Source organism: Calidris pugnax, unplaced genomic scaffold (assembly GCF_001431845.1).
Source record: "Calidris pugnax isolate Ruff unplaced genomic scaffold, ASM143184v1 scaffold125, whole genome shotgun sequence".
Lineage (NCBI taxonomy): Eukaryota > Metazoa > Chordata > Aves > Charadriiformes > Scolopacidae > Calidris > Calidris pugnax.
In genome coordinates this window covers 2,533,694-2,605,782 of record NW_015090906.1, presented here as the reverse complement: position 1 = coordinate 2,605,782, position 72,089 = coordinate 2,533,694, and positions in this window count along the sequence as shown.

The following is a 72,089-nucleotide window of genomic DNA, read 5'->3' as shown; positions in this document are numbered from 1 at the left end:
ACCCTTTAAGCTTTCTGAAGTTTAAATATCTAGCGCCTTTTGAAATGCCTAAGGCATTCCTACTAGACTGACACATGTAACATAGGATTTATGGGAGATGACACCATTGTGAAGCAGCAGCTAGAGCCCAACCAAGGTATTTCTCAGAATCTAAAATGACACAAGAATGTGTTTTGGCAACTGGATGCCACCCTAGATAACTACTTCAGGGTGAGCTGATAATCTGAGCAACACAGATACATCTGCTTTCTAACAGGGGGACATCCTAGAACATTTGAGACATCTCCATAGCTTGGACAAACATGACACGAGCCCTGTAGGAGACACAAACCCTGCTGCAAACTCAGCTGTGATCCAAGTCGGAGCCACAAGGGAACTTCAAGTGGCAATAGACACATTCATTCAGGGAAATTAACTGAGTTCTAGAACCCATTGACTGTTTTAATTACGTTTCCTTTAACTAAACCAGGAGCTTAGTCATTTAGCAGATGTGTAGACACCTGCAGGTAAACTGTTCTGGGACTTCCATGTTTTGTCGTGTCAATATGGGTATAGAAATTTCTGAGAGTATCACATCTGAAGTATCTCAGGATTGGATTGGCAATATAAAATGGTTTTATGGATGCACAAGTCTATAGTGGACTTTAAATCAATAAAAATCCAAGCTACTTAAACTCCATTCTCTGTCAAGAAATGAATTAATCAGAGCAAGTTTTCTTACCTTAGGCACTTTTCTCCCATTCAGTGTTTTCAGAAAAGATGACAACTTCTCCATGATAAAAGGAGATGCGTGCAGGAGGAAGGCTTCTCTGTTTCTAGACTTACTGGGTTCACATCTCATATGCCCTGCATCTCAGTGCTGCAGTCAACATGCAGCAACAGATAATCTGTGAATTTTTAAATCAGTTACCTTGCATATCATAGAATTATGGAATCACAGAATATCTCAAGTTTGAAGGGACCCATAAGGATTCTTGAGTGCAAACCTCTACTTCTAGCAGAACAAGACTAAACCATATGACTAAGAGTATTTCCCAGACACTCCTTGAACTCTAACAGGCCTGGTGCCATGGCTACTTCCCTGGGAACCTGTTCCAGTGACCGACCACTACCTCAGAAAACAACCTTTTGCTAACAGTTTGATGTCCTTCTTATATTAAGGCACCCAAAACTGCACATAGTGCTTGAGGTGGGACATCTATCACCAAGGAACGGTAAGTTTGATCTCTCATGTAATTGAGACTGTTGCCTCACTTCCCTCATTTTCCTACTTGATTGTCACTCCTTGTTTCACAGTCTAAGTCAGCTGGCTCCCCACTTCATTGTTGCTGTTACTCTTGAAAAATTGGAAACTCTTTGCACTGCTTACACTCCTCTTATACCAGATCTATGCACCCTTGTCTCCTTATTAGTAGTTTAATGGTCTTCCCCAGAGCGTAAATGGGTCTGCTGGATGAAACTTAATCTGTGTGATGTGGAGACCTTTGGGCAGAGGCAGTTTAAGGCTGTAAGGACTTGCCCATTTGTTTGGGTTTCCCCACACCTCAGATGACCTTCACCTTTCTTCTAGGATAGCTAGGACTCTCCCTTTTGTTTCTACTTCCAAATTCTCTGCTCTTCTCATCTCAAAATCAACTCTAAGAGAGTTTTCTTAGAAAGCTACACAATGCCAAGTGTAGTCTTGTCTCATCTTGATGGAAGATGGATCAAAGGATCTGTGACTGTAACCCTCCTCAAATTAATTAGATGTCTTGGTATGACCACTTACATTGAACAGAGGGGGCTGCTATTTTAATACTGATATTATTTTGCTTTGTATAAAGTAGTTAAATATGAATTAGTATGAGAAACATGACATATATCTGACTTCCTCTTGGAAAGTCCAATCAGCAGCATCATGGAAGTCTCTTTGTTTGGGTTTGTTGTTTTTTTTTTGCAGTCCTCTGAAAAGGCCATTCATGCAAGTGGAGGAAAGCAACAAGAAATTGAGACCAGATGACTTCAGCATGCTCGAGTACATGGGTGGACAATTTCCCTAAGTGGAGGGACAGGCTGATTCGGTTTAGTGAAAAAGGAAAGAGGATAAAAATATCTAATACTCCAAGCCTGCAAGTGAAAGACAGGACTCAACTACTCTCCCTTTTTTTGATTCAGGCCTTCATTTGAAGGAAAACACTGTTTCTAGATGAGGCAAGCCTTTTGTTTGACTTTAAATGAGAAAGCAAAAAAAAAAAATTGCAGTTCAGATCAACTCAAACATTGTGTTTTTTCTAAAAAGGGGTAAACAGAAAAAGCAATAACTAACAGAGCCCTAATGAAAAGAAGATAGACTCAGCTGAAATTGAATTTCAACAGAATATCTGTGCCTAACTCCTTTCTCATTTGAACAATCTAGGTCATAGCTATTGTCTCCTGGCATTGCTATGCATTGGCTTCTAAAGGTATCTTTCCAGTGTGTTTTTGACACCTCTCCCCCACACCATTCCATACTCAGCTCCATTCCTCACAGCAGCTTTTCAGCCATGTGCCTCTGGTTCCAGTTATAAAGCTTTATTTTTCAACCTATTTCACAATTTCTGCTTTCTTACATTTTTCTTTGCTTAGGAAAATAAGTTGTATTGATTTTAATTAAACTTGACTAGGCTCCAGAGCTTGGAATTTTATTCTTATTTTTGTTAAGAAAATACTTTGCTTTCTCTCTAAGTCGAATTTCTTGATTCTTACTAATTTTATTACTTTACTATCAACATTATTGTAACCCCCTCCAGTTAAATCATTGTCTTTTTAGAGTAACTTTGTAGTATTAAAGGCAAATCTGTAACACTTTCATCATGTTGACATTACAGCAACCCAAGGTACCCCTGACTGCAGCAATGCTGGGGGCATGAATTCTAACATTCTGCTGTAGGCGAAATTGTAAAAAAGGCTTTAGTGGCTGTGATTGACCATATCTGGTATAAATCAACTATGATGCATTTATACTAGTGGCTTTTAATGAGACATGCGCAGGGCTGGAGACAGCACAACATGATCAGGAGAAATCTCTGCTGCAACTGAGAAATAACATTGGCATTTGCATTTGCTGGTCTCTAATTGTGACACCTTTCATGAGGGTTTCAATTTTCTGTTTTCCTTATGCTATACTTTTATTTCACTTCACCTCTCTGCCCCCAAGCAAAATGGTATTTTGACTTCTAGCTAAAGCCATGAAAGCCTTCTCTTTTTCTGTGTTTTTGCCACAACCTTTTTAGCAGCCTCCTCCTCCTCTATATTTTCTGGGTTTAATGATCCCCTTTCTTTGATTATCTGTAAGTAAAGCTTACAGGCGGTTTTGGGGTTTGGTTTGGGTTTTTTTTAAATTTTTAATGTAAACTTGCCAGAGATTTAGAAGCACAGATCCTATTGACTTCTGCGGTGATGATGTGTTCCTACATATAATAAAGGTGCTTTTGAAAGTCTCCCTCTGGGTGCCTCAAATAGCACTTACACTGTAGAAACTTAAATGGAAGTGAAGATGTAAAACAAATGCTGAATACCCACACATTCCTCCAGCTTTAGTTGTTATTACAGGTGCTTTGTCACTTCTGAAATTTGCACATTTTTACTCAATTTGGAAAGGCCAGCACATTTGCAAAAGTGAAGTCTCCACCCTGAAGAGTTTTGTGTTTCAATAAATGTGTTACTGAGGGAAAAAGAAGCTGGAGACCTCAAGATACCAGTCTAATTTCGGCTTCTCATCACTAGAGCCTGTCCTTTAATGCCTGATGATAAATACAGTCTATCATTCATCAATTCCTGAAGCAGAAGCAGGGAATCTATATCTTCAGGACAGCTTGAGATTTCTTTTTATATGACTCATGGTCACTTTACAGAGTGTGCAAGTGTGTGGCGTAAGCAAGGTGCCTGAGAAATCTGCTTTGCTCTGAGCAGGGGGAAGGCACCCACGCCTGGCTTAAAAGGCCCTGTTGGAGTTTTTTCATTGACTTCCATCAAATTACATTAAACACTGAATTCTGGTGGAGATTTTGAAATCCCAAATAAACTGCTACGGGTTCAGTTCACAAAAATGCCAAGAGGTCTACATCTAATTAAGAGTTGACTCTTTAGAAACTCAATAGCCATTTAAATTAATTGCCATTTGGTGATCCAGTCTCCCACACAGCTAGAAAGCTAACCTAACATTTAAACATTTACACGAGCTGTTTTCATGGATCTTGCTTGCTTTTCATTTTCTCTTTTTTTTTACTTCTTTATAGTCTATCTTAAAGCATATAGATTTTTAGACATATGGATTTAATGTTTTGAAATCCAAGTAAGAAATCTGAAAACACTTTGCAGGGTTAAAATGAACCTAGGACAAATCCCAAAAGACTTCTTTCCTGGTGGTAAGTCTGGGCCTATTTTATAGTAGAAGGAAGAAAAACTTACCTTGAAAAGACATGATCTAATTGAACATGAGCTAAACATATCTTTGGGCCAGCTCTTTATTTTTCACCTTTTATCTTAACAGAAGATTATGCACATTATTGAAATTGTATTAAAGGGTTTTCATTGAAACAAATGTTGGACTTACTGCTATTAACAGCCTAACTTCCTTGAATACTTGTTCACAAGTAAAGGAAGGTCAGAAGCTCAGTATTGCTAAGCCAGGGCTTCAGATATTAACAAAAGATTAAAAAATGTGGCTTAAACATAACTTGTATGGGGCATTTTAGTTTGTCTTTTGACTTACTGAGACCCCAGGAACTCATATTTTCCAAGTTCTCCCTCTATCCCCAAAGACACTTAGTTTCTTTGAAATGATAACTGAGAAGCAGAAGCTTATTAAAAAAAAAAAAAAAAAAAAAAAAAAAAACAAAACCCTAAGAAAAAAACCCCACCACCAAAAAAAACAGGGACATCTCAAATGTAGCTTGGAGATCAACCTGAAATGGGTGCACATGCTGTCACACAGGTATAAGAGATATCCTTTACAAACCTTATAGATAAATATGCAACTACAGTCTGGGGTTTAATATTTTTCCTAGAACTTTTTTTTTTTTTTTTTTTTTTTTTTTTTTTTTTTTTTTTTTTTTTTTTTAAAAAAAAAAAAAAAAAAAAAAAAAAGAAGACAAATATCATGAAGTTCAGGATGAAATCTTGAGATATGACAATGTTGTGATCTTGACCTTTGTGGTTACAGCTGTAGAGGTAGAGGAATGGTCTTATCTCCTTTATCTCAGAAGAAGGACTGAAGTTCTCTGAGAGAAGACAGTGTCACAAAATAACAAAGAAGCCTTCAAAGATGATTCTCTCACCTCCATGGGAACTTCTGCACTCCCTGAAAGGGGAGCTTTGTGCTGTTTCTTTAACACAAAAAGAAGTGATTTCTTCAGAACTAAATAAAAAATTAAAAGGTCCACAAATGACTGCCTCAATTCTAGGCAATATATGAATGTAAATTTAAGTTTGTGCATCTTAACATATCTTGCATACTTGTTTTACTCAAATATTCCTGTGGTCTGAAGCCCAACAGTGAGAAAGCTAAAATTTCTCTACCAAGTGTTATTATGTACTCAAGAATTCACACTGTATTGAAATTAATTTCTGTTAACTTGTGACTAAAAAACATTATATTTCCTACGTACTTCTGAAAAATCATAAAACTTTTGAGAAAAGAACTATTTTTCTTTCCTATCCAGATTTTTCCAAATTTCAAGGTAGAAAAATGAGGAAAAATTAAAGGGAAAAGAACAAAGGACTGGAGGTGGGTGCTTAAAATTTCATAATTTCTGTACGGAGCTCATGTCATTCTATCTTTGTCCTCCCTTTTTCAGTCTTTTTTTTCTTTCTAGTCATATCTGGTAAGTAGCATGGCCCAAATTATAGATCATTTATATTGTATTAATATTCACCATTCCTTATTTTGACAAAACACTGATAAAAGTTGTTTGCTGAAGAAATACATTAATATTAATAAGTGAATAATGAGTTCACTTAAGACTTTCATTATCTGTACATTCATAAGTTTGAAAGATGAATATGATATCTGAGCAAAAAATATTGCTAATTATGTTCTCAGCTCAATCACCAGAACAGCAGAGCTTTTTCTAGAGATGCGCCAGAAGCAGAAATCAAAATATCAGCCTTGAACTTAAGAGTGCAGATGAAATCCAACCCCAGAACCATTGCTTAGTTCTAGCTTTACTCCTTATCATGCCATAACTTTCTAAATATTTGTTGAAAGAGCTCTTGGGAGTTCTTATGTTTGTTGCAAAAGACTGGTCATACTTATTCCAGTAAGGGAAAACATTGCCCTTGCTGTAAACAAAAAGCAGCTGGACTGTGCTGATGAGCTCCAGTGAGAGCACAGTTTATGCACATTTTGTTGTAGGTAGGCATTTGTGTATTGTCTGCTTCTCCAGCCGAGTTTTGTTTCATCTTGGAGCCAGTACTCTCTGCAACAAGATGCATGCAAATAGTCTTCCCATGAGCTCTTACAAAAAAAGTGATTGCAACACAAACCAAAACAGTCGTAAACTTACTAAGCTGCCCTAAAATTGATCTGAGGACTAGTTGAGGACCAAAGAACAGCTGGACTGGGCAAGTGATTGCCACCAAGGGCTGAGATAATTCCCTTACTGGAGTCTGGGATTGTTTGTTTCCAGGAGACACAGGAGAGCAAAGTCCACCCTAGGAAAATTTTCTTGTCATCTTGTTCATGCTTGGGAAATTGAATTGCACAATATTTTTTGCAGGAAGAAAGTAACAAAACCAAAACAAAACCTTTCACATAACAGTTTTACTGTACATTTGAGGACTAAAATAATAAGACCAACTCAGTCTTCAGTGCCAAGTAAAGTCAGGAAGATAATTTTCTTCAACATTTTGACTGAGTCTGTTAGGCCCTCTTCATTATAAAACTTCTTGTATTGTTCCCAGGGGGAAACATGATTCCAGAGTAACTTGTCTGTCAGATTTGTTCTGGTTGAACAGCATGAAGATCAAATCTTTAAATTAATGTAAGAACTAGAGCAGTTGAAATGGCTGAAAGATGATTTGCCTATTACAAGTTTATGCTTATGTAACGCAAATCTTGATGTATTTTTGCCTTATTTGGACATATGTAATTGCTGGGTCAGCTGGAAACTTGCATTAGTCCAACTCAGGTCTGACTTCCTCTCTTAAAATCTCTATCCATCATCTGTAAAAGGAGATTTGTGCAATTACTGCCCTAACATGCATGCCTTGGTTAAATGCCAAAGATTGGTGAGATGAATTTATATATCATCTATGTTTATGCTAACTAATATTCTGAAATGATGAATATATATCTATTTCCAAATAAATTCTTTTAACTTCCTTGATGTGATACAGACAGATTTTTTCCCAGTGGTCCACATGACTATTCCAGAGGGCAAGTTCAATCACCAAATAGTCCACTGACCATAAGGAAGATTAAGTTCTGATTTGTAGCCTAGGTGAAATGTTCTAATTTAAGCTAAGTGAATGCCTTCCAGTATCATCACTTGTCAGGCAAAACAGCCAAACATATTTTGTTTTAAAGATATTTTTTTTACCTTTTTCTGAACTGAAGCTGTAGCTAATATGAAGATATTTCAAGATGAAGGCATTTATATTTCAAGGAACAAAACAAAGAGATACTCTAATGGCATATGTGAGCTACATTTACCCTGAGGCATTTACCATAAAGTTCAGTTTATTTTTTATTACATCATTCTGACAGCTTTGAATAGGAAAAGTGAACATATTGGGATTGTCACTGGGAACTACTATTTGCGTCTTTTGATGCATGTGGGAGAGGGAGTATTAGGAAAGGTATCAGCATCTGTGTGCACCCAGGCATGTAGAGCCAGAGAGCTCCCTTAGTTTCATTTCATTTGGCAGTCAAGAGGGACAAAACAAGTTGGGTAAACCAACTGTTGGTTTGGTTGGTGTTTTTTTATAGGGAAAGGAGGGAGGAAGCAAGGTTGGGCAGAAGGAAAAGAGAAGGAATGGATGGAAGGTGAGAGAGGGAGAGAGGAACGGAAAGAAGTAGACAAGCTGGCAGGCAAACATGCAGGAAGAAGAGACAAATAGAGGAAAAACCCCATAATAAAAAGAGACAGACAGACAGACAGACAGAAAGAAAGAAAGAAAGAAAGATAAAATAAAATAAAATAAAAAGTGAAAGAGACAAAAGGAAAGGAGGGAAGGAGGGAAGGAAGGCAGGAGGGAAGGAAGGCAGGAAGGAAGGAAGGGAGGGAGGGAAGAAGAAAGAAAGAAGGAAAGAAGGAAGAGCAAGCTAAGGAGATCAAAGGCTGACTTTTTTATACATATTTGCCTGGAGAGGTACACACAGGTATGTTTGATGTGCAGACACAATTTAAAATGACCTTCTACAAATGCCCTGGTGCACAAAACAAGAAAAATCCATCACTTTAAATGTCTGGGAAAGTTCATTATGCTTTCTCTAGTCTCTGAGGAACATCTTTAAGAAAAAGCATAGTAAATAATGTATCAATTTTCTATCGCCACCTATGAGTGAAAATATAGAACTGCAAATTATTCTTATGTGCATAACAGAAGAAAGATATATGACGGATCTAGTTCAATAATTCCAGGACATTTATATTTCTATCTGAGGTGAAACCAGTTACTATCTTTTGTTTCTGAAGGAGATGCATCAATTTTCAGCGCACGTAGGATTCAGTCATTTGTTTGGCTTTATTTGTAAAAAAAAAAAAATCAGGCTTATTTCAGTAGTTCTACTGTCCTGTCCCAACTGACGCCAAAATGTGGGTGTTGATTGTCAAATATACATACAAGCTTCTGTTTTGGACAGGGCACGTTGTACGGAAATAAGGTTAATCTCAGACCTACATTGCAGTTCCAGACTAAGGTCTAAGATACAGGTAGAAACTTAATGGCAGCTGGTGCAAGAGGGGAGGTGGAAACAGGAGGGAAACATGGCTGAAAATTTGCTAAAATCAACAACAGGCTGAAACGGGGTTAGACCAGAAGATCTGAGTGAGTTTAAAAGAGTGAGATATAGAGTGGTTGAACAATGGAGATGGAAGAAGACTGGAGATAAGACAGTATGGACAGGATGACCAGACTGGTCAGGAAATGGCTATGGCTGCTAAAAATACACGGTTCATAAGGTCACAGGGTAGAAGGGAGTGAATCCTGTGAGATGGCAACAGCAGGAAGTGAGGAAAAATAAGGCAAAATGAAGACAACACAGCATGCGCTGACACAGTACTTTAGGATTCAGGAAACCTGGATATCGTATTTAGCTGAACCACAAACTTCCTATGTGATTGGAGAAACAAGATAAGGGAAAAAAAAGTAAAGTAACTATGGACCCTATTCATGGAAAGAGTCCTGGTGGGATTCATTAATGAATGAAATATTACAGTAGAGAGATCTTTGAGCTAGTCTCCCCAAACTCCTAAAGAGTCATTCAGGAAAAGCACGTGTCGGATGTGAATCATCTGTGTAGATTTTGGGTAGACGAATTGCATTTGAAAAGTGCCTATTTTTCTTCATTGTCTATGAAAGGAGTCAAGGGTGACTAGCTCACGTGGAGACTCTTGAAGCAGCCGTTCAGCTGTCTCCTTTTATGAATGGAGAGAAATAGGCACTTCCAGTGTGTGATTCATTCCAGGTATCCCAAGCATTTGTCTAAACTGCTTTCTGGAATTGTCTTTTATTTCTTTATTTAAAGAAAAACTCAGTCTGTTATTCCCAAGTGACTAACAGAATTCCATAGCTCACAAGTCCATGTCTAAAGTTAGGTGAGATGAATCCTGCTCATGAAATGTGAATTCCCAGTGGATTTCTTCCTCCGGGACAGTCAATTGCCAGAGGTCTACAATTCAGGTTTACATTACACCTCCTTAGTCAGGTTTTTCTCCTGGCTGCTTTCAGTAGGTTGTCATCTGACATACTAGTGCTGTGAGGGCAGCTCTTGGATGTACACCTCTCCTGATACACCACTTAGAGATAAAGCTATGGAGGTGACTAAATGCTCAGCGGTTTTGCAGCTTAGGAGACATCACTGTGGCTCCATCCCACAGTGTCCCTGTGCCTCAGTTCTTGGTGGTAGGACTGCCTTAGAATCATAGAATCACAGAATCGCCTAGGCTGGATTGGGCCTTTCAGATTGTCTAGTCCAACCCTCAACACTGACAAAACCCAGCACTAAACCATACTGCTAAGCAAAACCTTATTTCACAGTAAGGATTAACAAACACATGAAGGTTGATAACAAGGAGGGAAGAAGATACAAAGGTTACAGTAGAATTCATAAATAAACTGCCACAGTGTAAAATGCTGAGGAGCTCATTGAAGGACATTATGAATTTGAAGCTGGGTAGACAGAAGCAACAATTACAAAATTAATATAATAAAGTGCCTATTAGGCATATGGTGAATTCTGAAGCAGGTCTTTCTACGTTTGCATGGGCTCTGCGGTGAGTTCGGTGGTTCCTCAGCAGGGCACAGGAAAACTCTTGGGAAAGCTGGGCACTCTTTGCTTATACAACATTTTCCAAAGCAGAGTCTTCATTTAAAGAAATCTTTATTTATCCTCATTACCACTGAGAGTATAGAAAAAGTTTCCAAAAAGCAAAAAGAGCCTTTTGTGAAGTCCAAGAGCAATGGACACATGATATTTTTGTTTTGATTTGCACTATTTGAATGGAGGTATAAAATATGAATGTTATATTGTGTACTACGTACTAAAAGAATCATAGAATCAGAATCATGGAGTGGTTGAAGCTGGAAGAGACCTCTGGAGGACAAGTGGTCCAATCCCTCTGCTCAAGCAAAACCTCCTACAGTTACTTTCCCAGGACCGTGTCCAGATGGCTTTTGAATATCTTCAAGGTAGGAGACTCCATGACCTTTCTGGGCAGCCTGTTCCAGCACTCAGTCACCTTTACAGTAAAAAAGTATTTCCTTATGTCCAGGGGGAATCTCCTGTGTTTCAGTTTATGTCCATTGCCTCTGGTCTTGTCGCTGGGCACCAAAAGACAAGTGCAGACTCTGAAACAAGTATACTTCTTGAGCTGGTTGTTTTATTTTCATAGGAAATATGCCAGTTATCTGAAACTTCCTCTTTCTTACAGTAAACATTTCATGTGAAATTAATATTTATCACAGCCTCAAATATATTCCTAACATATTAAGGAAAAGTGTATTTTCAGAAAGCCTGGGTGGAGTGTATGAAGTATTTGTAATTTCACATTGATTTTAATAGTATTGCTGGTAAGTATTTTTAATTAAAAAATTTCACAGAATATTCAAATGAGATATAGGAAAACTTTTTTCAGCATTACTTTTTTTTAAATCACTCTTTTGATGATCCCTAATTCTTCTATTCTTCTCATCAGCTGTGAAAGACATGCATCAGATTATAAAACCTTGAAGAAATGAGTAATAGAAGAAAGCCTGCTGCATTCTCCAGGTACATATTCTTAAATGCTGTGGCAATATATTTGGGACCTGAACTTAAACAAATCATTTAAACAACATCAGAGTTTTAGTTTTCATCACTTGCTGATCAGTACAGATGTTAAGGAATTTGGTATATGAGCTTGAGAGAATTTTCAGATATCCAGCACTCATGCCCTGTGAGAAGAAAACTCTTAAACTGGCCCTATTGGACAATCAAGAATTTATATTTCCAGCAGTTATTTTTACTCCTGAAAAAAATATCTGTTACTTAAGACAAATTTATTATGCCACGAGAAATACTGTTAAAAAGTTCCATTAAAATTTGTGCAAGTCTCAGAGTTTTTCTACTACACTGAAGATATAATGGAATATATTTTAATTTGAGTGAAAGGATGTTAAAGATATAATAAGAGACTTTGACAGGTTTCCCAGAGAGCAAATGAAATTTAACTATGCAGATCTTACAGGCAAAAAACAATTGTTCTCAAAGATCTTCTGTTTAATATACTTCAGTTCAGCAAACATGGCTTTACCACTAATCCAGGTAAAATAAAAGCAATATTTTAAATGATTGCTCTACAGTCTAAGGTGGTTGTCCTGAGATTTTTGAGGATAAAATAGAATATGAAAAAATTCACTCAAGATAGATGTGATGTCAATAAAGCCTTCAGGGAAGAAATGGAAATTCACATGACCTTGCATCAAAAGGAACATTATTAGACATTTGAATAGGTAAAATTGCTCTGACTACTAATACTACTTTTTTCTTTTAGTATCTCTCTACAATGTTAGAGTAGATGTCCACTCTAACAAGTTTTTTCTGTGAATTTGATCTAAATCTCAATCCCTAATTTAACAAGCCAACCAAAAAAGAACCTGAAACTCAAATTCAAAAGGTAATTTGGAGATTTTAGTGTTTCTTTGCTTAGTTTGGTACCAAAAAAAAAAAAAAAAAAGGTATGAAGAGGAAAACAAGCTTAGAAACTGGGCACAAATCACCCCAAAAATTGTTTTAACCAATTTAAAGCTGGGTACTCAGTGGGTATAATTGGTTCAATTGACTATCTAAACTGAGGCCTAGCTTTGAGTCTTTAGAACTGACTAGAATTAAATGTAAAATTGTGATCAAGCTGAGAATTCATAGTGCCAAGGATAAATTGTCAAAATCATTGAACTTCCATTTTAAAAATGACATGGGATCAGATTTTCAGAGGTCGTTACATGGCAAGAACAGCAGATTCCTATTAGCTAAAATCTTCAAAAGGCCCACAGCTTGTATGTCCCAGGAAAATGCTTGTGTCCCTAATTTTCTCCTAAATACAAATGATACATAAAAGTTTAATGGTTTTCATTAATGCAACTTAGACTCTTAGAAACTTCAGTTCCTTTGAAATATTACTTCAAGCTCTCAGCTGACATGAATTTAATGATATGATGTTACTGTTGCTCATGAGGCTCAAATTGTGCTTTATTATTCCAACACACCTAGCTCCATGAGCTAGCAAGGATCAATTTTTATTTAGTAAAAGATTACCTTCTGCTTCTTGTCATGCAGAAAAAATTCTGAAAATGTAAAAAAAAACACTTAAAGCTAGAAGGAAAACAAATAGAATATCTGAGAATATCTTCTGGGCTTTTTACACTGGACCTTGTCTTCCAAAAAGGGGACAGGCTCACCGTTTGTCAAAGGCTGAGGTTATCGATACTGAGCTCCCCTGATGTACAAAAAGAAATCCACAAGTTGTTCTTACAGCGAATACCAAGGAGATCATCACTACTGTGTAAATAAGTAACACAGAGAGAATCAAATAGAGTGCCTGTATGCTATAAATACCTTGAAATCAGCAGAAATGTCATTCCAAAAAAGGGAGACCTAGTTTTGCAGAACTGAAATAAAGAATTTTACATGAAAAGCCTAAAGGGAGAGATGGGTTACAAAACCATCTTTTTCTGCTACTTTCTTTTGGCTTTTCAGCTGGATGGTGTTTTCTCTCCCTCTTTTTCTCTCTCAGCCCTAACTCAGTCATTCAACTTGCTTATTAAGTAAACAGTCTTCAGAGCAGCTTGTCTGAGGAATACTGTCCCATTAAGTAAAAATATGGAGTGAGAAACTCTTGAGAAGGAATGATCAGAGATCTAAGAATACAAATGAACAAATGCATTTTCTGATTTAAATATGTTATTGTTATTAGCATCATTATTCATCTTCCAGTAGCTTCAGAACAAACGTCTCGCTGCAGTAAACTTTCATAGGCATAAACATTCATTCTGCCCTAAATAACTTCCAGTGTAATTGAATGTTAGTAATATAAAACACTTATCAGGAAATGAGACTGACTCATATAGAGAGTCAACTCATTACGTGACAGGTGGGTTCCAACCTATTTTTTAAGTTGCAAAAATGTTCTCTGTGTTGATATTGGTGTTTCTTGAAGAGTGCTTGTTTTTTAACATGCTCCCCTGCAGTGATGGTTGCCAAAAAAACATGTCTTTCTCCATTCAGCCTTCAGTTAAATGATCCTGTTTCAGAACAAAGCTGTTTCAAAGCTTTTTGCACGAGAGGAGGGAACATCTGCAGACCTCTGACTCTCCCTGTGAAGGCCCATGTTGCTGCACGACATGTGAGATGGAAACAGCACAGGGACTATGGTCCCCTGCAGCAGCCACATGAATCTTCCCCATCACCACCTCTCAGCCCTCATCCCACATCATCCCATGCAGTGCTACAGGCTTGAGTTGCTGGAGACCTGACCAGCAGAAGAGGACCCAGGGGTGATGGTCAACAGCCAGCTGAATATAACCCAGCCGTGCGCCCAGGTGGACAAGAAAACCAACAGCATCCTGGCCTGTATCAGGAATAGTGTGACCAGAAGGACTAGGGAAGTGATCGTCCCCCTGTACTCAGCACTGGTGAGGTCCCACCTCGAGTACTGTGTCCAGTTTTGGGCCCCCTACCACAAAAAAGACATTGAGGTGCTAGAGCATGTCAAGAGAAGGACAATGAAGCTAGTGAGGGGTCTGGAGCACAAGCCTTATGAGGAGAGGCTGAGGGAGCTGGGGGTGTTCAGCCTGGAGAAAAGGAGCCTGAGGGAAAACCGTATCGCTCTCTACAACTCCCTGAAAGGAGGGTGTAGCAAGGTTGGGGTTGGTCTCTTCTCCCAAGTAACAGGTGATATAGCAAGAGGAAATGGCCTCAAGTTGTGCCAGGGGAGGTTTAGATTAGATATTAGGAAAAAATTCTTCACCAATAGGGTTGTCAAGCATTGGAACAGGTTGTCCAGGGAAGTGGTGGAATCATCCCTGGAGGTATTTAAAAGATGGGTAGATGAGGTGCTGAGGCACATGGTTCATTGGTGGTTTTGGCAGTATTAGGTTAATGGTTAACTCGAAGATCTTAAAGGTCCCTTCCAACTTAGATGATTCTATAATTCTTTATCATGGCTCAATACAGGAATCTACTGTCTTTGCCACTCAAAGCTAACACTTTTTTTTTTCTTTTTTCTTCTTTTTTTTTTTTTTTTTTGTCCAAGGCCTACAAAACACTTTGGAAACAGAAAGCATTTCAAAACATGCCTGGAGCATCACTTTAGAAACAAGCAGACGCACAATATCCCTGTGAGGCAGAACAATGCTATTATACTAATTTCACAGATGGATAAACTCGCACACGGTAAGGTAAAGGGCTGGATCCTGTTTGGTGCTGTGCTTTAGTATATTAGGGGATTAAGCTGCACAGGGAATCTTTTTTCCCTAGCAGAAAAGCTGAAAGATAATCTGTACAAGAAAATACAATAGGAATGCAACTGTAAATGCTTTTACTCATGCAACACATCCATAGAAGAGGATGGTTTGCCAGCTAGAGTGCATGCTCATCTTTTCTGCTGAACTGCATGGGTAATGAAGGCCCCCATGAGCATTTTCCCAACAAGCACGCTTATTCTCTTTAAAACAGCAGTAAAATGAGACCCCTCTGCCTCATAACCCCTCTTCTTCCATGTTCTCCAAGCTGGCATGAGTCCAAAGCAGATGTTGCCTCTGCTGTATGCCTTCAACCCTTACCTCACCAGCAGGGCAGGGTTTGCCCAGAATAACCTTGCTCAAGCACACGGAGAGCACCCAGATGTCCTCATGGCCATGCTCAGATCTCTACCCAGACCCTCCCCTGAATATTAATACCTATCTTACTGCATGTTGCCTGGATGAGACTGCCCTTTGGCAGGATGAAGGATCTTTTTTTGCACCTGCTAGGCAAGAGTATTGCTGGGCTCGAGCTCACTTTTGCACCTCTCACAATGTGAAATTTTTAATTGTCTAGTTGAGAAAGGGTGGCAGCTGACAATTGTTTTGTTCAGACTCACAGAGCTGATAATGCTCTTCATGAAACTGGGGGTGTTAATGATTCGTGAGCTGATATTTCCTCACACTCAATTGTGCACAGTATACTTCATAATTTGTGCTTGTCATTTTCATTTTTTGGGGGTGGGGGGAGAGGGGAGAACCAACAAAACCTCTTTTTTTCATGGTAGACTTCTCTGTAAGTGTGTAATTACATCTTGATGTTCCCTGTGATTTGTGCCTTGTTCAGTCCATTGAAAACCTCTTTTAATATATTTTCATAAAATAGTTTCTTCCTTAGGAAAAAAAAGCATTATTTTTCCATGTGACACACAGTGTGGATACTGTTTTCTTATGTGTGAGTATTTTAGATACACATAGGATGCTTCAAAGTGTTTTTACAGCATAGGCAAGCTGTGGCCCTTCCTATCCTGAGAATTACTGCAAGAGGAAGGGACTTAGGACTTCTGCCAGTGACTGTCACTTTACTGTATGGAGGTATTCCCCTATCCATCTCAGGCCCTCATTGCAGAGATGGCAAAGTGGAAAGAGCTTTTCACATCCAACAAAGCTTTAATAATCAGACCTTCAATATAAGTGTAAGGACTGTTTGCAAAATCATACAGAAATTAAGTATTCCAAATCATGCATCACCCAGCTGCTCTGGCTTCGGCTAGGTGAATTAAGTGGCTGAAAGACAAAGTACTTTCAGTACCTTACCAGACTTTGAAGACTTATTTCAGTATGCATTATTGCTCATAAAGAATTTCTTTTTCTTATTGTCATAGGCCTAAATATTAAAAATAAACCGTTTGGTTTAGGTTTTTCCATTTTTAAGATCACTGAAGTATTGTTCTCTGAAAAGTGGGATACTTCCAAGTGTCTTTGTTCAGAGAGTCCAAATTGCTAATAATTTTAAAACAGTCTTTTCTAGAATTACCTTGTAGACAACCGCAACCAGAATCATCTTATTATCTAAACAACCTGTGAGATAATCACTATTAGAAGAGTATCTAGCCCAAAATGGCCAGATTAACCCCCTTATTCTGTGAATGCAGAATTGAGACAAGGGAAGGCTCAGAATCCATCTTGAGTTTGCAGCTTTTAGTATCAGGGAACTAGACACAAAAGATGATTTAAAATGCCAAAGTAAAGAATATCAAAAGTTATGTAGTAAAAAAAAATGGCCAGATTAACCCCCTTATTCTGTGAATGCAGAATTGAGACAAGGGAAGGCTCAGAATCCATCTTGAGTTTGCAGCTTTTAGTATCAGGGAACCAGACACAAAAGATGATTTAAAATGCCAAAGTAAAGAATATCAAAAGTTATGTAGTAAAAAAAAAAAAAACAAAACACATTTAAGTATGTTTCATATTTAGTCATATTTACATGTGAATAAAATTTTAGTTTGCACAATAACCCAGGGCATCCTGATACAATAAATACATAAAATTTACTGTCTATAAAGACCCAGCCAAGCCTAGAGACAAGGCTGCTTACAATCACTTAATAGCATATGTACCTCCCTTCCCATTCCTTTCTAGAGTTTAGGCACTTGGCATGATAGAAAGGCAGAGATTTTTCTCAGTGGCTTTAGACATGTGCAGTCCAAGACTGTTACCTGCCAAAATTTGGAGTTTCAATTCGCTTAAACTTAAAAAATCTCATACACACATTTTCCATTTCCTAAGGCACTTTTCCAATGACTAGTCTGTAAACTTGGGATAAAGCTGACCAAAGAAGCAACAGTCATGAATTCCGCGCATAAAGAGAAGACCGATTTTTTTAACATGGTCGTTAAGTAATCTCTTCTGGTAGAGAGGGAATTTAATTGTAACCCCTAGTAATGAAATCATTTTTATGTTATAACCAATTACTGTCTCATGTGAAAGATGTTAGTGTAAGACCAAAGTTAAAATACTTTTGTGCATATGTGGGTGGTTTGGGTCAGCTATGTAGAGGACAATCACAGAGCATATGTAGGTGTATGCACTTGCCCTTGTTTTAGATCTCGCTCAAAATTACTTGCAAGAAGTCACCCAAACCCCATGAGAACTTGTCCTTAGGATTACACAATTGTTCATATTCAAATATTTGCTTAGCCTCGGTGACATTTCTCCATCTTCATGCCCTGAAAAAGATACATTGTAAAAAAAAAAAAAAAATCAGTATGCTAAGAAATATTTCTTAGGCATGAATAATCTCTCCATGGTACATATTCTGAAAGTCGTGTGACCATCATTATCGTTAGCAAATCTGTACTAAATGCATAACTGATGCTCCCTTCTCTGTCAATTTTATGCTCTTAGAAATCAGTCATGCAAATACCATTCAGATGATTTGATTTAGCAAATCTGATCTGCCCTCTTCTAGAGGTAAGCTGAAGAGTGGCTTAAAAATCATAAGGACTGTAATCCCCATTTCTGACTGAATGCATTTCATTGCACAGATGCAGTTAAATAGTTTCGGACATCAAATTCTTCTAAACTTGCCTCAGTTATTAAAAGCATTGGAATATTCCAGAGCAATTTTTCTAAGTACTACAGCTACACTACCATTTGCCGTGACTGTTACACAATAAAGAAATACACAGAATATTATCTCAGTTTAATAAACTCAGATTTATCTCACCTATCCATTTAAAAGTTAGGCATCTACCCTAGTTATCTGGAGTTACTCAGCAGCCAAGGGAGAGAGAGAGAGAGATCTCCAGACTGTGATTCATCCCTCCTATCTTAAATACCTATCTCACTTAGGAAGCTGATGCAATTTCTCCTAGCTGTTAAAAAAGGATGTCTTATTTCTGATCTGAATCTGTCTAGTTTCAGCTTCCAGCTATTGGATCCTGACATGCTAGATTAGTGAGCTGTTTACTGTAAAATATATCTGCTCTCTGTGCATGAAAAGTGCAAGTAATCTACTCTTCAAAGTACTAAATAGATGGAGATTCCTAGTTTTCCACTGTATGACATTCTGGTTGCTCTTCAAATAAGTCTTGACAGATAATATTTCTTATCACCCCAACCAACAGAGCTGGAAAAAATAGACAGGTTTCTGGGCACATAAGCTCTTCTTTAGGTCTCACTGAGTTCAAAGTATCTCAATAAAAAGCAAATTTATTTTCATTTTTGAGAAACCATTTTACTTGATAAATTAAGTTGCAAGGGAAGAAGCATTTCTTACACATAATTGGCACTCTAAGGTTTTAATTCAACAAAAAACATCACAATAGTGAGCCAATTTGTCTTCTATTGCCAGGAGTCTCTTTCCAGTATGTACACAGCAAATTTCCTTCATAAATGTGATGATTTAAGATCAAACTCCTGAAGTTCACAGGAATCAATAGGATTGTTTCCGCTAAATGACTTTCATTTAGGCCTTTTGGTTCAATTCTCTACTCATAGAGGATAAAAACTTCCATGGACATTGAACAGTAGTCATTAGGAAGCTGTGGTGTGCTCGTAGGAGTAAAGTTCACATAAATGGTGAGAGAAAGCACATTGTTAATTTGCATTTTACTTTAAAACTCAAAGTGTATTCTAGGAACTCATGACCCTATTATCAAAGGCTAGAAGAAGATAATGAGATTCTAAATAAGGCTCTGAATAAATGAAGGTTTTCTCTCAATTATGAATGGATACATGCTTACTATTATAGAGGTGTTCTCATGTCACTTTTCTGAGGTCTTTGTCAAAACTTTCACTTTGTCAGATGAAGGTCAAGGGGACATTTTTATTTTCACAATTACAAGATCACTGTGAAAAAGGTCCCTAATAAAAAATAAATCCAATCCCCCAATCAAAGGATTCAGACAACTAGAGGGGATAACTTTGGAATATTTTACATTTTCATCCTCTTGGAAATATAGGTCCATTACTTCGTCCTTACTTTCCAGTCAAGTTCTCAATAAATGGATTAAGGTAAGACAGATATTGTGGGATCCGAGAAATTAATAAGCAAAAGAAACAAATTAAAGCTGGAGCTGCAAAAAAATTACCAGATTTGCATTTAATCACAGAAAATTAATCTATTTTTCAGAAAAAAATTTCACCTTGTTTTCTCTTTTTTCTTTTATTCCCTAGACTTTACAACTTGATGTTAATGCAAAAAATAGCTATTTTAGTAAATCACACAGGAAAACAACATTTCAATGGTAGCAAACTTCCTGATATGAAACATAGAAGATATTCCAAAGTCTTTCCCCAAATCTGAGAAATAATGATGAACAAAAGCAATAAGTTATTGTTAATTTAATTACAGTAATTAATACTTTAAGATGCATTGTTTACAGAGAAAATGTTACAAGTGATTCAGTCTATTAGTATAACTATTCTGGACAATACCCAATATCTGACACTTCAGAAAATGCCAATTACCTTACCAATAATATTTCTGTCCAAATATGCAATAAACAAAAAAATTTGATATTAAGTTGGAATATCATTCTATCTCTATAAAAAATAACATGTTTCCCTAACACATGGGACCTCTTTCCTCTTTTGTCATGGCATAAATAATATTATTGGCATTGCTTCATTATTTCTTGAATCTACATTGGATTTTCCCTAGGGCATGGCAGCTGAGACATGCTTGATTCCCTTTACGTGTCCTGTTACTTGTCAACAAGCTAATGCAATTAGGAGTTTTCCTTCCTAGTGGTCTGTGTGTGTGCCCTGAATGATTGGTTTTATTTAAAGATGGACCAGATTCAACATTCTTCCTGGTGAAGAGTTCCACAAACCGCAGGTGCGACTCAAATCAGAGCCCAGTCACAATTAGTTTGGCATATTTAGTATTTCTTTGAACCAGCTCTCCAGTGGAATTTTTGTGTTATTTCACAAATAGTTGCAAATGAAAATTGGCTGTTGGATTAAAATAGAAATTCATAAGCTTCTTATGAAGTATCCCTGCGATGAATAAGGGTTGTGCTGAAAAATCCAGCTATTCATATTATACACAGTAGACATCTTTCCACCTGAATGCTTTCCTCTTTTTTTGATCATATAAGACAAACAAGAAAGCTTCTCCTGAGTTAGAAACAAGGCTAACCCCTTCAAATCCACCAATTTGAAGAGAGAAAGAACAAGTCATTCATTTTCTATCCATTTTTATTTAAAACTGTAACATTTATATCTCTGATAAAATACGCAGTTTTGTTTCATTGGCAGTTACAAAGCCCTTTTGTGCTGTTATCTTATTCTTTATATTCATGTATCTTTCTTTTTGAAAGCTAACAAATGACAGATTTTTAAACTGTCTCAAATCTTTTAGAACTCCTACACTTTCAAGAACTTTAGTCACTCAAAGCTGTAAAAATTGGGAACTGTGACAGATATTTTAAGTGTACTTTTGCAACTTGAAATTTTGATTTTCAATAAAAATCACATTCTGACATCAAAATGGGCTTGGCTGAATATAGCTTATTGTAGTCAAAAATCTATTTCAGCAGTTTCTCTAGGTTTAGGTGAGACTGCTTAAGCATATTTTCTCTTTCAAAACATGAAAACAACATCAAAACCAAAACCAGACTTCAGTTCTTCACACTAATTCTTGGAATTCAAAACCAGATTTTAAAATCTACCATTTTAATATAGTCTTTATTAGATGTTTTGTTCATTTCTTTGGGCTATAGCTGAAGAACAAAACCGGTGAGCCCTGTTTTGTGATGTTTGAATCCTCTCTGCAATACATTCAATAAGAATTTTCCTTTTGACTTGGATAGAATCAAAATTTAGCTGTAAAGGAACAAGTAACATGGTGTTTCATTTTGCAACAGCTTGAGATCACCATTACTCACTCAAAGACAACCCCCCAATTTGTGCGATATCTGAGGAAAATGTTCATAAATCCCCTGTCATATTTTTACAATGGATATTCATGCAATTATTCGTGTTCTGTCAGATACACACTCACACTCACAGCAATTTTGCCACTTGTAGTAATTTCTGGCTGTTGTACCTGATGTCACCAACCGAGACAAGACCTTGATTTTCCTAGGAATGTTTAAAAGAGTGGGGAGAGGCAATTGTGAAGTGATTTTCTTGTGGTCACAGGGCGTATGACTTGAATATGTGAGGAGTAGAGCTCGGAAGGGAATGATGATGTCCATTTTGGAGGACAGGACCAATCTGTGCTCCATTCATATCATCTGTGTTGCTTAAAGGGAATAGAAAAAAGTGCCTCATAAAAGTCAGTTGTGTTAAGTGTACAGTTTTGAGGACACTAGCAATGAAGGCAATCACTCCAGATAATGAACATGGATGGAGGGAAAGAAGATAAAGAAGAAAAAGAGAAGTGTCCAGTGCAAAAAGCAGACCACATCACGTGCAGCAAGAAATAAAGTTCCAGCAAAACTAGACATACACAACAGCTCCAAATAAATCTGATAATCTCACAACCAATAAAATAACAGAACTGATCTTGGCTCACCATAGGACAAAACCACATATGTGAGGCAAATTGTCATTATTTTCCAGTGGGACACTGATGTAATATTTTGTAATATTCATTTCTAACAAATTAGATTTTTTAAAACAATTCTACATGTGTAAGAAAAGCTTTTCATATTTTTCTGAACTGAATTATTCACTGACTGTAGAACTTCTGTTTTTTCATTTGGAAAATATCTTCTTTAAATATTTAGAAAAAATATCTATAAACAGCATGCAGTTTTAATTACAATTTATACGCTTGCATTTTAATTGCCTTTTAAACTAATTTAGCTTGTTCTTAAAGTTAATTAAACTCATTGGGGGGAAAATGTTCCTTAATTCAGTTGTGAAAATGGAGCAGATGTGGAGATGTATTTGTGATTGTGTCTATCAGTCTAAACTTATAAGAATCCTTTTTATCTTAAACTCTTTAATAGACCTTTAAAACAAACTGTTTCCCATATTAGCAAGGTGCCCTGTGCATTTCCTGTGTGCTTTCAACTTTAAAACTAGACATACACAACACATTCTGCTTTAATTAATTTGCCCCCTCTAAAATAATTGAAGCTGGATATAGAGGAGGATGCATCTTTGTATTATTAGAACTTTGGGTTTTGGGGACTTTCCACTCTGAGTTTACAAGTATTTAAGTAATTAACATTCAAAAGCAGGTCTTGATTTGAAAAATTCTCACTTTTGCAATGAGCTTCTGGGAGCCCTGTGAGCATTTCAGCAGTGAGTAGAGGGAAAGCATATTCTTAGGAGAGAAAAACCATTAGAAGTATAGATCAGCTGAATTAGAGGTCACCATGGCACCTGTATTCAATCCTTGACATGGCTTTGAAGTGACTAACCTGATGTTCACAGCAGTTCTGCTTTTGCGGAACTCATGGGCTGGCTGCAATGCCCACAAAGTCCAGAGCTCTGAGCAGTTAGTCCACACTGAACTTCATTAAACCATTTGTTTAAAGATGGTTCTGGTACCTCTACTCCAGGTGTAATTTGTATCAACCCTGAAAAATGGAATTATTTGTTTAGAAAATGATATGGAAACAATTAAATTCCCAACTATCAGTTTCTCAGGGAAATTTCCTTCCAGCCACATAGCCTACAGATGACCACCTTAGGTTACCACCTTGCTGTGGTGGCAGGCTGTGCATAGTGGCAGCCGCCAACCAAGAAGATCACAGCCCACTTTCTCTAAAGTCACCTGTTCATATTCCTTTCCTGAAAGAATTTGTCTACTAATCAATCTAAACTAAAAACTAACTCTCCAGCTGTCATGAAAATGACCCAGTGAAGATTTCTGGTTACAGTCATAGTATCTGATATGTATTAAATAAGTAGGGTATTGCAGACAATAGAACTTTTGATAGATACAGAACATTAAAGTCATAAAATGAATCAAAGCCTTCAAAAAGATCATTAAAATGATCAGAAGTGACTACCCCACAATGCTCATTAGAACAGATATTGAATGGGGTTTAACTAACATAGGCAAACAAAGAGGGATTTATGGGGAGGGTTGAGGGAGAACAATAGCCAGTGTTTCAGTTGCTTCAGAATGGAGTGCTAGGTACCTAGAAATTCAAAAAGAAAAAAAAGAATAGAGAGGGGGGAAAAAAAAACCCTTTCATACTCACTGTATCCAGCATCTGTGGGTCAGTGATTCTGAGGTCACTGACATAGCCTTACAAGTTTTAAAAAGAAAACCTCAGTTAGCCTATGGTTCTGTTATTGCAGCAGAAACAAGCTCGCTGCTGGTTTGTTAACTTGTTTTGATTCTGCTCTACTCTTGTTTCATTGACGTACACAAGGCTGACATCCAGAGACACTCTTCTTGGGCAGTCATGTGTATCAGGCCCGGTACGCTCCCTGTCAGCTTGATAGGACTACTAAATGACTGTGCACTGATCCAGAAGCAAGTATTCCTCATACTGTGCAACTTGTTGGAGCTTTTATGCATACTATATAGCGTGTGACAGCTACTTTTGTGCATGTGTAGCTACTCATTATATACACATTTAAATTCCTTTGCAGTAGGGCCTGCGTGTATTTCACTTACAGATAAACTTTATATTTTTTCTTTCTCCTTTTGTCACAAGTCTTTATTTTTCATGCTCTTTGGATTTGAAAAGATTTTTTTTCAAGCTCTTTCTTTACTGACCATCCGTGTTTGCAAGAACTATTTCATTAACTGTTGTAGTATACAAGCCTCATGGAATTAATCCACTCTTTCACACCCAGAAGCAAACTGAAGTCACCTCAGCAGCTTCCATAAAACATGGCTAAGCTTGTACTTTTTAGAAGATTACTGAGCACAGGGAAGTGTGCCTGCCCTGTTGGAGGAGCTGTACATTTCCACAGGCAACATTCTTTTGTTTTCTCACTAGTCTTTTGTCTCCAGTGCTGCGGCCCTTATTCCACGATAATTCACGGTGAGAACCACAATGGCATGTAGCTCTCCCTGAGGCAGCTAAACACAATTGGGAGACTAATACGGGATCCACCCAGCCTATAAGGCCTTCTGGAACCATGGATTATATATTTCCTTGCCTGATAAAATGCTGTCAGGTGTGATGGATAACAGCAACCAGATTATGCACGAGGAAGAAATTACAATTTCAAATTCTTATTTGTTCTAAAGATTTCTATAGTTGTTTACCTTCATTATGAATATTCTGCACTGGCTTAGCATATTTGGTTTCATGGTGGCTCCTAGCATGTAAACTTAAAGCTGTATGTAGGACTTTGAAAGCCTATAAAATAATGTCAGAACATGAATTTGCTTAGTGTTGTGTCTACTTAGCACCTGTGGTCTCTACAAATTACTGATAAAACCTTCTCATATATCTTCATCACTACCGTGGGTGTTTCTTAATTCAGTCAACCATATCCTTCTAGAAGTTAAGCATCATGTTTAATAATCTGTTAGCCTTCTATAGCCAATGGGCACTTAAATAAACTATTAATCTTGTCTAGTTTAAGCAGCTTTGGGGGGACAAGAAAATATTTTTTTTCTACCTCTAGAGGGATTTTCTACAGGTGCATTTATGTTTCAGAGGAAAACCTAACTCAAAATTCTAGTTTAAATACCTTCTGTTTACATTTTAAACAAGTTTTCAAGCCTTCTATATCCATTCCAGGTTTGAAGATCCACCAGTCCATCTAAGATCAGCAGAATAAAGCAATTGTTTCCTCAGGTCCCTAAATAATGTTAATTGTCTGGAATATATTAGTCCAAGGTACCTTCATTTTGTCATCTTTACAGACTTCTTTTGAATCTTCTGAGATTCCATGCTGCTGGCATCCACGTTTACCCTTGGAAAAAACTACTGTCTTAACCTTGCTAATACCCAAGTCCCAGAGCACAAGCTGTCATGACTATGCAAGCAGTGAAATAACCACAAGGTCTCTGTAGAATTTTAGATTATTCCTTGTTTGCACATAGGTTAACTGTGATATGAAAGAAGAGAATAAAAAATTATGCTGTACTGATTCCTAAAAAAGAGCTGGTAAGAGTCAGCAAGTAATGCCACTCATTATTAAAAACCAAGTAATATAATTTCCTTCTGTCATCCTTTAGTGACTTCAGTGACGTTTTCATTTTCCCTTCTTTTTTACTGCTGGTCACCCAAGTTATGAGCCAAGTCAGCAGTTCATGAAATATAATAGCTAGACCATTGCAAAGGGCGAACTTAAAGGGAAGGATTAATCTTGTCTAACTTTATCCACTTACATTTACCTGAGCTATACATTTATGCTCATTTCTAACAAGTGAAGAGGAACTGCTGGCTTTAGGGAACAGTTTATTGTCATCCTAATACATGTTTTGCAATAAGTCATATAAACATGCTTCAAAAGTGTGGGTTTGTGTGTGAATAGTAAATGAAGTCTGGACATCTAGTTCCGCTGTAGGTATGAGACATCTAAATTAAGGAAGATTAATTCACCTTAAATAACTTAGAAGCAAAACAGAAGCAGGACGAATTAAGTATTGCAAATCATTCAGAGAATAAACACAAGGGTTTGCTACATATTGTCTCTGTTTGAGTGAAAATACCTTAATGTCATTTGAACAGAAGATACCTGAACTAGCATTTTCAACAAGCTCATATTGCATAGTGTGTCCCGAGTCACAGGCGAAATGTCAATATGTTTTCTCTCTCCATTAACTTTAGAAGGCAATTAGAGGACTAGTTTACACTAGACAGATCACTTTTTGAAAGCTAGAAGTAAAAGAGATTAATTCTACCCTATATGTTTGCTCTGTGGATTTATTTTCTTAAAAAAAAAAAAAAAAAGCTCTAAATGTCCATGTTTCCATAGAGACAACCTCTATCCTTTTGTGCTTACTAATCTACGGGCTGGTGGGTTTTTTTTGGGGGGGGTAAATTTTTTTTAATTTTTTTTGGGTTTTTTTTTTTTTGATTTTTTTTTTTAAAAAAAAAAAAAAAAAGTCAGGCTTGTGCTGTCACCCAGTGTGTAGTCTGGCTAGATCTATACAACTGACTGACATTTTCAAGAGTGCATGGACAACAGAGTGTGCAAAATGCCCAGATTTCCCTGCAGATGCCAGTGGCTGCATCATTAGAGTAGCCCCATTTCTGCACATTGTCTTTGTCCTGACAGCTCAGCACAGAGCTGGGGATCAGAGCCACTTCTAATATATTCAGAGAGATGAATCTGGAGACGCTAGCACAGGGAGTATCATTTCTTGTCTCCAGCTTTCCTTACATTGAGCTATGGATACTGTATTTTCACTTCTGCAGCCAAAGTTTTTTATTGGTTCCATGGTAGGAATAAAGGCTTTTTCTTTTGGAGGGGTTTCAAACAGCAAAAGTAAATATCTAACCACAAAACGTATCTTCTGCCTTTAGTCTGTTCTGCACAATCTATCCTCATTGCCAGCACTCTCCTGATGTCTGATAGGACACTGTCCATGAATCTATATTGATCATGCTTATTGGCTGCCTGAGGCACCACAGAAAGTATTTGGAGCTTTCACTCAGCATATGATCCAGCAAGTATCCATCATAAATCATAGATCAGAAAGAGCATGCATGGTTGTTCACAATGATGCATTGGTCTGTCATTAAACAGTCTTGAACATCTTCCATATACAGTTTCTGGAAGTGCTATTAATTTTGTCTCTTCTATATATCTAATAGGTAATCTTGTTTAGTAACAATTTTCCAGTAGATCTGTAGCAGAAGAGTCATATCCCATATTCCAAATATATAGTTTTTTATCAGTTCCAGAGAGTAAAGCCACTCACTTGTATTTTGGCCATAGTGGATGTCAATATTTGTCAAAAGATGTTGCAAAGCCCATGTAGAGGATTTCCATATAGAATAATGCTTGGATGTTTGGTGTTATGCTGGAGAGTAGCTGTCGTCTACCAGTTATGATCCCAAATTAATACAGTTAGCAGAAAAAATTGTCCTGATTCAGTAGGGGAGACTGTGTAAGGGCAAGAGGATAAAAAGTTTGATTTAGTAACAAAGAATGAAAGAAACCCACTTCTACCTAGCACAAACATAGTTTTATTTTTGAACAGCCTGTTCATTTTAAGAAGCAGGTTTCAATGTTCCCAAGCTGAATCAGACCACTTGTGATTTCTACTGAATCCAGACAAAAGCAATTTTTTACAGTTTATCATCACAATATTGATTCCGTCATATTTTTTATGATACAAGATTGATGTGGATGTTGGAAACTGCTAAAGGGAGTTCAAGATTATGTTATGTTCCAAATAGTGTTTTATAATATATAGTGAAAACTTAACATTTTATATTGTAGTGAATTTTAAAACTTACCTTGTCTCGTAAAGAAAGAAGTGATCACTATATACCTTTTTAGTCAGAAGCACCTCCTTTGATTAACTTAAAGAATGAGAGAATAAGTATCATGGCACAGACACCAGGGGGAAAAAATACCAACAAATTAAATTATATAAATTAGAAGAAAAAAAAATTAAAATGATGAGCAGATGAAGATAATATAGGACTTCGTATACTCACTAGTTCTAAATGCAGATGAATATCAAGGAATTCTACAGAAAAATTAACTCTGAATGACACGGTTTTCTACTTTTTAGCTATATAAAATTGCTTAAAAGTCTTAAATATTGTTTTAAACTCTTATTCATTTCTTTCAGCTTTATCTGAAATAATTGTAGCTATAAATGTCACCATAACACTTCAGCAGAATCTTTCAGGGACTGTTGCACACACACTTCTAATACCGTCTTTTTAATTATCATATTACGTAGGCATTGAATAAATTCATGTATCATTAAGATGTGGCAACTTTCTTTAATATTTCTACTATATTAAAATAAGACTATGCTGTATCATCTTTAACTGCCTACAATTTATCAGAGTTGTTTTAAAATTGTTGTGAACAGCAAGCATGCAAAAGAAAACAAATAAATAAAAAAGAGGTCAAAGTTACTATTGTAACCATCATTGGTACCAATCTCTCCACAAGTTTAGATTTTTTTTGTTAAATAACAGCTAGCACAAAACTTTGGTATATGAAAATGTTTCTTTCCATGGAAGATTCTTTAAGTGGTGCTGTTGAAAAACAAAATTTCTAACAATGTTTAGAAATTTTCTCACTAAGTTGTTCCCTATTCCCATAGTTTTGAAGATGTCTTTGGTCAGTGAAATTGGTTTCTCAGGCTACAAGTCCTGACATTCCCAAACCCTTGGTCTTTGCTTTGTGGGTAATAGTGGAGATGATCCCTTTTTCTTACAGGCATTCTTATCCTTAAAGTACATATTGCAAATACTTTGCTCTATATTCATCCTGTGCATTTTTCAGCACTTAGCTAAGGCCCCAAGGGTACAATCCAATTGCTTATGGTTGATGAAGAAAGATAACCACTTCAGGAGGGATGCTCATGGTTCGGTGAGCTGCCCACAGGAACAACCTTACCCGACTCCATTCCTAAATTGGGCATTTCAGTTATATTTAACATCAGATGAGAAAAAGGCAAGCCTTAGTGTGCTAAATGCAATAAAGAAGCCATGTTCTCAGGAGTTTAGGGTTCAAAGCTCAAGATAATCATCTTCTGTTCCCAGTTCTTCTGCTGGCCAACCTTATCTTTTCTGGATTCGGAAAATAAGGACCTCTATCCTAAAGCTCTTTGAAATGTATTTAAATAAAAAGAAATAAAACCATAAGTAAGAAATAAGCATTATTAACATATATGTTATTTTTATCTTAAAATGTGGTGGAATCTTAACTAGGTATTTTCTTGTTTTTAAACAGAAATGCATGGTACATTAAAGGCATGAAATCTTCTTTCAGAAAGTTTACAAGGATTACATCAATGCAATAAATGATGAACACAAAACATAGTGCAAAAAGTCCCAGTCATTGTCTGGCTCCAAGATTAAATCTCTCTTGCTAGAAAAATAATGAATCAGAGTGGTTTCTTGTCCCCACACCCTCTCAGAAGACTGAGTACATGTGGTGCCTTTAAACTGTACAATGCTGATGGAGTGACAGATCTTGAAAACCCATCTGCCCTAGTATTTCAGCTGCTGACACTTTTGTTTTGTGGGAGTCTATTCATAATTTTTTATTTGCTGATGCTTTTCATCATAAATGTTTAAAAGTATAAGTGTGTAATCATTTTCCGTTAAAAAAGCCTAACTGAAGTCAATAGGAGTTTTTTTCTTCCTTTGACATCAATAGGCTTTGGATCAGATCCATACAATGCAATTGAGTACAGCAGTTAAACATGTGCTAATGTTCCAGGGACTACAGAGAAGCTTTAGACATACTCTTTACAAATGCCCTCAATATTGAGCTGTCGTGGGAAGACAGAGAAGAGAGGATTTGTTTGGTGCTTTTGGGGAGGCAGGAAGGCAAGAGGTAGAGTTGATTTCATGTCACAAAAATTTAAATGAAAAACTGGTAGCTTCTTATAACACCCACTAGAACTGAGATGGTCACAGACATAAGTGGGCCAGTAGGAAAGTTTCTGTACTGCAGAAACCTCTCCTTTTTGCATGAGACCCATTTCTGTTAAGAAAATACACACCGGAGTGTCTTGGAACTGATGTTTTGTTTTGTGTCCATATAACACACCCAGGGATGTTGCAGTGCTTAATGCAAACTGTCAGCCTTAGTAAATCTTTGGGACTTGGCCTCAGATTAAGTGTACACTGGAATACTAGGGGTTGGATGTTCTGACATACAATTCTACCCTTCATGTCCGAGCAGTCACTTAAGACTTTGAAAGTAAATAAAATTCCTGCAAGTGCATTAAGAGTCACATATTGTCATTAGATGGCAAAGATGCCATTCTTAAAATCTCTTCTTATGATCTTACCCATCAATTTTATTATATTTATTTTTTTGCAGCCAGCACTTACCTGGTCATATATGTAACTCTTTAGAGCAAAATTAGGAAATCCCCATGAATAATAATTACATAGTGGATGCCAGGATGAAATCTGTAGATCCTCAAGAATCACAGTTGCAATGTCAGAGTGGGTACTTGATGCAGTCAGTTCCTGGACAGAGCTGGATATCCAGGCTGACTACCCAACACATGAAAAGTAGGTGCTCAGAAGGGTTTTGTAGTAGGAAACCCTGACATTAAATAGTGTCTTTCTAATACACCACTTAACTTCAGGCTACTGAAGGGAATTTCCAACCTCCCCTAGAACACCTACATAATGCTGATCTGCCTCCTCATCTTCATCTATTACACCTCTGGTCACATCACCTACTCACTTCATTTTGGGCTTTGGGCTTTCACTGCTTGGGTTTATAATGTTGGATGATCTCATTTATACAAAGGGGTATGTGCAAAGGGAAATTGCTTCTGCTTAGGGTTCCTAGACATTCCTGCAAGAGGCAGTTATATAGAAAAGTAAAATGTTGAAATACACACCAAAGAATGGTTGTTTTGAGGGATGTAATAAACTGGTGCTTATGAAAGGTAAAACTTGGGAAATTTACTTCTGTCTCCTTCCCTTAGTATTTTAATTAAAGAAATCTCAACCTCTCCCTGGAAATCCCAAGCAGGAGAAAAATCAACCTTTTCTACAGACAACTTTAAAGTAGACTGGGAAAAAAAGCACTAACCTTTTATGAACTCTTAAAAAAGGGAAGATTAAAAAATGTGTGATCAATAGAAAAATGGATCTTTTGCGAGTCTCCTGTCTCTTCTGCCTTTAAGACAAAGGCACATTAACGAGCACACAAGCACAGACAAAAATTCAAAGGGCTATATTTACCTTCCACTTACGTCGTGGAAAACTAATGCAAAGCATCTGACTCCAAGTTAGTCCCGTCTATGAAAAAACTGAAAATGGAACTTAAACAAATACTTCTGTATTTATACAGCTCCTTTTTTTTATTGGTTTCTTTTTTGGAATGCCTTTTTTCCCCCCAAATCATCAGGTCTTAAATCCAATGCAAGGAGACAATCCAGACACAGTAAGAAAAGACTATTCTCAGGAAAGGTTGAGTCACTAGAAGTTGGAAACCTAATTCCAAGTAAAGGGAGAAAGAAAAGGCTTTTGACAGTTTATTAGTTCCAAGAAAAGGTATCAAGGGTCGCCAACTCTTCTTGTTCTGCTAAAATATTTATAAGAGAGAGTTCTGGAGACTTGTGCTCATTTGATAAGGTTTGGGGGATTATTCCTAAAGCTACCTGTAGCCCAAAGATCTTTTTGCCCCTACCTGCCTATAGATCTGACGAATCACTGGGAATGTCTGATTTGCCTTCAAGTTTGCTCAGTCTCTAATGGTCCGAATACAAAATGGAACCTTTGGGATTTTTCACCAGATTTATCACAGGGTTTGGAAATGTGCTTTTTCCCAGGCCTTTCAAAACTGAATTCATATCATCTATGCAGCTTGAATAAAAACAGGGAATATTACTTTCAGACCTTGATGGAGGCAGTTGATAGGAAGGAAAATGCAAGGGTAAACCATTTATACACTGAGGGCTATGCAACATCCTCACATAGTTTTATTATTCTTCTTCAAAAATAATAAATATTCATTAACCATTAGTGAAATACCTCCACAATCTAGTGGGGTTTTTTTCCTGCAAAGCTACAGTAAAAAGACTCAGAATGTAATTTAGCTTATTAATATTCTTTGTTTGTATCACATTACTAATCAAGGCCCAGTAATCACCCCCACCCTCATTGTTCTCTGACAAATGACCTTCTTTGGCTGTCACTGCAAAATTTATCCTCAGCTGAGAGCAGCAGATGACCTAGTACAAGTTTCAGAATAAGTCGATGTGGGAGCTGTTTCAAACTCATCCTTTCTTTGGTAGCAGAGCACATCACCAATAATAAGAATGGAAGATGACAACTTCAGACTGTAGAAACTATTTGAGGTCCCCTGTCATCTCCCTCTTTCCTTTTTCTCTGCACTGTACATTTTCACAGATTTTCCCCAAATACAAGTGTGTCTATCCTGAAAGCAGAGAAGGTCAGATTCACTGGTATTCACTTTGCCTGAAGAATTTTTCACCTCAAGTTACTGAAAATCAGGCCAAGCAGTGACTTAACCTGCATTCCCCAGAGCTTAGACCACTGCCGAAAACTCTTAGTCATTGTGCTTTTCTTTCCTTCACTTATGCTCGCTCTTTTCTGATTTCTTCTCCCTCATACCCTCCTCGGCAACAACAAATTCTATGGAGATTAATTAAGTGATTTCTGTGCTTTTCCTAATTGTTATTGCTGAGAAACAGAGCAGAAGTCTGGGGAAGTACACAGGTTAGTGGCTGAGGCAGGAAACCAGGTTTCAAGGGACTAGATTCAGTTCCTGGCTAAACTGGAAATCTGCTACAGGTCACTGTTCACTGATTGTTCTCTGTCCTTTCCTTCTCTCTGTAAAATGAAAACAAGGGTATCTCTTTCTCCCAAAAGTTTCTTTATTGATTTATGATGAGATCCATTAAGTTTTCAGTTACAGACATTGTTTATTAACTCATTTGGAATTAGATAGGCAAGCTAAAATCCCCAGTGAAGGAAACAAAGTAGTTGGGGAAGATAATAATCCTTATCATGTGAGTGTGCTTATTTAACCTGAGGAGGCTTTGGGAATCTACTACACTAAAATTTGGGTGAGATTCTCTATATCACCCAGCGCTGGATAATTCTGATCTTGCTGACGTGTAATGAGGAGGCTTTGGGAATCTACTACACTAAAATTTGGGTGAGATTCTCTATATCACCCAGCGCTGGATAATTCTGATCTTGCTGACGTAAAATGGTAAATTGGTAAAAACTGGTAAAATGGGATTAAGGCTAATGTCAAGAACATAGGAAAATTTCACACAAGTGGAACGTGGAATAGCTGATTCCAGGAAACAAACAAACAAACAAAAGGGGTTCACATGGAGGCTTGATGGCATTTAAAATGCCCTAGGGTGATCCAATTTAGTCTCTGCCACCACCTAAGTATCCTGTGTAGCTCAGCTCACCTAAAGCTAGACACACACTGGCAGGTCAGCTGAATATTTATCTTTTCCAGGCTGTTATATTGGCTTGGTCTGCTCCAACAGTGATGCAAACATACACATCTTGTCAACGTTTAGGGAGTGACACGTAGACACATTTACATTTCTTAGCCTGAAGATGAATCTCATCCTAAATGTTTGAATAGCCATATTTTAAGTGTGTAGGTCTTAAGAGCAGTTCCTGTGAAAGAGAGGAGCTTGCCAGCAGAGTTTGGTTCTGCTCCAATGTTTCCTGTCCCTCGCAGTGACCCAAACCGAACTCTGAGTTTATAATGGCATCTGAAGCCAGGTGAGTTTCCAATAGCTCTAGGCTTTCAAATGTCATGCTGCTCCACTAATTGCTTAAGCAGCTGTACTTTTATGTCTTCTATCCTTTTTGAAAAGGTAATGTATTTGAACTTGTTGTTTTATAAAAAGAGACTAAGAAAATAACAAAAATTTTTCTCTTTAAAGAGGGGGAGACAGGTGCAGGGGCAATAGACAATAGCAAATAAATAAACAAAATTCCCTTCTACCATATTGTAATGATAAAGAACAGCTTCAGAATCAAAAAAAAACCACTGACCTTGGCATAGGGAACAAGGTTATTATATCCCACTGAATTATTCATTGTTACTCTTGTTGAGTTAAATTGTTGTGTAAATTAAGTGAGAATAGTAGAAGAAATAATAAAAATAAGGTAGAATTGATATGGAAAATTTTATGGAGGAAAGCGATTAAACTTTGCTTTGATAGGTTGCATTTATTGTCCATGGAATGAGTCCTTGAACTTGAGAGCATAAGATGGACTTCGAGTAACAAGGATGTGGAACATAGGAGTGGACTTAGAGAGAAGTTCTGACAGCAGGGTTCCCACACCACCTCACAGCTGACATTCCTCAAGATTTGCCATGAAGAAGCCCATTGCTATGAACACTAATTGAACACAGTTTCCAGCTAGAAGAAAATCCACTTTCAATACACTTTTTTCTCTGATGTCCAGAGCCCTTTAAACATAGCAAGAACCCACCAATATGCCCAACTTCTTGAAAATAGGGAGATAAATTCAGCGTACTGCCTAAAGGAACCTCCTTATTTTGGGATCTTTCATGTTGTCCTCTATAGGGCTTGATGCATTGCTGAATTCTTCAAGTTTTTAAGCTGCATAACACCAATGATTTCCATAGCCTTACTGCAGTGTGTTTCCAGTGTAACACAGCAAAACACTTTGCCCACAATTGCAAATTCTTTTTTGAATTTTGATCAAATTTCTAACCCATTAAACTGGATATGTCTTTTATTATTGGCTATTTGCAGTATTTTAGACAGCCAATAATAATCCAAATATATTCCTTACCAAAAATTAAAAAAATTAAAAAAAAAAATATAAAATATGCATCAGTTAGATTCTGTGCCTTGGCCCTTAAAATTGGTCTTTTCAGTGTTGACTGTTTTCCAGGTCATTTGTACATCATGTCAGAATTTACACACACTCTTGCACACCTAATATAATACCTAGCATTGCTTGCAGGCTTTGGTGACAGGGGTCATTTTTGGCTGGGATAGGAATTTTGTGGTTTGGGGGACTTTTTTTATATTTTATTGACTTGTCTCATTGCAAGATATAAGAGACAATGAACAATGTGAGTTCAACAGTCAGCATCTGTACATATTGCAATTGGACAATAAAGTACCCATGCCTGCAAATTGACTAGATCAAGGGCTCAATTTCCATTTTAACAGAGAACATGGAGTATTTATTTGTGGAAATACCCTCTGGCTTATCAAAAAGAAGGTTAACAGGTGGCTTGATCTGAGAGTACCTAAAGAGCGGCTAGAAGAGAGCTCTTTAATCAAGTGGCCAGACAGAAGCCAAGATCCAACAGCTAGAAATTGAAGATAAAATTAAATAGGAAATAAATGCAGATTTTCACTCTGGAGTGTAATTAGCTGTTATTTGCTGTTGGTTATTAGATTACAGGAAGAAGTGGTTGATCACAGGAACACAAGATGGCTGAAGTTGGAAGGGGCCTCTAGAGATTATCTTGTCCAACTGTGCTACTCAAAGAAGAATAATCTACAGCATGTTGTTCAGAGCTGCGTCCACTTAGGTCTTGAACATCTCCAAGGACAGGGACTCCACAGCCTCTCTGGGCAATCTGTTTAGTATTTGATCACCTATACAGTAAAAATCTTTTCATACATTTAAATGGAATTTCCTGTACTTTAATTTGTGCCTTCTGTCTGTTGTCCTGTCAGTGGATACCACTGAGAAAGGTCCTGCTGTGTCTTCTTTACTCCCACATCAGGTATTTCTATAGATTGGTAAGACCCCCATAAACTTTCTCTTTCCAGGTTGAACAAGTGAAACCCTCTCAGCCTCTCCTCACCTCCATCAATTCAAATTTCCCCATCAAGAATGGAGGTCTTTCCACTAGTCTTTCCTTAGCACTAAGATGTGCTCTACTCCAACCACAAATTAGCAGGCTTAAGTGCATGGGTTTTAAAGTAATATTTGTCATGTAGGAAGTCAGGTAACTAGAATAACACATATGCCATTAAAATCTTTAGAATAACACCTTTGCCTTTCATAAAGTAGAGCCTTCACTGAAGGCACTGATGAATTTTCTTTCTGCCTCAAAGAACTGTGATTTTCAGTCATAAAGATGTGCTCTACTCCAACCACAAATTAGCAGGCTTAAGTGCATGGGTTTTAAAGTAATATTTGTCATACAGGAAGTCAGGTAACTAGAATAACACATATGCCATTAAAATCTTTAGAATAACACCTTTGCCTTTCATAAAGTAGAGCCTTCACTGAAGGCACTGATGAATTTTCTTTCTGCCTCAAAGAACTGTGATTGGAATAGAATTATATAACTTGAATAATTTCCTGGGGAAAAAAAAAACCCACAAACATTTTGTTTGACCAAATCTTTAATGACTGGCTGTGCTGTGCTGTACTCACAGTGTTCTCCTGGTCTACAGCCACTTGAGGATCTTGTTATACGCACTTGTTTCCCTCCTGGAGACACTGGCATTTTGGATTTTGCGGGTCAGCAAAAAGGCAATGACATGGCAGGAAATCCCAGACAATTATTGCCTTTACCTCCCATTAGTAATGTGGCTGCAGCAGGGCTGCACAGCTTGAGATGCTTTACCAAATGATTTTCAAAGTGTGGATATTTTTTTGACATGACTTATTTCTTTGCTTGAATAGGCAATCACTTTAGGATCTATCAGTTTTCTTGGCACAGGGTTAATGCTATTACATTTCCAATCTTCCTGGGGAAATTTTGTTTGTTTTTTTTAAACTTTTCATCGGAAATCAAGCTACAGATTTAGTTTGTCAGTATGTTTTGTTGTATCTGTCCCCACTCACACACTGTATTCCTCTGAAAATGGCCTGGGATAAGTACAGGAACGGGATCACAGAATTGCACAGTTGTAAGGGTTTGAAGGGACCTTCAGAGATCATGTAGTTCAACCCCCTGGAAAAGCAGGGTCACCCAGAGCAGGCTGGTCAGGAACACATCCAGGTGGGTTTTAAATATCTCCAGAGAAGAAGACTCCACAACTTCTCTTGGTAACCTGTTCCGGTGCTCCGTCATCTGCAAAGCAAAGAAGTTTTTCCTCATGTTCAGAAGGAACTTCCTGTGTTCCAGCTTGTGTCCATTTCCTCTTGTCCTGTCACCAGGCACCACTGAGAAGAGCCTGACCCCAACCTCTAGACACCCACCCTACAGATATTTATAAGCATTGATAAGATCACAGAGGTAATTACTTAAGTCTACTTCAGGTAGATAAAAATTGGGTCGTGAATAGGAAAAATTCTCAGAATGGTGTCTAACTCCAGTAGAATTCCAGCTGCTGGGACTCTATGAACTGGCAGTTCTCCAGAGGTGGGGAAAGTAAACACCATCACAAGTAATGCCATGCATGGAAGAAGCATGCCTCTTCCTCACCCAACTGGTTCACCCACTATGGCATTGTCAGTTTCTTGGGAACTGGCAAGCATGGGACTTGGGTAGTCTAGGACCATCCTAAATGGGGACGTAACCCAGAGACAAGAGTTCAAGAAGCTACAGTAGGAATCTGCTTGTTCTGATAGCCCTTATTGTCTGACATGGATTCATGCACACTCTCAGTCTCCAGAAATGTGCTGTTCCCTGGCTGTCTCCAGGCTCGCAGTGGTATGCAGCTTGCATTATTTCTCCCTTTATATTTGAGTTGTCTCAGTGCAAAGGGGTCTTGAGAACCTTTGCTTTTTGCCGTGTTAGAAATTAACACGTTGGGAAATGAATTACACCACCCGCCAGCTAAATAAAAACATAGACTGATCTAAGAAAGTCATTTATTGATCTTTCTTTTGTTAAAGTAGATTTCAGGGTGCAAAATACTAACTCAGCTAAATCAATATCGTTTTCACTACCAAGTTTGTCTTTAAGATTATGGGGCTATTCTGAAAAGTGGAGTTTAATTTCAAGGCATGTCCCTCACAGACATTGCCTTAGTTAAGCCTACGGGACGTGTCTTGGGCAAACATGGAGGGGGGATTCTAACTAACAGTGTTGTGTGGATGTTCCACAACCAATTCATTAAGATCTCAATTACATATGAAGGCAGAGTGAGGTATATTGCTGAAAGCTGAAATCGCTTCCAAGTACAAGGTAATTTTAAATCCCTTATTAAAAAGTATAGTTACAAATTCTAGTTTAATAATTTTTCCTTATCTGAGTCCTTAACTGGCATATAACAGCATAGCTTTACTGAATTTAGTTGAGTCTCATTCAAAATCTAGCCCTCTTTTTCAATAACAAGGAAATATTTCTAAACATATCTATGTATAAGCTGTCAGCTAGATATTAATTTGTACAAGCTTTGCATTTTGAAATACTATTTTATAGGAATCTAAAAATCTTTTAGAAAATCATGAATAAAAGCATTCTTTTAGCTGTACTAAGGGACTTCTAGGTATCAGCTGTGACTCATATCTTACAGTGATGGGCATGACTGTAAAACGTGCAGTAATAATGCCGTATACAGTTAGAAAACTTAGAGAGGGGAATCAGGAAGTAAGTTCCAGTGGTTTTTTTTTCCCAGCAAATTATCCTGCTTTACCAGGAAGAATTAAGAAGAACAATCTAATCACCCTTTCTATTTTATTCTTTCCTACTCCATGATTTAAAAATTCTCTGCTTTTTCTGGTGGTTTTTTTTTCCCTCTTCTTCCCTGCAAGGAAAGTTTAATGAGGCATATTTGCTTGTTTCCATGGTATTTCAAAGAAAGATTACTAGCTGAAGGCAAAGAAATATATAGAATAAAGCAGGGAACAAACGTCTGTTCTTTTGTAACAGATATAAACCTTACTTTCAGAATTAATTATATAGAAATATTTTTCTATACTTGTAATGGGTGAAACCACGTCAGTCATTTTTTACTTTGATGTAAGGTCTGATGCTTTACAGAAAAAGAACTATTTGCTACGCAGTACTTCTCTATTCTTTGGTCAGAAGGACATACACACATATGGCTCTAAAGAGCTATTAAAAACATCCTTTGCTATTGAAATATTTCATAACTAAGGGACAAACGGGATTCAGTTTGTGCTATTCATACAGCACAGCACTGTGTTATGCACCGTTGATGAAAACTGAATTTAAGTCTGTGAATAACACCTGGCCAAGAAAGGCAAGAGCGTCCTTATGGACCTCCCAGGAGGGCCCAAGCCCACCAATTCCCTGTGTCTGGTACAACAATGTTTGCACAAATGCAGAGAGGAAAATGCAGTTATCATCAAACCCGAGCTTTACTCAAATCAGAGACAGAAGTTCACAATGCTCAGAGGGTCATCCACGTTGCTCTTGTTCATGGTCAGAAAAGGATTAACCTTCATTATTATTATACTGTTAATTATTTGATTTATTTTTAAAGTGCCTAAAAGTTCAGAGGATTGATAGGATCTAACCCCTCTGCCCTTGAAGTCAGTGCTAAAAAACCTGTTAATTTCAGCAGTCCAGATCCAAAGGCACAGAAAATACTGAAATTAAATACAGACAACACCATCAGAACTTGAAGCAAGTATTACATTTACTGCAACTCCTAATGAAAAATACAGACAGGTGATGCATGAATAAAACATAGAGGTTCATCAAGAACCTGTGACCTGTATAACCATGAGCAAACCACTAAAGATTGGATCTGTCATTTCAAATGACGTACTTGAGGTAGGAGCCCCGGCTTCCTCTCTGGTCAACAGAAAAGGATCAGCAACTTCAGAGGACAATTTAGTGCACCTAAGACATGAACTTGCCTCATGACCAAGAGTTTAATTTAAATGCCTAAAGCTAGATGGGATGAACCAGGAAGAGCAAATACACAAAATAAATAGTAGTAGCAGTTGGGACAAAACTGCTGAGGGCTTTGCAAATCCTTTTGAAATCTAACGTGCCTTATTTCTTACCTTCAAATTGAGTTGGAGTTACTATAACATCTCCAGAGATTTGTTAATAAAACGTGCTTTGTTAACATAAAAGAAAAAAAGCTGTCTATTCAACGAAGGGTATCTTTTTTCACTGCAGTCCTAGGAATAGTATTTTCCAAAGCTCTGGTTTACTGTTAGAGGTATTGTTAAACCCCTTCAAACGTGTCTTTGAGCTACTTGAAATCACCTTTGCTGGTGCTTTCTTTGTCTGGCTTTCAGTGGGGGATCTGGCTGTCTTTGTGTGGATCCCAGCTCCAGCCAGTAATTGTCCAATTGCAATAAAAATTGTTAATTCTGCTCAGTTGCTGCTGATCAAGTAGACCTAATCCTTGATGATTTTAATAGAATCATTGTGAGTCAACCAAGACAACTTGCCTGCAACTTCAGCTTGAGGGCATGTCAATGCTAATAGCAAGCCATAGGTCATAATATTGTAAACCTAAGTATCTGATTTTATTAAGTACTGTTATTTCAATATGATCAAATGAAAAATAAGGGCTATCTGCTCAGCAGTTTAATGAAAACATACACATATTTCTTCTTATCTATGTGTAAGAAACAGTTGCTTCATCTGCCATTTCTTTACCCCCTTCCACAAACTTACAAAACGAATGCTGTTTATCCCACCTGCTTTACTTAGTAGACAAGAAGGAATTATTATCTTCATTTTATAGATGGGAAATTATTGCCCAGAAAATTAGATTACTTTTTTTCACGTAGAGGGGTTTAACTGATTTCTCCTAAATTCCTCCCTGCTGCTTCACAGCTCGGTTATAAATATTCTCTCTTGCACCCTGCAAATATTTGCACTTTGCAGATCAGTGTGACTGTGTGTTTGACAATGGGCAACATGAATGCAAGGGTGTCACCAGGGCAATACTCACCCCTGCGTGGACACTGTTCACACAGGCAACCACATCTTAGACAACATGTCTTGGTTTTCTGCAGATTAAGCAAATTCACACCACCAGTTTTGGCCTCCTAGATTGTAATAGGAGATTCAGTTCTTCAGTCTCCAACTATGAGGTTTAAATCAACTTCCATAATTAATCTAGAATTTTGGTACTTGTGCATAAGCAAACATCGTGAAATAAAAAGCAGAACAGATCATATGCCGTTCTTACATCTGCCACATTTTCTGAGTAACATTTCCTTATTTTTTCAGGACAAAAATTAAAAAATCTCTCTTCAACTAAAGTGTTAAAATATTATCCTATATATACTTCCAGCAAGCAACTTCTCGGCATGGGTTAGGCTCTACTTCGAAAACTATTGTCATCCAGGAGACAACCTGTAGTTTTAAATGACTAGGCTGTCAGTTCCTTAGCTCTCTGCACTTGCTTTTTCTGCTTTAGTGAATAGTAACAATTACACGACAAACAGCATGTTATTTCCTACTGTGTTTTTTTGACAGAAATCTTTGTGATACAAATATTGCAAACTTACATTCGTTTGCACGATTAATTTTTATGCAGATTTTTAAAGCCTTAAGAAGCTTTTCATAAAACCCTACAGTCTTTAGACTTTGGAACAAAACTGAGGAATTTTTTCAAAAGTATTTTTATTAAAATGGAATGCTTTCAATAGTGCAGATTTGGAATTTTTTTTTTACTAGTTTTGATAGATTTGTGTTTAGATTTGCAAACAATGTATTTCTTATCCTGAAATATAAAGCAATTCTGCCCCAGAAAATGTTTACAGATTACATTTTTACTGTATTTACCAAAAACCATGAAAAATTATACCTAGTAAATAAACACAGAAATATTATAATTGAGTAAAGCTTGAATGTCATTCATGAAGGGTGTTAAAAGCCATAGACCCTTCCCTGATTTGGCAGAAAGCATTCTGAAAATTTCCCTTAAGTATTTAATTTTTGAAGGACAAGTAGGGATTTAAATCATTCATCAGTGTCAGATTTGAAAGATGTGTACTTGGATTCCTTTCCTCCCTGTTCCGCCTTCTCTCCCAACTGGAACATGAGATGTACTTCAGGTGTCATTTTCTCCCAGCCTATTGACAAAGCTGCAACTTCCATGTACCTCTGTATGAGACTCCATCATTTAAGGGTGCCATTCCCAGAAGGACGATTCATCCCCAACATTTTATGACAACTTAATTACCCTATCAAAATTTCAGTGGTTTAAACAACTGAGGAATGAGGCTTCACTGAGGTTGTGTATTTTGACAAAGGAGAAACTGTGATCTTAGCAATGGATTGTATCACTAACCCATAATGAAGTTCAAGCTCCAGAGGAGTTTTGATATCTTGCTCAATTTTTATTGTATCTCCCCAACTTTATCTCACTGTGCAGACACCATTGCATGCATGAGAATTCATCCCTCTTCTTTTTTCCTTTTTTTTTTTTTCCTATTTAATGTTTTTCCTTCTAAAGCCCTTTTGCAACAGTTCTGGTTTTCACATGCATGACAAAGTCTGCAACTGAGGTTTTTATGAACTTAAGTCTTTTATCTTGTGGTTTTTATGCAATACAATTAATGAACATTACAACAAACAAAATGGGCTTTGCATCAGATTTAGGCTCCTCACTAAGAATTTTGTGCTTTTATAGATATATTTTAACCAATAAAGAGGAATTTTTACATACACAGATACCTGATATCTTTATATATCACCTGTTAAACATGCACTATAATTAGCATTTCTATCTGAAATAAAACATTTGTTATCCTGACCAATTTTAGTGACGGTCTCCTAGCAACCAAGCTTTCACAAATAATGGCCCTTATAAGATGCCCTTTATCATTTAAGGGGCTACTTTTCTGTACATTGTTTAAAAAAAGTTATTAAATCCTTTTTTTATATGACACAGTTTCTGTAAAATGGTTTTATTAATTTTCTCAATGTCTTTGCAATAGTAAAATGATAGATTCAGAAAAGTATCCTAAAATTCAACATAAATGCAGTTATGAAAATATAGAGAAGCTGTTGAACTCTATTAAATAAAACAACAATTTGGGGTAGTATTGTACTTTCTTTATGCCAGGTTGTACGCAAAAAATGAAAACAATTCTATGATACCTTCTCATATAAAATAAAAAGTTTCAGTCAAAAATATCCCTTCAAATTAAAATTGATGTTTCTATCACATAATTTAGTTTAATTGATTTTATCTGGGTTGGAAGGGAAAAACTCAAAACTGATTGTTTTCTCAAAAAAAATTCCATACAGTCTCAAATGTCATTGTAGTTAAAGCTGAAACAACAATATTTTGTCTATCTTGCATTTTCAGGTTATGGATGTTATTTTTCCCCATTTATTTATTTTCTTACTGGAAATACTTAGGAAAAGACAAAGAACTGTAAGAAAAAAATTTCTTTTTTTAATAAGAAACTTTTTTTTTTTCCCCCACTGAGAAAATAACTGAGAATAAGGGTTAAAAATACAGGGAAAAGAGAATAGAAAGAACAAAGAAGAGAAGAAATGGGGAAAATACTGAAGTCCTAAATTGTATTCAGAAAGTTGAAATGCGTTTTTTAAATAATTTATGGATATAACCAGACAGCTAATTCCAATACTGTCACTGCAATTAAAAATTTTTCTACCTTTAACTGTTAGCTGAAACACCCAGCAGGACCATGCAAACACCCAAGTAAAATGGGTTTGTCATGTGCCCAGTCACAAGGCTTCTTTCAAGATGTCATTCAAACTGCAATAAGCATGTGGGGGAAAGGGGTCAATTCAGTGGAAACTAGAAAACTTAGCAGTCACAGCCACTGTAGTAAACATTTTTTGTCCGATTAATTTCTCTGCCAATGGAAAAACATCAGTCAGCTCTAGCTTGATGTTAGCAAAACAACTGCTTCTCAAACAATAAAATTCTTTCTTCTATGCAGCATTGCGCAAGTCTTATGTTATTTGTATAGGTTCTGATTTTTAGTCCATTATTATTCACAATCTTTTCATTAAAATTGCTCCTTACTTGAATGTTGGTCTGCTTACGGGGGCTGGCCTCCTTTTTAATAGCATTTACTTTCTATTATTAACATGTCTGTGCCCCCACTTAAGTAACACTAGCAAGATAAGTAAAAATCCTCTTCCAAAGAGCTTCCACTCCAGCAGAAAAAATGGAAAAGGGGGTACTTAGCCATGATTAAAGAACAGCTTACTGTTTTCATAGAGTTAAGAGAGCTCCTGTATAAAGCCTTTTGGTATCTATACAGACAGAACAAGACATGATGCACTTCTCCAACTTGTGATGCTGGCAGTCTGCGGCTTGGTTTGATGTTGTGCAGCAGAACAAAGCAGGACCCCAAGGAAACTTTGGGGCAGGAAAGGAGGGTTTCCACTTCTGCCCATAGCTCCAGGAAACTGCCTTGCTGAGAACGTGAAAGCCTGAAAAACTGCTTACCCCTAAAGGCTCTCACTACCAAGGTTTGTGGCAGATACCAATAAGGAGGACATTTTTGGTCACCTGACTTCCCATCTCCCAAGTTCACTGCCTATAAATTCTTCTTCCTCCCCTCATTTGAAAAACTTTGTTGTAAAAATGGGTTTTGAACAACTTGGAGGTGTCCCTGCCTGTGGCAGGGGATTGGAACTAGATGACGACTACCAAGGTTTGTGGCAGATACCAATAAGGAGGACATTTTTGGTCACCTGACTTCCCATCTCCCAAGTTCACTGCCTGTAAATTCTTCTTCCTCCCCTCATTTGAAAAACTTTGTTGTAAAAATGGGTTTTGAACAACTTGGAGGTGTCCCTGCCTGTGGCAGGGGGATTGGAACTAGATGATGGTCAGGGTCCCTTCCAACTCCAACCACTCTATGGTTCTATGATTCTGTGAAAAAGGCAAGGAAGCAAAGACCTGAAGTCTCCATTCCAGGTTTATACTTCAGATCTGTTGAGACTTGGTCCAGGTGTGTTCACGATTCCATTACCTGCCTTTTCAGATGTAAAGGCTTCACCTAGAGAGTTCATGCCAGTTGGGAGAATTCAGGTGCCTTACTTTCTCTCTGAATTCCTGATTTTCTGAACCTTTTGGTATTGTGCCAGTGGTGATTCTTTTGCATTTATATCTCTAGCAAAAATTAAATAAATGGACCCTGTTTAATAACAGAGCAGAGATCAAGAGATCAAGAAACTGGATTAGACTAGAAAAACTGATCCATCAATTATCAGTTACTAAAATTAACTTTGTCAAATGTCAATATGAGGTCTTTCCCCCTTGAGAACTGCTGGTAGTGAAACAGACTTATAAGACTAATAATCTTTAAGCACTTTTTTCTTGTTATTGCTAGATGAATTTCCAGTTCATTCTTCTATACATTAGAGGAAGTTTAATTCCAGCAGATTGTTCAGTAAAACAGATGCTGTTTATCACTTTGCCTTCCTTTTCCAAGCTGCTGTTGGTTTCACAGTCGATGAGGAATATTAATTTAAAAAGCCAAAAACCGTCATCAAATAATTGTGGCTAAGAGGACACCAGAACTTTGCAGGAGTATATCAAAGTGCATCCATTCATTGGCTCATATTCTTGACTCTTACTGTAGAGATCTATATTTATGCATGTTCGCTGTTTGCTTACTTAAAAATCTATAAATTATATCCATATCTGTCAGTCTGACAAATGCTTTAGCCAATATGCCAAAGGAAAATTTGACCAGTAGGAATTTAATGGTGAGTAGGTATTGAAATACACAGCAAGAGATGCATTAACCATTTCTTTTTAATATTGACAACTGTTTTAAACAGCATACAGCACTACAACTGAAAGGACAGAATCGGTATCTTCCTTTATATTTACACATTATTCACTAAGAAATTTAGAATTAGGAAACGAAAGACACCAATGGCTGTCTGCAATTGACTGTATCATTTTGAGGTCTCCCACATTAACAGGTTCCCAAAATCAAGTACTAGCATGCACACTAACGTGCAGAAAGAGCAATATTTTATACCCAGGATGACTATAATTGCAATTCCATGCCTCTGAGCTCAGAATCATGGCAGTTGAGCGTTCAATACCAAAGACACTGAATTAGTACCCAAGAAACCTCATATTCTTATGAACTCCTGTAAGGCAGGTTAAGCCAGAAGAACCAGGTAAAGAAAATTCCAAATATCAGTTATCTTCTGAAGGATATGAATCAAATCTTTCCCACTCTCAGACTGATGCCTGGTTGAAATCACACATAGATGCACCAGGCAATGGTAAGCACTACTCCAGCTTGGGAAAAGAGGGACAATCTTATAAAGTATTGGCTAAAATAATTTAGGTTTTAAATAATGCTCAGCACTGAATACAAGCAAAATCAATAATAAAGATAACCCACCAATGGTGGATTGCAATCAAATCTAAAAGCAATAAGCCATGTCTATTCTATACACAATAAAAAGGAAGGAACAACTGTAGGACAGAGAGTCAGCTACAGTTGGTTAATCAGATAATTAACCAATTGTTAATTGTTAGCTAATTGGATAACAGCAGCAGAGCAAACGCAGCTGCCTGGGTTTCAGCATAGGCTTGGACCGCAGCAGGAGCCTTTGGGCTGTTAGTCTGCTAAGGAAGAGGATGATACTACATGTTCATTTACATTTTTAGCAAGATAATCTGGAACACCGCTAGAACAGATATGCTTATATGTGGTACGATCAGGCTCTTCTTTTGCTTTCTACACCTTAAATGCAGGTTAGCCAATTAAAACACCACCTACCACAGCTTAAAAGGTAGGAAAATCCAAAATGAAGGGGTTTTTTTAAGAGCTGGAAAATAGTAATGTATAAAATGGCGTTCAATATCATGAGTATATCTCACCCCTTTCTAAAAACACAGCACAGAACATTTCTTCAGGACGTTATGCCAAAAGTAAGCATGGTTATGGATTTGCAAACAACTGCCTCTGACAGCAAAATGGCTCTGTCAAAGCCACGCACTCTCCCACCAACACTATTATTCGATTTAGCTACTTTAGTTAGCTGGATGTTTTGCCGAACATATAAATTGTTCTTGGCCCAAGGATCTTGTCAAATAATTTTATCAGTGATGTAATGAGTGACAGCAAGATGCAGTAGTAGAGAAAGAGAGGACTGAGCTTGGGCTTTAAAACTACTTCTGTGATTACCCAGTCTGAGCTTACAAACTGAGTGATGGGCAGTATGTATACTCTTTTTGTTTTTTACAAGAGAAGGCAGAATTCTGAGCAGTAGTTTTTCTATGCTTTTGCTACCAAGATTTTCATAGCCATCTCGGTAAAAATCTGATAGTTAGCATACATGATATGAAGAAATACTCTATGGCTGCCAAATTTTCAAAGTGTAACCCAAAAAACTACCAGGAAGGAAACCATAGAAACATTGCTGAGTGTTTAACATTCAAATTAAAGTCCATAAATAGCTAGTAAGAAGAAAAACAAAACCTGAATTTTTTAGAATACTTAAAAATTAAGAAGCAGTTTCCTTTTTCCAAAGTAATAGCCGTATACCACATTTTTGACTACTTCCCTTTACATGTCATCTTGTTAATGTAATGACTTTCTGTTCAAGATAATGCACAGTATCCACATACTCTTGAAACACGTAGAGCTCAGGGGGAGCCTATATAGAGAAATCAATGCTCAGTAAGTAAGGATATGAAGTTATACCAAAGTAGCTACCTTGTAACAATTCTTAATGCGGACAGTGGCATTTGCTACATCTCCCTTTATGTACCTGAGGGAATTAAATTAGAAACATGGTTGTCTTAATTTCCCTATGTGGTGAATGGGCAGGAAGAAGTGTGTCCAGAAGGAGGGACAGATGTTAAATAGACTGTACTGTGCTGTGGAGGTGGGTTTATCCCTCTGCAGTTTTATAAGAAGACACTAAACTGAACTGAACACTTCATGCATTCCTTAAAAAAGGAATAAATTACTTTTTTTCACCAGGAAGACTCAATTCTGCCAAGAGGACAGGATGCATCTCACTTGCCTACAGATATTTAGAAGATGGATTTGATACAAGCCTTGTAGCACTGAGGACAATACTTTTTCTCATACTTTTTCCTGTTATTTAATTCTAGTGGTACTGGGGCCTGAGATCACAATGTGTATTCTCCACACATCATTTCTAAAGAACCCAACTTTGAATTTTGACTTTGATGGTGGCCTCTGTCATGCATGAGTACACAGGTTCCCAGTACAATGGTTGAGCTAAATCTGTTTTCTGGTGTTAATTTAAATTCTCTTACACCCTTTTAAGTTCCCCCAACCTTAGAATGGGCTTTATCTCATTTAACCTAATCATCTAAAAGCTAGGCGTGCAGGTACAGCTAGTCATGGAAGTGCCCTGTGTATTTGATGAGAGGGGCATCAGAACAAATCCTAGAACCACATCATATTTTAAGCAGATGGGACTTCTTTAGTTCTTCTAGTCCAACTCCCTGCATGATGGAGAGTTAATTTTGACACTAGATAAGGTTGCTCAGAGAATTTTCCAGGTGAGTTGTGAAAATTTCCAAGGATGGAGATTCCATATAGCCATTCAACCTGTTCCAGTGTATATTCATTCTTACCATGACTCTTTCCCCCCATATATCTAAATATCCATATATCATTTATTTTTTCACGTCATTTGTCCCTGCCTTTTAGCATGGAAAGTTGATTTTATTCCAAGGGACTTCACAAAATATCAGCACTCGTGTCTTGCTTTAGCAGAGTCAAGGTGATTTGCCAGTGAGCTGTGAAGATTTTCTTTTTCTCTCCTTCACTTGGGCTAACATGACTATTGTGGTTTGTCATGAGTGTCTAGATTGTGGTTAGATGTGGAAATACAGTAATAGATGCTTTCACGCAAAGATGGAAGGTTGTGACACCAGTGTCAAACCAACTATTTCAGCATTCCCAAGTGATGCATCAAAATGTCAAAATAGTGACAGAAGTTGAAAAGCATCTCTAACAGGGGAGGACCCTGAACACACCTTCCAAGGAAAGGAAAAGGCAAGGCAGTTTCAGTTGTATTCTGAAACAGAGAGTGTCCTCTTAATGATACAGCGCTTGTTCCGGTAATGTTTAGTTTAGAAGGGCAATCAACTGGGCATGCAGCCATGTGTGAACTGCACATTTCTTTGTGGATGCAAATAATCAGTGGATGCAAAATATCTGAGATAATCAACAATTACATAATTTAAGAAAAATGGAAGAGGGTTATGGAAGTAACTAAATATTCTGGCAGAAAAAAAATAGAATTAAGTATCTGGCAGAATGAAGTAGAATTAAGAATAAAGAGTACTTGCTAATTTTTTAGTCTTCTTCTGGGGATCTAAAGTACCTGTAATTTTGCTGTACTTTGTTTATACTCTGGTAGCACAGTTATGGCCCAATGTGCCAGCTGAAAAGCACATAAAAATAATTAATCCTTGCACTACAGAGTTTGCGATGAAATTAGGTGCGATGAGCGAAGAACAGAAGACTTGATTTGGGGATATGTAATCTTACTTGGGACTAAAACAAGATTTATCCCCAGTTACACTTGCATTCATTAAGACACAGAAAATCAAACAATATGTTCAAGTTTGCAGAACAACAGATACAACAATTCCAGGAACTGATCGTATATTTCTCAGTCTGATAATGTGCTTCAAACTGACTGGCATTTCCTATTTCTTCTTTTAATAACTATGTGCTTAGTGCAGGGTAAGAAACTGGATTTCTTTTCCACTAAATATTCAGGTGGAAAAAGGAGGCTCAAAGTCCTGAGATTCCTGCTCAGGACAAATTTCTGAGGAGATGTTTCCTACCCAGACTGCTGCGGTACCACTATGCATAGCTGAAGAAACCAGGGCAGCAAGAAGTGAATTCATTCTTGAAGTGCTAATCCATGTTGGCAACTGTTGCAAGCATGTTCTGGGAATTGAAATCCCAAGGTCTTTATTTAAACCCATATTAGCTATCAGTTTAGATAAGGGTCTGAATAATACCTCTTAGCTTTACCTGGTTTGCTTCAGATGAATCATCCTGAAATAGAAGTCAGGGGTTTATTTAAGTAGAAATGAAGTCAGTGCTCTCTTTTGCTGAAACCCAAGTAATTTTTTATCTTGTTTAGCTTAACATTGCCTGGCAGAAACAACAACCTGGGAAAAGCTGCAAAGGTAATAACTCTGTTAATTAAGCCATTTTTAATTTACTTAACATGCTGTTTTTTACAGAATTTCTTAATACTATTTTCCAATATATTAAGGTGTCAATTATGTTAGTTACAGCAATTAGTTCCATCAAACTTACATCATCATTTACTTACTATGGTTGCACACTGAAAGAGTTCTATTATTATAATAATACTGCAGTTCACTGCTGACCAAAGTCACTTCTAGCAAACAATTAAAACATTCTATTTCAATAGAATTATCACACCTTCATTCTCATCTTTAACTACGAAAAAAGGTTCATGGCAGCTATGCTGTTAACTGGATGATTATTAGACCAATTCATCACTGTAATCCACTTATGCTAAGCAAGTGTCTTGGGCCTACAGTTTTTCTGGTGGCCTTTCTGAAAAACTAAAATACCTCAGTAAGGTCAACAACTGACTGTCTCAAAGTAGTCTTCTCCAAGGGACTGTAAATTCCTACTACATTCAGTGGAGGAAGGCATTTTGGTAGCTACCAGGACTAATCTGACACCTCTCAAATATCCTACAAGCACCTGTGTGTACCTGGTTCCTACAATTAGTTTTGCTAAACAGGGAACAGGTTTTTCAATGCCAGAGCAATTAAAATTTGGTAACCTTTATTTTTTTTGTGAGAGATTTCCTATCTAAAATGCAACTTTTGCTGGACAAAGCTATTTGCATTAGACGATATTTGACTTTTCCAGCCACACAAGAGAGGAATCAAACACTTTCTTTTTATTGTAAGAGCAAAGCTCTTTTGGACACATCAGGGGATGATTCACTGTGCAACCATCTTCCATCACGGAAAATATCAAAGGTCTATTTTAAAAAGAGGCCAAAGTGCTTTGTCTATTTCACAGCCAAAAACTACTGCGAGATTAATTTTCTTCTATAAGGGTATAAAGTTCAAGTTGCTAAAATTAGCAATTGTTTCACCTGAGCCTCTTCTCTATGGTCCTATTCAAAGCAGTATTGTTTAGTGTTTCAGCGCCTGCTGCTTAAAACGTAATGTTCCCCGTTTAATGTGTCAAAAAGCTATAGCTAATTATTCTCATAGCAAGGATAATCGTACCAATTATGATTCTTTAAAAAGAACGGTGGAAACAAAGAAGTAGAGATAAGATTTAACAATGACAAGACAAATTGGGGAGGCAGAGAAATCTTAAAATGTTGAAAACCTACAGTGCCTTCTTTTTTACAGGAAAGAATAAAATTACAGCTTTGTAAAAGAGACAAGTTATCACTGTTCAATCTGTGGAATTATGGATTATTATGATAAGGTTCCTGTTGGTTTGGAATGAAGTTCATAACTGTCCCTCCAGCCTCAAAATCTAGGGCTGTAGGATATGACAAAGAGCAAGACCTTATGTTTGTACTGTGTCTACCTTAGACTGATAGGTGGTGGAATTGTAGGTGCATAGTCCTGAGGTTACCAGTCCACCCTTTCCAAGACAAGCACCTTATTTCTCAGGATGGTCTATGAAGAGAGGCAGATGGCCATAGGATTATGCAGTCATCCTGTGCCAAGTATCTATATCCATTAATTGCCCCAGGAACACAAGTATTGCTAAAAGACGATTCAAAGTGTCCAGGTCAGATCTCTGTTTCTTTTTATTAGTGTACAGAGTGTACAGGCTTTTCCTCCCAGCTGGGATACAGAATACATATCCCCCTTTTAAGGAAAAGTACCAAAAAGAGCAGATCTGAAGCTTGGTGAGGAAGAAAAAAGTGGCAACAATAAGACCTATATCGCCAGCAAAGGTAAATAACCAAAAAGTGGGAGACATAGATGTCACCCTGGAGGGTGAAGAGCTCTTCTTTCCCTCATCAAAAGGACCACAATAGGATGTGGGACACCGTCAGGGAGGAGCACTCTGTGATCCTGCTGAAAATGACTCTTTATACTGGTAGAAAAAACAAGGATCAAGGAGACAGTGAGGAACTTTGCTCCTTCTGCCTCCCTGCCAGACCAAACAGAGAATCTGCTGGCTTTTCAACTCAGTCAGCGGTCTGCTCCTGCAGTTATTACCTCAGGAGCTGATAGCAGGCCTGGAAGTAATGACTTCTATCACTTACTTGTGGGTATTGTTAATCACTTTAAATGGCTTTGCGACGCATTTGGATTTCTCTGAATGTAGTCACAACTTTGGACAAAAAAATCACAAAGCTTTTGGTTCTGATCCAGATCACACAGACGGTTTGAACATACCTACTGTCACTTAAAAAAATGAAGAATAACATTGCACAATTGTCCTCTTGTACCTGACAAATTCAAAGCCACAGATTGAGTTCAAGCAAGTGTTGCCCTGTTCTGCAAGCGCTGATAATAAAGACACCATGAAAGTTCTTGGCACAAAGGAAAACAAGTCAATATACGCATCAGGACACTACAACAGATAATATTTAGCTCTGTTATACCCCAGTGTTCAAGCGCTCTTGAAGAAAATGAATCTGCCTGCTGCCATTTCTACCATGCTTGCTTTAAGCTGTTCTCTCATCCAACTCCTTGACTGTTTATCAAACAGAAGACATCGTCTGGATGCTAAGGAGGCATTTCAGCATTGGGCTGAAGTGTGGCTCTCTCTGAGAGGTGTCACAGTAAAAGGTGCTGAGAGATGGGAAGAGCATAAAGTCTTTTCAACTCTCCTCCTTCCCTGTTTCAAAATCCTTTTCTGAAATGTGTGCTCTGTTGCTACCAGGCAACTTTTATATTAAGAGAAATTTATACCAAGGCTAAAGAAAGAAGTGGATGGGATGAAAAGAAAACCTGTAAGTGGAAAGGTTGCCAAGACATTTTGAAAAATATTGAACAGGTTATTAGACAGTTGGATTTTTGCTTAGCAAGATTTAAATGAAACATGGTTATGTGGGGTCACCTTACCTTTAGAATGACTGTAATTTTCCCAGAGCACAGTGGAACAAACACCTACCTAGCCACTGCTCCAGGCTGTTAATTTCTGGGGGGATTGTTCCACATTCCCACCTTCCACAACTGGTATTGTTTTGGTCCCAAAAGGCTGGGAAACTCAACAGGGCTTTGGCTCCTTAACCAAACTACATCTGTTTATTGTATGACTTAGATATACAGGTCTTGGAGCAACAGCTTTGTTAGGTTGTTCTCTGTTATGCAGAAAGGTGTTTAGCTGGGAATGACATACTCTACGTTCAGAAAATCAATGACGTAACACCGAGTTCTGGATATTCAAAAGTATTCAAAAATATCTTAATTTCCCGGATCCTTCTCTACATTTATTCCATACTGCTTCACAAATCTTTGACCATTGTTTTCCATTTTGAATTTAATTTTTCCAGTAGATTTTTCACCCATTGTACATGCAAAATGAGACTAGTTAGCATTGTCTGTGAAATATCAGTTTGCCTTCAGTTTCCTTAGCTGGGTCAGTAAGGCAGAAGGAAACTCATGGACATGATGCAAGTTTTGAGGACCTAGAGTGAGTTTCATCTCATTTCATATAAACTATGTAAAGTTTTTGTCTTCTCTGTGCCTGTACTCTTTCTTTAGGAAAAGAAATGGGACAACAATTTACAGAGGGCAAATGGGCAAATGATCCTGCTCATTGTGAACACTTATTTCAGATTAAGACACACTCTGGAATGCCTCTCTGCCTCTCCATGAATTACAAAAGGAACTTAGACCAAATGTTTCCCTACTGGATAACTAAATTTAAGCTCCTGTTGCAGCTAAATATAACAAGAACACTGTAAGACTAAGCCTAAAAGCCCTTTCTGTACTACAGCTGGTAAATAGGCCACCTGACAACAAGATTACATACAGGTTACAGACACCACTTCTTAACATTTTTTAAACAAGACTGCTCTCTGTATCCTTTATAATACAGCTCAAACTATCACAAGCCATCATCCACATGAACAAGCCAGCCAGCCAGACTGTTTTGTGTGGTTCAGTCGCTGTTAGGTCTGTAGACCAATGTTAGTAAAAGCAGGATTCAGGAATTATCACTTCAGCCAGTTCTGCCAATAAAAAACTTCGTGTTCTGCCAGTAGCAAGCCTGATTTGACTATGTTACTAGCTTCTCTGAATTACCTTAGGCTTACTTTTGCATACTGTCACTTTGTGGCTGGGTCTGACATCCGAGAGGGTATTAGGAAACTGGTGGGTGAAGCATGTAATGATGCCATGGTCAGGTCACGGTTCTGCGGGGAGAACAGCCCAAATGTCCTCAGAAGAGCACTCAGAGATTCTCCTCAAGGACTTGAGAGTTTAAACTACAATGAAAGCAAAACCTTTACTTTTACTATCGCAGAACGAGAGGGGAAATAATTTGGTTTCCCCTCTGCTCCCTAAATGAGAAGCAGGAGCCCATTCCCAACGCTCCCTTACAAATGGCAAAGCACAAGGAACTGCCGAGGTGTGAGACAGGAGTTTCAGGTCATTACTAATCTGGTTGACATGCAAAGCGCTGAGGTAGAAATTGAAAGCCCCGTTGCACATCCCAAACCCCTGAGACATTCGGTCTCCCAGGAATCATTATTTCCTCTGTACAGTCTATTGTTTCATAAAGAATATTGTGTTTCAGCAGAAAAGTCAAATGTGTCCTCTCATAACTCCATGTGGCTGTTAGCTTACTGCTGAGTTAATACTTTGCCACATAAATAAAACTGTACAAAAAAGAGAGAGCAGACTTGCAAAGAAACATGGGGGGAAATATAATTCATTGGCGCTCAGGGCTGAAAAGCTGGTGAGTTTCTTTCCATTCCTTTTTTCTTCCCTTTACCCTTACAAGTTGATGTGTATCCAAACAGCTTGAAAAGTACTTTGAAATCCAACTTTAGTCAGCTACGATGAAGACATAAGAGGAGCTGATTTCTCCTTTGTGATGCTTTGTTTTCTTCTCTCTTTTATTCAGTGTTCGCTTCAGCAGTGGTTGCAGGAGAGAAGCCAAGTTTTTTTTTCTTGGAACTTTTTACTTTTTTGGTGCAGTTAAAGATAAAGTTCTTGAGTTACACTGTGCAAAAGTCCCTACCTGTTGCTATTAAGCCAAGCTCAGCTAGCGAGCTGAGATAGGACTTTAACCAAACTGCAAGCCTTCTCGAAGCAGGAATACCATAATAATTTGCCTAAGGGCCCTTTAGTCAGGTGAGAAAATGCTGCTTTTTGTGAAAAGATCTCAAGTATCTTTTATTACAGAAAACAATATGTAATACTATATTTTTCTATTTTTATTCTTGATGAAAACTGTATTGAAAATACCAATTAGACAAACATTCACAGGTACCATTTGTGCAAGCTTTTTCATCAAGTTGGGGACCAGTCATTGTACTCAAAGGCAATGTGGCCACTCAGAGGGATCTAGACAGGTTGGAAGACAGGGTCAACAGGAACTTCACGAAATTCAACAGAGGAAAAAATGCAAAATTCTGCACCTTATATGAGTTATCCCTCAGCACAGCTGGGAAGAAGTGATGCTAAAAAGGACTTAGAGGTCCTGGTGGGCATATAGCTGAATATGAGCCAGAAGCATCCCCTGGCAGCAAAGAGCAACAGTATTTTGGACTTCTAATGCCTTAGCCCATAGATATGATACTGCATATAGTTTTGGGACAACCAAAAAAGAAAGGCATTAGTAAACTGGCATGAATTCAGTGATGGGCAACCAACAAGTGAGGGAGAGGAAGGGAACAGGTACTGGAGTAATTGCCCTTCACAAGAAGATTGTGGACCCGGGCTTATTTGGCTGAAGAAGAGATAGTTTCAGGCGTACGTAGCAGCATCCTGCCTCCTTCTACATGGACACCATCAAGAAGGCACTGGAACGAGTTGTCCTTGGAGCTTTTCAAGATCTGGCTGACAAGGTGGGTTTTTTTGACCAGCTGGCTCTTTTCTGAGCCACCTGGTCAAATCTCATAGATGGCCCTGATATGAAGGAGCAAGGCTGAAACAGAGACATCCTGGCATTTCTCCATCCTATGTTCTAGGATCCTATTAAGTCTCTGCTAACTTTCTATTCCTGTGTCATTTGTTAGCACATTTGAAAATGCCACCTGTTAGCTTGCCTTTCTGTTAGCAATAAGGTTGTTTTTGAAAAGAAAATCCAGAAGAGCACAACAATGGGTAATATTTTTAAACTAAAACTCATTGGTGGATGATGTGTTCTTTAATTTTATTTTTACAGCTATGTGCAGTATTGCCAATCATTAGTATGTAAGAAGTGATGAAATCATATGGCTACATAAAATGTAATGGTACAAAAATTATTAATTTTAAATTTGAACAATTTTTAAAGGTGAGAGGATCCAATGCTATGATATTCTTTTGGCAGGATGTGTATTGTGACATGGAGTACGGCGGGTACACTCCATAATGCTCATGTTGTGCACACCCTAGCCATGGGATGTCATGCTGACTTGAGACGAGGACGTGCACCAGTGTTGCTCATCATTTTGGTTCAGCATTGACTCCCTGTCAATCTATTCTAGCACATATTGCAGTTTCCATCCTGCTTCTTTAGCCTGTTTGTTGCTGGAGGAAATCCAGATAAGCAGCATCTTTGGAGGAAAGCTTACTTTGTGGCACAGTCTCCGGGACAGAAGAGCGGTGGGCAGCAGGAAGGGAAAGCATAGCTGAAAAACGTTTGAATTTTCTTCAACCTCCATAACAAAAGAAATGCTGCTGAGGACCAAAGACCTTCCAAAGCATTGGCTAGAGTTGTTATCTCATTCACAGCTGAGAAGAAATAATTCTCAAGGTCAAATGGAGGCTCAGGTACTCCTAGCCTCATCTTGGGAGTCCACCAGATAAATTGTTGCTTTTCAAGTGTCAGTAGGGAGAAATTACTTGCTCCTTCTTTATTGATGTAGTGGACTATATTCTTCATGTTCTGACATGACCATGGTGACATCTCATTTGAGATCTCCAAATAACAGCACAGATAGCTACAGCTGTGGCTGTGGTTGACCATAAAAGCTACACAGAAGATCCCTGGGCATGATTACCTCATCAGGGTAAGACAATGCCATAAGACAAAACAGTCTTTTCGAGCTGGATAAGGAACAAGATTAAAATCATTGTATTTGCAAGAATGTCCTGTATACTGGCAAAGACAGAAAACATAAGATAAAATAAGATAAATGAATATAAATGTCTAGCCATATTCTCAGAACAGTCAGCTGACAAATGACAAATGAATTCAGCAATGCTGTATAAATTTACAATATCTGATGATCTTATACTCTTTCCTTAGAACAATACAAAAGCAAAAAAAAATTTAAAATTTAGGAAATCAGAATAACATGTCTTAGACTTGGAATACTTAAAAAATTGTATCCAGTATTAATACACATGCAGATGACAAGAAAAAGATTTTCAGAATGTTGGTTACATGCAATGCTGAACAGTGTGTGTTAATATTAATTACTATTTTCACCATTATTCTCTTGATGTTCTAGGAAAGATCAAGAGAAAGACTAGCAAGAAATTTTTACTTATATTGATATGCAAATTAATTTTCCATGTAACATCGTGCATTTTCATGTGGCAAACTTCATCCTTTGTGCTTTTTTCATCAAAGAAAGAAACAATACCTTGTGCCTGAGGTATCCAATCAAAATATGTGACCCATTTCAAGCTTTATGAATCAAGTACGCACAGTGAAACATTTAACTGCATGTTGCATGAAGAGTGACTCAACTATGTTTAAGGATGGGGTTTGGGTCTTTTTTACTGCTTTTAAAATTATTTTCCTAATAATTCTTAATTAGTTTTACATTTCACTTTTTGACCATCACTATCTCTGAGCCAACTTTTTCATAGAACTAACCATTGCAATTTCAAGATCACATTCCTCAATGACAAAAACTAATTTTAACGTTGTATATGGAAAAATTAAAATAATTTTTCCATGTATATCAGTTAACATTCACTCTTACACAGTTTTATTTCCCTGCTGATCATCACATGTTGTACATCACATGGTACATATTGCTAAAATGTACTGAGCTGTAGAGCTAGAGGTCAAGGCAAGGCTTTAGGTTAGTTGCTAGGCTGTGTCTCAGCATTCAGATCTTAGATATCCCATAGATCTCTGTGAAGCACTTTCCTGTGTGATTTTCCTGCACAGAAACTAGAGTATTAGAGCTTCAGTACCTCTGGAACTGAACCTTTAATTCTTTGTATCTGTGTTCTCCATGTCTGAAATCTAATATTATTCTGTGCCAGAGATAACAATTTTCTCGTGAAGAACAGAGACTGTAAAGAAAAATTCATTCATGCTTTTTTTGGCACCTCAGGCAGGTTTCAACTCATCTTAAATGTCTACAAAGTAATTGTCTATGCCTGAACTAGGTAGGTTTTTTTTCACTCTTAGAGACTGGGGAGAGAAATGGGCACTTAAAGAATCTTATTCATCTCATCCTGAGGTAGACATCCATAACAGGTCAGATGATACATGTCATTTAAGTGCCTGTTCTCTCTATGACTACAAAAGAAGTTCAGATGCATACTGGACCATACATTTCAGAGGTAGATATCTACACAGCTGGGTAGTTACACATACCAATATGAGCTTGACATCCTGAGCTTATACTAATGACTGCTGTTTCAGCTCCTACATAGATACCCATTGGAAAGTTTATGCAATATATATGTCTTTGGGCTATAATTTAATCAATGTTTTAATAACTACACTTTTCACAGTTAGAAAAGATATTTCCCAAAGCTGTATGAACATGATTTTCTTTTAAATTAAGATTTGGACTCTGTTGTGAACTGTAGAAACTCTGAGAGAAAAGTGCTGTGATGACATATAACATCATGACCCAAAGGATGCACAGAAATTTGTTTGCTAAATTCTGAGTAAAACAGCATAAGTACAATGAGATTACCCTATAATTGCATTTTCACCAAACTATATGATTACTTCTGAATACAGTATAATTAGTTAAGTAGCTCAAATCACCAAGAGGAAACAGAGTAATACAGAGGGAAGAAGTGATAAAGAGTATATCAGAATGGTAATGCAGGTTAAGCCAGTAAAGAACACTTTGTTCTGTACCTGAGGTAACGGGTAGGAAAATACAGTTTCAGATTCTCTGAGCATTTAAAATTTCAGAAGGAAACAGAAAATGTTGTAAGTACAAAAAGAAAGGGTGTTAGAAGCGAACCTGGCCTTCATGAAATGCTAGCATGCGTTCACCATTATTATTGGTACAGCTAATCTAACAGCAGTGAAAATTTCTGCCTTTACTTCACATACATGTTCAGGCACATTGTAGAAGATAAACCTTTATGGCAAGAGTTTGTTTAACTCTGGTGAACACCAAGAAGGCATTTTCAAGAAGGGCTCAAGGAGTCTTCTAAATGTTGGGGAAAGAAGTGGCTTTGTAATAGTTCGGTAAATTGGCTTCACTAGGCCTGGAGGTGAGAATGACACAACTTTCTTGGGTTCTGTCCCTGCATTAACAAGGTCAGAAAGACAGTTTTGAGGTGTCCTGCCTGTTCTTAGGAGTGAGATTTGTGTTCTAGCATTCTGAGAAAACAGAAAACATTTATTTCATTCAAGATATAAATATATTTTATATAAATATAAATATATTAACAAAACAGACCTAAATTATGGCAGGACAAATTCAGGAATGCATCAGTCTTTAGCAGATAAGCAAAGATAGGGCTCGGGTTCAATGCATGAAGAGAATTGTTAGGGACGAGGAAAGTGCAGAATTCTGTTAGCGATGGGCTGTACTGACCTGTAGAGGGAACCATGACAAATTATTTCCCAAAAGATAACTTTATGCTACTTAAAAATGTTGAAAACGTTAAAGTCTCAAAGAAAGCTGTTGCATTCTTACTTGCTTGGAATCAAACACTGTCTTCTCCCCATGTCTCCAGGGCTACATATGGCAGTGTCCCATTAACTGTCAGGCCACGGGACAGTTTTCTCAGTTTCCCACAGCAAATGCTTTCAGCCAGCCTCATCTGCAGACTCCTAGCCTGCAGTTCCAAAGTTGTTCTGGAGGCAACTTGATCCAATTCAATAGAATTTACCTTTTAAAATCACAGCCATTTTCCAAACTGCCTCCAGTAGCTCCCCCATTGCCTCTTTCCCTGTTTCTAGTCATGAATGTTGGTGGCTGAAAGTAGCATTTTTTTTCCAGAAAAATTTGGTTTAATACCTTGCTGTAAAAATATCCCTCTCCCACAATTTATCCTAGAAAGCCATGATCCCAAGCCTTCTGAGCTGCAGATTTCTGAATTCAAAGTTCCCCATGGATTGAAGGAGAAGCAGAAGTTTGAATGCTACAGGAGCTACAGATGCACTGCAAAACTGAAGGACCAGGCTTCCTGCTCCACCTTTCAGGATCTTGTGAACCCTTGGGAGTGCTAACCTGGGAGGTTTTTCTGACTCCTTGCCCCCTTTTCTCAATGAGGCTTGAAAAATATATGCAGTTGCTGAATGGATGAAAGAGAAACTAATTAATAACTGTAATGATGTCACATCTATTCCCCCACAGGAAACACAGTCCAGCAGTTTCTGGAAGCAAGGCTGATGGCCTTCGCAACTATTCATATTTACAAGTAAGAACTCTTCTGTGGGAATTTGTTTGTGGAAGATTTCAACTCACTGCCCCTGAGACTGAGGTGCCCTGTGATCACCTGTAGGACACAGGTAACAAAAGTTCTGGCAGTGGACAACAGTCTGCTTCCAGAGGTAACTCTGAGAGTTAGGGCTCCTGGTGGTCACATAGTCCTGGTCTCTCTGAGTAGCCTTCCTTCTTTTGATCATTTAGGGTAGTAAAATGTCCATCTTTTGATGAACTGAAATTCATTTCATGTTGACCATTGAAAAAACAATGGAGAGGAAGAACTTGAGGTCACAACCAGCTTGGATGCATCAGACTCCCTCACTCCCTGAGCCATGTAGCTACTCCAGAGCTCTTGCTGCCTTTAGAAAGTTGGGCTTTGTAGTGAAAGGAATCAAGCAAGTCCTATTATTTCCAGCTAAAAGAAGTTATTCATGGTGGTAAGACTTTTATCTTTTGGGACCATGCCTCAGCAACCAAATTGCTTGAGGATTTCAGGGGTAAGAAGAGGAAGCAGACGAAAACACAGTGAATGCCTTGACTGTAACCATCTCTCAGCCCTGTTTGTGTAGTTCATAGGGAGAAGTTTGCATGAACTTTTGGAAGCTAAATAATGTTAAGTGTTATCTGTTACATAACTCTGTCGGTTGCAAAGGGAAAAAAAAAAAGTTTCTTTTTTGCTTCCAATTTTATTCCTTCATGTTGCCTTCAGCGATTTTTTGAAATTCAATGTTACTCCTCTTCAGTTAATGACTTCTGAAAAAATAAATATAAACTTTGATAACTTGAGTGATGATTTTTTAAGAGTTGTCTAAATCTAAGCTTGCAACAAGTTATTTTAAAACATTTTTTTGACCAAGTTTTAATTTATACTCACTCCTGAAATAGTGCTCTTGCAGTATCTTGATTAAGAAGTATTAACAACTGCCTTCAAAGTGTTGGTTTCACAAAGATAAAAGGCAAGACTCCCAGCTTACATAAGCTGTCACATCCTGTGGGCTGATAACATTTTAGATTAGTTGAGTCTCTAATATTAACATTTTCTCTAGACATTCCCAATTTTCCTAGTGAGTTCCACTGTTCTGATTTTTTTACTTATACAAACAGAGAAGCCCTAAGGGGCTTAAACTGAGATGCCTTAAGCAGTCTCATTTTCCAATGGAAAGCAAACAGTCCTCTGTCTTCTGAAAACTAGACATCTTTAAGATATTTGTTTGTTTGGACATGCAGAAAATCTAAGTATGCAAAATCTTATTTTTTAATGAGTTTTTAAAAAATCTCTGTTTTTCTATATGTACCATCAAAGATTTGTAAAGACTGTGGTTTTAATAACCTTTTTAAAATAAATTTAGTTTCATGAGTTTTCTGTGTATCTATGATGGAACTTTGAGTAACAAATGAGAACTTACCTTTTTATATTTTTCTTTGCTTTTAAAACACAAGGAAAATCATAAGGGAGAGCAGAAGAGAGAAGGAGTATACGAACAAGTATCCAATTGTTAAATATATATATAGCAAATATCACCTCCAGTCATATTCATACAAGATAACGAGGTGACCCCACTGTCCCTTTCCTTCGTAGTCGAAAGGGAGGTTACATTTTTGTGCACTTAAAATAAATGTCTGCTTTCTGTAAAAAGAAAAAAAAAGAAAAAAGAAGAAAAGAAAAGAAAAAAAAAAAGGTGTTGCTCAAGGGAAGCTATCAACACTTGAGAGAACCATAATCCCTACCATCTGCTACCACAGAGACAGAGCAACTATTCACAGCTTTTGTTGCAGTCCTCAGGCTGCAATTGTACTGCAACTGAGGGTGGTCACAGTAGACCTGAGCAATTTTATATCTTTACTGCTTATTCCCCTGCCTACCGCCGCCTCTCTTCCTCCATGCTCTGCCCATTTTTTTACTGTAATAGGCAAAATGAGGGCAGGGAAAGGACTGTATCTTTCTGATCTTTAGGCCACCTGCTGCCACCAACAGAAACGTGAAATATGCATTGTATTTTGGGCCTGTAGGCGATGTCCCCTAGGCTGAGATTCATTTCATTTAATTATAGTCATTTAAAAAGTATCCAGTCTGAGCTATCTAGGCTCCTCCTATAGACAATAAAAAGGAGGCAGTTCCAAAGGTGATTCATCCTATCCTACAGTTGCTCTTAATCCTAAAACAAATGCTGGGTAAAATGAATTGTCCTGTCTGTAACAAAAGGAGCTCAGTCTCCAATTTAGAGCAGATACCTAAGGATGAGCTTTGCCTGAGGAAATGCAGACACCTCCAATGCAGATGTCCTTATCTGATCTGACCATTTAGATTTCTTTTACAGACAATGGAAAAAACAGGAACTTTTGATTCCTCTCTTCCTAATGTAGATACAGAAAGATTGACATTTATTTCTCTCCACTAATGACAATGGTTAGCTATAAAAAAATCTTTTCTTTTATAGATTTATACAGTCAGAAGAGGTGACTTGGGTTTCTAATTTCCAGATGGCTAAAATTAAGTGAGAAGGATCTGGCCTTTACTGACTGGCCCATACAACTAGAAATCATGCTTTGTGAGCAATGCCACTGGCTTCAAAAGGTTTGTCCCCTTGGCCGGGCAGCCACTGACCAATATTATTGCTTTCAGTTTCTGGAGTGTGCAGCTTTTCATGTAGCATGGAGTGAGCCAAAGACTGGAGACCACTCCTTCTTCTATCACACCAAAGTAAAAGACACAATTCCTTGAAGTTTCTGAGTTACTGAAAGAGATTGGAGGAGAATATTTAAAGTTACAAGTAAAATGTGTGTATGTTACTTGAACTGTCTGGAGGTGTTCACGTGGCATAGTGTTCAAATGTCTATGGTGCTTAATTTTCATAGGCTGATTGGCTTATGGTAGATGATATTATATGATCTACTCATTTGTAAAGATGCTTATACACCACAGTGTCCATTTAAATAAGTACTAGTTCATTATAACCTTTAAAACACAAGCATCTTTACTTCATTGGCATTTAAGTATTGGATCGAGCTTTATCTCAATGAACTCATTAGAGAGAGTTGAATGTATGGGAGGATAGTTCTTCAGCCTTATTTCATTGCAAGTTGTATAGTTAATTACTAGGACAAAACACTAAATAAGAATACAAACAGTATTACAAGTTAAAATGGAAGGTTCTGTGGCAGACATAGCTTTATTAAAAAAAAAGCATAAGTTAAATGCTAAGAACTCATTCATAATAAAAAGCAATTTCCCAAGTATTATGTGCTATTTCCATTATTGTTAAACATCATAAATTAGCAGTGTGCATTCCAATTCCAACGTCTTGTGTTCTTCAGTATTCTTAAAAATCAGTCGAATCAAAAGTCCGCCAGCGCTTCAATGGAAGTAATAGAAGACAATTTAATTGACAGAAATGTGTTTTAGATAATACTTCTTATCTTCAGGCAACACATTTTATTACCTAAAACTTCATTACCGTGCAGAAAAAAAGGAGAAAGAGAAACATATGTTTACTTGTAGTGAATCATACTTTTAAAATGATAACAGAATTGATTTCTTCCTGCATTTTTATCTTTACTGTGTACATCAGGACCTATATGCTGAAATGCGAAAACCTAGAAATTTCTAGTACACATTTGTATTTTCCAGGAAAAGAATAATAATATTGTCAGAAGAATGATGCTTTTACATTTTTATAATGTGCATTGTTTTCCTAAGATCAAATCTAAAAGGAAACAGCCCCCATATCATCCACAGCAGTGCTTCTGTCAGATGTCATACTCATATTTGCTGAACAAAGTCAGTTTGGACTTTCATTGGGAATCCCCAACACAACAGTAAGGAGGTATCAATGTTGGTTTTCATGTGCAAGTACTTGAAGTCTACTTTAAGAATATCATGATAATGCCAGTGATTTTGAGCCTGTATAATCAGTGGGGAACAAAATAAAGAATCTGAGTCCATTGCCAGTGATTACCTGCAGATTTTTGTCGCTTGCTTCTGAGGGAACAAAATGACACCCATCGTGCCCCAAGGTGCTTTCTGGTGCTCCTGGACTGTCAGTTATGAAACAGCCTCTAGCACGCCATGTCAGTGCAAAGGAGTACAGTTTGATAGAGGCACAGGATTAGATGGCACACTAATGATTAGAAATAATGAAGACAAATGGGTCCACAATCTAACAGCAGCCCATTTCAGATTATGACTTAGAATCTAGTGGTTCTCCTGGAGAAACACCTAACGTTTTCCACAAACAAGCAGAAGAGGTTGAGTTTAAAATGAATAATCCACTTCCTAAAACTATGAGACACTTAAAATTTATTTTGAGACTATGAACTGAAGCCTGAATAAACAAGCTGAGATCTCCAATTCACAGATGTATTTAACAGCCTTAGTCCCATTGAAACCAATAGAAGGCATGTCCTTCTTAACAGACCCGTTAAGGGTCTGGATCTAAGTTCTCACAGTCATCATACAGGAGGACCACTGACAATCACAAACTCATTAATTGACTTTGATTCAGAATCGTAATTGTATTACTAACTGTAATACAATATATTACAAGTTTTAATACACAGTAACTGAATTACAAACCATTTAATATTGGGCAGGAGTCAGAGGAAGAAATCATCACAGAGAATTTTAAAGATGCACAGAAAACAGACAAGTGACCTAGATTGCTTGGTCGGCTGGTCAGAAGCAAACAATATGGACAAGAAAACAGATTTATGACAGAGTATAAAATTTCTACACAACTACTGAATCCTATAGTGGGAATCAATAACTCTGGGAGCACTGCAGACTGTCATCTGTGTGGAAGCCTTGGTTGTGTTATTGTAGTTAAGTATTGGTAAAATCCATGAACTGATAGAAGGAAATACAAATTAAATATAGAGGGGCAGTCTTTAATGGGGCAGTTGCCTTAAAGTTGTAGAAGGTTTAAAGAAAAACTAATGGCATAATGAAAAGACTGAAAAATAATGAGAAATTGAATTCCTATATTTACACTGTATTTACTCCTGTGCTGCTTTTGAGCCAGCTGACTCCAGAAGCAGTCAGAAGACTGCTAAGCTCCTGAGACACAATTATATGCATTATTAAACATGTTGGCAATTTGGGTTGAATTCAGGTTGCTTACAAGCAGTGTCTGTTTCTGTGTGATTGCCGGACAATCCATCTGACTGACATCGAACATGGGACGCTGCCACGGCCACTCAAACACAAGATTGTGAGAGGCGCTTGAAAGCAGGGAACATACTCAACATTTTCCCTTTGAGTTTACCTCCAGGTTCAGTTTCTATGCGGCTCAAATGCACTCTTATTAATAAACACTAAGAACTATTTATCCATTTGATCTAAAGCTCCATCTCAAGGACCTCTCAAAAAACAGTATGTCTAAAGGAAATGGGCTTAATGGTCCTCCAAGTGCCTGCTCCCATCAGTGCAGATGACTAATGGATGTTGGATGCAGAACCTGCAGACAGCATAGTTAGGAGAAGTGAATCCTACCGAGGGTGACCAGCACAATTTTGTTTTGCTTCAGGTCGGTATTCTGTTCTCTCCTATATTTTTAATTTTTATTATCAATTCCTTGTCACTTCTTCTTGAATTAAGAAGAGTTTAAAGTGAAAATAAAAAGTTGCCAATATGAATTTTTGTTTATTATCTGAACTATGTTTCATATTGGATTTCTTCTTTCCCCCCTAACATGTTTATGCAGATGTCTGGAAACATTCTTCCTATCACTAATACATGTTAGTAGTCTGTTCTTATCCTCGATGCCCTGATTTCATCCTCTTTGAAGAGATGTACTATTTGTAGAGTATCATTACTGGGATGCAAGAATAACATGGGTTGATGGATAAACAAATAAGTAACAATAAAATGCTAGCCTTGCAAAGCACTGTACAAACATCAATTAATTCTCTCGGCAGCAGCCTTATGCAGCTGTTAAATTCCCATCCTGCAGATGTAAGTGCTAAGGCAAAAAGTGGCAAAGTAGTTTACACTGTGCTGGGACATTGATTCAGCCAGAGTTTTGAGGCCTGACTCTTTCCTTAGAGCACTTTCCCAAAAGCACCAGAAGGCTTTGTAAGCTCTAGAATGAGGTTTTGTTACAACAGGAACTAGATGCATGACTTCTTCTATCTCTCTTTCAAAGAAAACTCAGACTGAGACAGAATAAAAACACTGTGGTTTAAAACAAATCTTTCCCTGTCCCTTCTGTCCCTTCAGAAGAGGTGTTTTGTTTCAGGCCCTTTAGCAGCTGAGCTGCAGCAGATCCCTGCCTGTCCCTTCTGGGTGCCCAAGACATCTTTTCTCTCTTATCTTCACCTTCACTACTAAGGTCTCTTTGGTGGTGTGCACAGTCTTTCTCCCAGCAACCCACACTCAAACAGCCCATGTGTCTTTCCCCTGACTTAATAAGCCTTTCTTCCCATCTGCTGAGCCCTTCTTTTCCTTGAAGAGCCCAACTTTCCCCCTTAAGGGGGCTTTGCTCTTTGTTCCTTCACCACAGCCTTTCAAAAGAGCGTAACATCTGATGCACAATGGGCTGCAAGCAGACCTATAACCCACACACCATCCATCATGCATGGCCACAGAGCAAATCTCTTAATTCTGCTAGTCCAGTCCACCTTGTGAGACTGAGGTAAGGGAAGTTGTTCCCAAAAAGGCCTGTAAGCTTTTCTTTGGTATAAGCTGTGAATGTTTTACTGTTGGTCATATAAGTAGCCTTACATAGGCTTGCTTTTGCACTAGATCTGGACTCTCTGTGTGCAGCTTTTAACTGATGGAATCATTCATAGGGACTTCTTTAATTTATTGAATTAGAGCAAATCATTCCCTTCTTTCCAGAAATAAATACTTGGTCTTCCCAAAGCACAGTTGCCTTTTAATTGGGCTAATGTATCTATGGTGTTAGAAGGTGCCGCATGGCTGCTTTCCCTTCTTGCTCTTCTGTATTTTTTCCTATTAAAACATGAACTGGATTTCCTTCTCAGTGGAATCACAGCCTCCTGAGGACAGAGGGAGAAGCAGCAGGAGTCCAGGAGGTAATAGAGGCTGAACACCAAAGGCTGGAGCAAGGCTGGGACTCCCAAAACACGACCCTCAAACTAAACATCACCCTGGAAACACCCAGGCTTGATTGTCATGTGTTAAAGTGGTTAAAGAAGCAAATGAGAATTTATTTTTAGCATGTCAGATATCATATGTAAACAATTATTTATTTTTATAGAAGAAAGCATTTGAAAGCTTTTTTTATTTAAGTCTTATTTATTTTTATAGAAGAAAGCATTTGAAAATGAAAAAAGCATTTGAAAATGAAAAAATGAAGCTTCCTTGCTTATATCTTTTTGTCACCACGCTGTCAAAATGAGTCGGTCAAATACCTGATTTTCTTACAGATCACTGTTCAAGCTCTCTATGTCAGGCTTAGGCCTGTGCAAGTGCTCTGCGTCCAGGTTCAGGGAGCTGGGAAGCAGCTCAGCACGGAGCAGGATTGGAGTCCCATCTTTCTGAAACAATTTCCTTACTATTTTGCACCTGGTACGTGGCCAACTCAAACTGACACTCAGCTACCAGTAAAAGGAAAAGTGAAGAAACACTTTAGAAAGAAGATGTTTCAAATTGAAGCTGAGATTCTGGGTAGGGAAAAGCTTTGGTCTCTTTATAGTATTTGCATATATATATTCATATACCTAGTACATGTATATATACTCAAAACATTTGATTTTAAGAGGAAACCACTTATATGATCATTATTTTTAAGAGAGTTGAGAGGTTTTCTATAATTACACTATGCTCATTTTACACATCTGTTCATTACGTATCTGTCCGTGTTTCTATAGCTAATCATTTAGAAGTTCACCACATGAAATATATAGACAAATCAGTTCCATCACATTGGCAGCCAATCAGAGAAGCTGGCAATGCTTATTTATTTATTTCCCAAATTAAGGTATTTCTGTTAAAAGGCATTTTGTTTCATCATTTGCCTTCTGTGTACTTTGATACTGGAACTTTCCATTTAGATAGGCACACATTTTCTGACATAAATGTCTGAAAATGGCCAATTACACTGCCAAGTTCATCTAATGTTAACTTTAAGTATTAAGTGGAGGTATCCATATGCCAGGAATTTAGTAGTTAGATATTTCTCTTTTTTTCAAAGGGGTGAAGTGTTCTTCATTAGAGTTATTCAGATTTCATGGGCCCCAAACAAACTTAGGAAGTGCCTTTCTCTACATGAACATTACAGGAAGCCCAAAACTGCTAAACTCTTAAATCAGATCCCTCAGTTGTAGTACTTAAATTAAATCGAATAAATCAGACAGATTTCTTTTTCTTTCTTCCAGTGGTGTCCTGCAGAATAAATGGCTCAAGTTTTTGGGTTTGTTTGCTCTTCTTGCAAAGCCCATATGCTCTCCATCATTACAAGCTGAGTTCTGCAACTTTTGCCCTAATGAAAAATATTATTTAAAGTAATATATTATGCACAAATGAAGATTGGGCACAACTTACAAAGGCATAAATTTGCAGGTGAATGAATGTATCTGTGCACAGTTTAATCTCCACATGCTTGTTGTGTGTGAGATCTCAGGGACAATACCTGATGTTTTCCCTTCAGACATGCCACAAATAAATGAACTGGGGAGAAAATAGTGAAAAGATTTGTGCAATTGTTGAATTACTGCGACTGATGAAAACCACATAACCATAGAATTGTGACAAATATCTTCAGCTCACAGCCAGCAAGGACACAAAGCCCGAACTGAGCTGCAAAATTACAGGTATTTACATCTCATTGAGTTAATATGGCCTAAATTCTTAAAGGAAAACAACCTGCCTTTGGAGTCAAAATGTCACAACAGCTCAGGACAGGAAGGCAAGCTCTTAAATTTGGTTTGAAGTGGCTTAAGACAAGATTGTGCCTATTAGAAAAATATGGCTCAGAAGGTGGGAGTTACTGCACGTCTAAGCAAAGCGCAGGAATTGACGGTGACTTAAAAGCTGCTGGGTTGTGTTATACCGAGCAAACAGGAGCACATTTCAGCTGATGGGTGGTAACCCAGATGGCAATAACTTCTCAAGCTGTTCCTATTTGGTCTGCAGGAGCATGCCTACGCTTTAAGCAACCGGGATGCTAAAAATTTGGTCATAAGTGTGTGCTGTTGGATGCTGATCACATTTTCTGTCCCAACACAGCCATAGATTCAAGGCTAAAGAACACATAGGAGGATGTACTATTTGCATTAGGGTGCTATGTAATAACTAGGCAGCACAACCCGAGTTCTCTGAATTGCCATTGCATCCAAGTCCCTGTGATCTTAAACAGATCATGTCCTCTACATCTATTAATTACATTGCAAATTCGCCTGATTGTGTGACTGTCTAACATATTCAGTGTCATGGCTCTAAATCCTGTTAATTACAATTCTGCCAGATGGGTGACAGAAAAGGGAACAAACTCCAAATTTCTGTGAAAAGTTAAAAGAAAAGAAATGCCATTCTGTTTTTCACGTAGCAACTGTTAAACCAGACCCTGATCTATGTAAACTGACCAGCTCTGTTGCTGGTGTTTGACAGATTCATACCAGCTGAAGATATGACCCAGTGTTAAATGAACAGATGATTCATGCATTTTTTATATTAAACATAAAATGATGTTCTCTAACATAGTTTAATAGGTACTTATTGAGTGCCAAGTTTCCACTGGAGCCTTATAAGTATACTGACTAATAATAATTAACAGATCTTCTTGGAAAGCAGTAATTTTAATATATTCGCTCTACAAGATTCTTAACTGTTAATGCAAGTTGAATTAACTATTGCTGTAGATGGATCTGTAATCCTTAGCTTTTGCCTTTTTTTACCCTTAGCATGGCAAAGAAATTGTCATAAGAGTCTCTAGTCTCCATCACAGGGGTAGCAAGGACCCTTAGGGAATTTCCCACGGCTGACTGCAGCAGGGACTTTCTCAGGTAAAGCTGCCCGTGGTCGTTGCTAAGCAAGTTGAAAAATGTGTTGACATTTTCATCCGCACCATTTTTTTGCTGGGTTTTTTTTGTTCGCTTGTTTTGCGTTCCGCGATCGTGGAAATGAATGTGATTTCCCTTCAGAGGTAACACACCATCGTAAGGACCTAGAAGCACGGAGGGGGTTTTTTTGCTGTGTTGAGATCCTCAGGCTGGTACTCATTGAGTCTGAGCAGCCTGGCAAAGGGATGCCATATAAAATGGGGAAAGAAAACTTCAGACTGCTATTTGCACTGCACTGAACATGGGTTAAAAGCCCTCTGGACCACAGCAAGATCCTCATATAAACAGGTTAGGGAGCTGGGCACCACCCTTGATAGTCCTGCAGCATCTGAGACCACAGTCCCCCTACCTGGACTCCCTTTTCTTATTTGGAGTGATTCCTGACAATGCAAGCACTAGAGGAAAGTTTGTGTTCTTTTATATGAGAAAAGGCAGTAAAAACACAGCCCGGGGTCTGAATAATACTGACTCACACCGAGAGAAGCCAGCCAAGCTCTGCTGATACTGATGTTTTACTTTCCCCAAACTAATGAACTAATTCACTACTTCAGAAGGAAAAAAATAGCCCAAAACATTGGTGGTTTTTTATTTTTATTCTTTTATTTATTTATTTTTTTATGCCTGCTAGTGGGAAGTCCTGACAAGCCAGGCTTTCCCTGAAACAATGCAAATGAATGCCATCCAGTTATTGGTGCCTTTATCCTTTGTGGGCTGTAAATGCAGCAGAGCTGTGCATATTTATTGTCTGCAAGGTGCCTTAGATAATGATCTTTCTCTGATACAGTATTATTGCTGTTTCTGGCAGACTCTAGAAGTGCAGGCTAATTGCACAATGTCAGATGGTAGGTGTGTTATTGGTTAAAACTATAAGAGGCACATCAGCAGAGCTTTTTACGATATAATAGGCACTGATTAGCCAGTCATGTAATATGGCAGGAAAAGTTTCACCATCACTATTTGCTTCAAGTTCAGGAGGTCTGAATCTAAACTAGGAATAAAATGGAGGCTTGAATCTCTTACTATGGGAGTGAAGAATTAAGAAATTGCATTGCCTGAAAAATCTGGTCTTTTCACTTTATTAATCTCTGTGCCACGTTTTGCCAACTCCGACACCAATTCCTTGGAAGAATGCAGTCTGTCATTTAGCTTTTCCCAGGCTGGTGATAGCAAGGAATCTTTCAAATCCCATCAGAATCACCAGTAATTTAATCTATCAAATAAGA